The 72,089-nt window shown below is 29.6% G+C and overlaps 2 protein-coding genes and 1 pseudogene across 2 annotated transcripts; 2 read left to right on the plus strand and 1 right to left on the minus strand.

Annotated features, from left to right (window-relative positions):
* The first annotated feature begins 2,082 nt into the window (after window positions 1–2,082).
* Window positions 2,083–5,023, plus strand: LOC119371103 (systemin receptor SR160-like; annotated as a pseudogene).
* A 27,639-nt stretch (window positions 5,024–32,662) lies between these two features.
* Window positions 32,663–36,700, plus strand: BRI1 (Leucine-rich receptor-like protein kinase family protein). Its single transcript, XM_037640649.2, has one exon. The coding sequence runs from the start codon at window positions 32,840–32,842 to the stop codon at window positions 36,428–36,430; it is 3,591 nt and encodes a 1,196-aa protein (XP_037496577.2). The 5' UTR covers window positions 32,663–32,839; the 3' UTR covers window positions 36,431–36,700.
* Window positions 36,701–66,562: 29,862 nt separating this feature from the next.
* WRKY13 (WRKY DNA-binding protein 13) lies at window positions 66,563–70,980 on the minus strand. The gene is made up of 3 exons (XM_012219880.4): window positions 70,389–70,980; window positions 69,725–69,949; window positions 66,563–67,317 (listed from the first exon to the last, which is right to left on the minus strand). Exons 1-3 carry the CDS (start codon window positions 70,739–70,741, stop codon window positions 67,146–67,148), a joined length of 750 nt encoding a protein of 249 aa, XP_012075270.1. The 5' UTR covers window positions 70,742–70,980; the 3' UTR covers window positions 66,563–67,145.
* Between the last annotated feature and the right edge of the window lie 1,109 nt (window positions 70,981–72,089).

The raw sequence follows: 72,089 nt of genomic DNA on the forward strand, positions 1-72,089 counted from the left end.
TGTCATCGATTCATTAATTTCACAGTTTTTTACTTTACACAAGAATTAAGCAAATAATTAAATCACATTAATTCTAGAAAAAAAATAAAAATAATTAATTAAATTACCTTTTAATTAATAAGAGTTTAATGGAGATATTTAAATAAATGTGAAAATCAGAATAGAATAATTAATATTGTCTTGATTTTTAAAAAGTGTTACCTAAATCGAATAGGAAAAAAAAATTATCGAATTTAACGGAACAAAGAAAGTATACTGAAAAATCAGAAAAAAAAAAATTACATAACTTTTTTAGGGGATTTTTTGAGCTAAACATAAATGAAATATATAGATTTACTTTAACTCAACTCAATTCCATGAATTTGAAAATATAAAGGTTGGTTGGATTAGGGCTGAACAAACTTTGGAAAAAATAAAAAATCTAACTGAACTAAATTATTTTCAGTTTTTAGTTCGGTTATTCGGTTTTTGGTTTCGGTTCCGATTTAAATCGATTTAACTTTATTTTTTATTTTTTATTTTTATGGTTCAGTTTTATTTTGTTCAAAATCGAATCGTCGATTTGCACACCGCTGAGTTGGATTAAATATTCACTAGATACATATATAACATGACCTAACTAATGAATAATGTACAACTCACACAACTACATTATCTTATTTTCTCTTATTTAATTTAGTGATACAATATCTTATTTTATCTTTTGGTGGCCACCACTCACATGTTCTTATTTTCATTTTCTTCATTTTTTAATTTCTCTCTTGTTCATGCTAATACAATATTTTATAAGCTTCCATTTATAATTTAAGGGTTCATGTTTAATTTGTAACTAATTTAGTCCATTTTAACTCGTAGTTTCACGTATTTAATAGATAGAGTTGGTCAAAAAAATTAATAATTAGTCAATCCGTTATGAATTCTTTCAATCAATAAATTTAACTCAAGTTGATTTGCATTCAGTCCTATTGGTAATTGTAATAAACTAGTACTAAACCCGCGCGATGCGTGAATACTATAATTTTCTGTTTTTTTAATTAAATTGAATGTAATTTTCAAGAAAATTGTTGTAATTTATTTTTGTGTTGCTTTAATTTAAATAATTTGCTTGCTTTAATTTAAATAATTTGTTTATGTGCTTTTGATTAAATGATGGAAGGTAAAATTATATATTCTTTTTTAAATTCTTAAATATTGAAATAAAATATTAATTAGCACAATTAATTATTGTAAGCAAATTATTGTTATTCAATTGATATATTTAGTTAAGTTTTTATTTTTTTTCTTTGAAATTCTCATATATTCAAATTAAATGAAGTATAAGAATATTTAATATTAATGAAATAAATTTTAGAAAATTGAAATTAATAATCTAATTATATTATTTAATTAATTTTCATTAACTAAGATTCTATTATAACTCCATTAGTTTTTTTTATAGAATAAAAACTATTTAATAAAAAACTTTATACTTATTATATATTAATTTAAATAAAATCTTATTAATTTAATTGTAACTCCATTATTTAATAAAAAAAATTTAATTTTTATTTAAATAAAAGATGTTAATTATAATGAAAAAATAAAATATCACGTTATCACTTTCATATTCGAATATGTTACTACATAAACATTTAAGTCTTAAAAATTATATATTTATATATATAGATAGATATTTGAGGAAATTTTTCTCTTTCTTTTTTTTCGAAGTCTTGAAAGTTTTTATTGATCTATTTTGAAAAGTAATTCAATCATCCTTATGTTAATGATATTTTAGATATTTTAATTTTTTTATAATTTTATTTTTGAGGCAAATAGATAAAGCAAGTCTAAGAAAGTATTTTAGGTACAAAAATACTACGAATGGTAGCTGTGCAAATGGAAATGGTAAAATTAAGTTGATAATTGAGGCTAAAGTTAATTTATGGGTGTGGGATACTTAAATTTTTTTTTTTATTTTTTAAAATTTAAATTTAATTCATTGAAATATTAAATAGTCGCTCTTGATAATTGCGGCTAATATTTTTATTTTGGTAAATAAAAAATAAAATAGGAAAGCTTTGGATGATTAGATTAATACCCTTCTCACATTCCTTACTCCGTCTTTTGACTCTGTCATTCTCTCTTTCTCTAATATAATAAAAGCAAAGAAACTTTCTCTCTCTAAAACCAGAGCTTGTAGCTCATCCTCTAATGGCAGCTCTCAAACCCGAACTAAACCACCACGTTTCTGTGTCTTTTTGAGCACCGATCTGGACAAAAATGAAAACCCATTTCTCTCTTTTGCATATCTCTCTTTCCTTTCTCTCTCTGCAACTACAACTTGAAGCTTCACCAGTATCGCCACCTTTTATCTCTACGAACAGAGATACCCAAAATCTTATCAACTTCAAAAACTCTCTCCCCGACTCATCTCTTCTTTCTAATTGGTTTCCTAACCAAAATCCGTGTACCTTTAATGGAGTTAAATGCCAAGAAACAAACAGAGTCTCTTCTGTGGACCTCTCCTTCATTTCTTTAAATACTGATTTTCAAACAGTGGCTGCATTTCTTTTCACTCTTGACAAGCTTGAGATTCTTTCTTTAAAATCATCAAATATTTCTGGTCTCATTTCTTTCCCTTCCGGATCTAAGTGCAGTTCATTTTTGAGCAACTTAGATCTATCTTGTAATGCTTTATCAGGTCCTATCTCTGATATAGCTAGTTTAGCTTCTTGTGTATCCTTGAAATCTTTGAATCTTTCTTTTAACTCACTTGATTTTTCTTTAAAAGGGAAATCTAGTGGGTTAAAGCTTACCAACTTGGAGTCTTTTGATCTTTCTTTTAATAAGATTATAGGCACTAATGTAGTGCCCTTTATTCTCACTGGTGGCTGCAATGAGTTGCGTTACTTTTCCTTGAGGGGAAATAAAGTTAGGGGAGATTTGGATTTTTCTAATTGCAAGTCTCTAGAGTTTCTTGACGTCTCTTCAAATAATTTCTCCATGGTTGTTCCTTCATTTGGTGATTGTTTGGCTTTGGAGCATCTTGATATTTCTTCAAATGAGTTTTCTGGTGATCTTGCTCGTGCAATTAATGGTTGTACTAAGCTCAACTTTTTGAATGCGTCTACTAATCAGTTTTCAGGTTCAATTCCAACGGTTCCAACTGGGAATTTGCAGTTTCTTTATTTTGGTGGCAACCATTTCTCTGGACAGATTCCTCTGCATCTCATTGAAGCTTGTCCAGGTCTTGTTGAGCTTGATCTTTCTTCAAATAATCTTACTGGTTTTACCCCTAGTAGTTTTGCTGCTTGTACTTCATTGGAATCTTTTGATATATCTTCGAACAACTTCTCTGGTGAATTGCCAATTGATACTCTTTTGAAACTGACTAGTTTGAAGAGTCTTGATTTTTCATTTAATAAGTTGATTGGTGGTTTGCCTAATTCTTTGTCAAAGCTCACCAATCTGGAGTCTTTAGATCTGAGTTCGAATAATCTATCTGGTTCTATCCCTACTGGTTTGTGCCAAGATCCAAGTAACAACTTGAAAGAATTGTTTCTTCAAAACAATTTGTTCACTGGGTCTATTCCTGCTAGTTTGAGCAACTGTTCTCATCTTACATCACTTCATTTGAGCTTCAATTATCTCACAGGCACAATCCCTTCTAGCTTGGGTTCGCTTTCTAAGCTTCGTGATTTGAAGCTTTGGCTTAATCAGCTCCATGGAGATATCCCACCAGAGATAATGAACATACAAACCCTGGAGACTTTGATTCTAGACTTCAATGAGTTGACCGGAGTTATACCTTCTGGCATAAGCAACTGTACTAAGCTGAACTGGATCTCATTGTCTAACAATCGGTTGACTGGTGAAATTCCAGCATCTATTGGAAAGCTTTCGAGTCTTGCTATCCTTAAACTAAGCAACAACTCATTTTATGGCAGAATCCCACCAGAGCTTGGTGATTGTCGTAGCTTGATTTGGTTGGATCTTAATACAAATTTCTTGAATGGTACGATCCCACCTGAGCTATTCAAACGGTCTGGCAACATTGCTGTGAATTTTTTCCCTGGAAAGAGATATGTGTATCTTAAGAATATGAAGAGTGAATGGTGCCATGGCGAAGGTAATTTGCTCGAGTTTGCTGGAATCAGGTCAGAACAGTTGGATAGAATTTCCACTAGGCACCCCTGTAACTTCACTATAGTATATGGAGGTCATACACAGCCTACATTCAATGATAATGGTTCGATGATCTTTCTTGATCTTTCATACAATATGTTGTCTGGCAGCATTCCAAAGGAGATTGGGACTATGTCCTATCTTTATGTCTTGAATTTGGGTCACAATAATTTCTCTGGTAACATTCCAGACGAGCTAGGGAGTTTAGACGGTCTTAACATTCTGAACCTCTCTAACAATAAGCTGGAAGGGCAGATTCCACAGTCTATGACTAAGCTCTCATTGCTAACGGATATTGATATGTCCAACAATGATCTCACCGGAACGATTCCAGAATCTGGTCAGTTTGAAACATTCCAAGCTTCTAGTTTTGCCAACAATTCAGGCCTTTGTGGGATACCACTTCCGCCATGTGGAGCAGGATCAGGTTCAAGTGCAAATTCTCAGCATCAGAAATCTCATAGGAGGCAAGCATCTCTTGTAGGGAGTGTGGCAATGGGATTGTTGCTTTCGCTCTTCTGTATCTTTCTTTGATTATAGTTGCTGTTGAAACAAAAAAACGGAGAAAAAAGAAAGATCCAGTGCTTGATGTCTATATATACAACAATTCACACTCGGGGATAGCAAATATTAGCTGGAAGCTAATTGGTGCACGTGAAGCATTTAAGGGATAGAGTTGGTAAAAAAAATCATTAATTAGTCAAACCGTTATGAATTCTTTAAATCAATAAATTTAACTCAAGTTGATTTGCATTCAGTCCTATCGGTAATTGTAACAAATTAGTCCTGAACCAATGCGATTCCCGAATTCTGTAACTTTCTATTTTTTTAATTAAATTGAATATAATTTTTTAAAAAATTATTGTAATTTATATTTGTATTGTTTTAATTTAAATAATTTACTTATTTACTTTGGATTAAATTATGAAAAATAAAAATATAGATTCTTTTTTAAATTCTCAAATATTGAACTAAAATATTAACTAGCATAATTAATTATTGTAAGTAAATTATTCTTATTCAATTGATATATTTAGTTTTTTTTTTATTTTTTCTTTGAAATTCTAATATATTTAAATTAAATGAAGTATAAGAATATTTAATCTTAATGAAATAAATTTTAGGGAATTGAAGTTAATAATCTCATTGTATTATTTAATTAATTTTTATTAACTATGACTCTATTATAACTCCATTAGTTTTTTTTATACAATAAAACTATTTAATAAAAACTTTATATTTATTATATATTAACTATAATAAAATCTTATTAATTTAATTGTAACTCCATTATTTCATAAAGAACATTTAATTTTTTATTTAAATATAAAAGATATTAATTATAATAAAAAAATAAAATGTCATATTATCATTTTCATATTCTAACATGTTGCCACATAAACATTTAGATTTTAAAAATTATATATTTATATAGATACATAGATATTTGAGGAAATTTTTCTCTTTCTTTTTTTTCTTTTTTTTTTTTTTTTTTTTTTTGAAGTCTTGAAAGTTTTTATTGATCTATTTTGAAAAGTAATTAAATGATCCTTATATTAATGATATTTTAGATTGTTTAATTTTTTTTTTATAATTTTATTTTTGAGCCAAATAGATAAAGCTAAGTCTAAATTGAAAGAAAGTATTTTAGGGACAAAAATATTACTAACACACATCAACCGAAAAAAACAACATAAAATTACTAGAGGGCAAAATCGCGGCCAAAAGTATCAGAATAAACTTCAAATATCATATCAACATTAAATTAATTAATTTTTATTCAATAACATGTTCATAAAAATGATAATCTTAGCCGAATGCTTAAAGTATTTATTCAAACGGCTCCAAACACCAATCTAATATTAAAATGGGCTTAGGTTAGAAAATAGACTTAGGTCTTTATAGACAGCAAGATCCTAAGAAAGAAATAACTGAAGTAGGATAAAGGCGAGATACTAGGAGATATGGCCAGATATCTCTCGCCCACTACTCGCACGGTATAAAGTGGCGAAGTTGACTCTAAGAGAGGGTTAATTACTATTTAAACCTATGGTAACCAGTATCTAGGGACAAGGATTATTGACGAACCAATATATCATCTATCAAACTGGTGCAGTGAGCGTGGACTAAAAAAGAACTGTAACACCTTATGTATACTTGGTCGCCTAGCTTGCTTTACCCAATATTTTAGAAAACTCTCGACGCAATTATAGAATCAACTCCCACACCTAAGACAGGGCATGTTGGTGCAACAAGCAACCCAGCTGAAAAACTAATGCCCATACCCCCGGACATTTCAGCCCTGGACCCACAAGCAGCAGCATTACTCACTCAGGCATATAACGACTTCGCAGTCGTGCTGCAACGGTTAATGACAAAACCAATCACGCAAATCCCTCCCGACAATAGGCGTCGCGTCAATCTGGCAGCAGAAGAAGAAGACACTACCAACCGAGCAACTTGAGCAGACGCGAAAGAGGAGAAATCTTCTTGGCACACAAAGAAGCAAAATAAAACCTAGATGCACGTGTTGTCTACTCCATTGCTCGAGAATGTAGGTCACAATGACAAAAAGAATTCCGAGCAAAGACGTTGCAAATCCTAAGAGACTTCCAAGAGACCGGAGATAACTCTAACTTCAAGCTGCGAAATGACTCGCCTCTAGCACCGGAGATCATGTATGTGCACTTCCCCTATAAATTCAAAGTGCCAAACTTTGAAACTTATGATGGGACCACTGATCCTAGAAGTCATTTGGCAAATTTCCGCGTGGTGATGCACATCCAAACCACAGTAGATGCCTTGTTATGCTGAGCTTTCCCTATAACCTTGAAAGGACCAGCCAAGTAATGGTTTTACATGTTGAAGACTAACTCCATTAAAAATTTTGCTCAATTAGCAGCTGCATTCAAAGCCTGCTTCATCATTTGCATACCAAGCAAAAAGATTTCTTCAGACTTGATTGACCTGAAAAGGACAAACGGCGAGTCACTCCACGAATGTATCACCAAATTCCAGAAGCTCACCATGCAGATCGAAGATCTCAACACCGAAGTTGCCATCAGTGCAATGGCTAAAAATTGTAAGTATAGTTAGCTTTTCGACTTGCTGAACATTGACAAGCCTTATTCTTTTGCAAAACAGATGGCCCAAGCTAACAATTTCGCTCGATTAGACGAGGCACGACTAAGGTACTACTTCCAAGCTCACTCCATAATCGTCAAAACCAATTTCCCCCTAAAAAAAGGTGTTACACCTAGCGGAGACATCAGGAAGAATGGTTGAGTGGCCCATCCGATTGGGGGAATTCGACATCCAGTATGCACTCTCCTGGCCCTGAAAATATAAAACCTAGCAGATTTTATAGCAGAAATGACCATGCTAGAGACACAGAACATATTAAACACTCACTTGCACATGTGGAAAATGCATATAGATGGAGCCTGTGGCTTAGCAGGTGTAGGAGCAGGGATCATCCTAGAAGGACCAAGCAGAATACGACTCAAATTTGCAGTGCGGTTGGCTTTCCCTTGCACAAACAATATGGCGAAATATGAAGCCTTGATAACTGGTTTAAATTAGCCATGGAAGTTCGACTGGCGAAGATCTTAATATTCTTTGACTCTCAGTTAGTGGTAAACCAGATCATAGGAAAGTTTGCAGCCAAAGAGCCCTCTATGAGCAAATACCAAACCTTAGCCAAACAATTGCTAAGCCAACTAGAAAAAGAAGGAACCACTTGGGAAATCAAGCAAATCCTTGAATCAGTAGTAGCCAAAGCCATAGCCAAAAATGAAGAAGTACCTACAAGGGTCCTGATAGAAAAAAAGATAAGCCCAGGCATCAAATGGGGCGAAGCATTTCCCATCAATGTAGAACCTATCTAGATGACACCCATAATAAAACACCTAGAAACAAGTGAACTGCCTCCTGAGCTGAAAGAAGCAATAAAGATTTCCAGGAAAGCATTAAATTACTCCCTTGAAGGAGAGACACTGTACAAGAGATCCCAATCACACCCATAGGCGAGGTGTCTAAATGATGAGGAAGCAAATTATGTCATCACAGAGGTGCACGAAGGGCTTTGCGGAGCGCACGAAGGGACATACGCCAATCTCAGAAAGATATCCTTACTCAGGTGTTACAGGCCTACTATGAAAAAGGATGTGCATACCTATGTCCAGGAATGCATTCGATGTTAAAAGCACAACAAAGTACCGAGAAAGCCGACAGCTGAAATGCAACCTATTAGAAGTTCTTGGTCCTTCACCCAGCGGGGCATAGACATCCTCGAACCCTTCCCAATAGCGACGAGGCATAGGAAGTTTATCATAGTAGCAGTAGACCATTTTTCCAAATAGATAGAGGCAGAGATTTTAGCAACAACAATGCCAACGCGCATCATAAAGTTGTTCAGAAAAGAAGTCCTATGTCGGTATGGAGTCCCAAGCAAATTAATCACTAAAAACAGCAAGCAGTTTGACTACTCAGCCTTTAGAAATTTTTGCTCAGACTGATGTATAAATCTACACTTCACGTCAGTAGTCCACCCTCAAACAAATGGGCTAACATAAGTAACAAACAAAACTATCTTGCATGGTATTAAGAAAAGGTTAGAGGAGGCAGGATCCAGCTGGGCAGAGTACCTAAATAGTGTACTTTGGTCCTATAGGACTACACTTAGAATCTCTAGAGATGAGACACCCTTCTCAATAATGTATGGCGTAGAGGCGGTAATCCCAATTGAAATCAGAATGCCGAGTAGAAGAATACAGTCCTACAGTGATGACCACAATACCGAGTCCTTGAGAATCGATCTGGACTTAGCCGAAGAAAAGAGGAATTAAGCATCCATCAAAGCGGCTGCTCGACAACAACAAATGGTAAAGTATCACAATAGGAGGGTCAGAAAAAGGACTTTTGATATCGGCGACAACGTATTGTAGAATCGGGAGATAAAAGCAAGATCAGTAGGAGTTGGCAAATTGAGCCCTAATTGGGAAGGTTCCTATGAGATCACGCAAAAAAGGGGACCAAGTGATAAGTGTAAATTTTATAGTGTTTTTAATATAGTTTTTATTAGAATTTTAGTAAGTTTTTACTTCTTTAATTTAATTTTAAATCACTTTTAGTATAATTGTGTTTAAAAGCTTCCTTGGTCTTTAATCCGCTTGATCTAAGAGAAAATTGCAGAAATTTGGCGCAGAAAAGAACTTTAGAATGCAAGGCACTCAGCTTCTAGCACGCCCAGCCCGTGCTGGAAGGCACGCCCGTGCTAGAAGCCAAGTAAACCAAAGGAGAGACAGAAGAGAGCACGGCCAGGGTGTGTCAAAAGGCACGGCCGTGCTACAATGGGACCAGGGCGTGTCAAGCATAGCACGCCCATGGCAACTCTAGACAGACTTCCAGAGAAGAGCACGCCCTGCCTGTGCTCTGTAGCACGCCCGTGCCTCAGTACTTCACTAGCCCGTGCTACCTAGCACGCCCCGTGCTTCACTAGCCAGACCTCCAGACTACAGCACGCCCAGCCCGTGCCATGAAGCACGCCCGTGCTGCCCAGGCGGAACCAGCGTGAATTTAACACGCAAATCAAGCCTTTCTCACATGGGCCGACTTCAGGGAGTTTCCTAAACACACTAAACAAGACCTGGACCTATTCTTGAAGAAAAAGGAGTCCTAATCAAGAAGAAATCAAGAGCCTAAACAGTTATGATCTCCTATAAAGGATTTTGTGCTAAATAAGGATTCTATTTTCCTAAAAGGAGTCAGACTTGCTTTCAGGATCTCTATATAAAGGGAGGAACTTCTCATAGTAGGGGATCTCGTTTTTTGTGCAACACTTTACATAATTCTCTTCTTCTCAAAGATTTCAAGCTTCAAATAATTGTGCTAAGATTCAAGGAAGCCATCAACATAGTTGTGATATAGTTTTTATTCTAAACTCTTCATCTTGTTTCTTTCTTTATTATTGTCTTTAAATATAATGAATGATTCAAGTATGATTGAGCTTAATTTAATTACTATGTCTAGCTAAACTTTTATACTAGGGATTTGATGTAATTTAATTCGATTCCAGCTTATAATATTAGATTTATTTTTCTTTGTTCTTGTTATAACTTATTATTGTGCTTAAGGCTTCCAGGCAGAAAAATTCCCCTGGATTGAATTATTTCAATAATCACATTCGGGAGAAGGGTTATTGATATGAACAAGGTAATAATTTACTTGAGAATAATAACTTGATGTGGAAACTATATGGTTTGACTCAAGGGGGGCTTTCATAAGTTAATAAAGTATTAAGTTGTGAATTCATAAAACAACCATAAAACCTAATGATCTAATTCATGTTTAATTTCACTATTAAGATAGGTGATTAAATTGGATTAGAATAGCTAACAATAAATCGGGAGAGCTTGTTAGTAACCTTAGGGTTGTTTTCTCCTACTTGAACAATTAAACTTGATTAATGAACTAATAGAATAAGCTGGATAGAATTAAATGAAATCAAATTCCCTAGTAGCTTAATCCCCTGATTTCTTTTCACCTAAATTTTGTGTTTGATCTCTTTTACTTTGAATTTTATTTACTTTACAGCGAATTCCTTTTATCATCGTCTAAATAATAATAGGTTAACATAATTTTGGTAATTGATAAACAATCCCTGTGGATACGATACTTTCTTACTCTATATTACTTGTTGCGATTTCGTACACTTGCGAAAACAGCTGTCACCAAGCACCTTCAAAATCAGACCCTTTGGTGGCTTCGAGCTTCCCCAGACTTGGAACTCAGACAATCTGAAGCATTGTTTTGTGCAAATATCGAGGTATTAGATAAAGGCTAGGTTTTTTTTTTCACTTATCCTTGTAAAGCCTGTAGGAACAAGATGTATGGAGGAAAGCTTAGGGGCTCAAGGCTTAGAACAACTAAAAGGGGTTTGCAAAGCTAAGTTTTTTCCTTAGCTTTTACAAAAAAAAAAAAACATTTACATACCCAGATGCTCACAAAAATAGGGCCGAGCCCCTACCAAGTACAAAGCTCAAAAAGAGCATCATAAGGAAAAAAATGCGTAAATACAAATAGGGCTAAACCCTATCAACTACAAAGCTCGAGGAGAGCATCATAAGGCAAAAAATACCTAAATGCAAATAGGGTTGAACCGCTATCAACTACAAAGCTCGAGGAGAGCACCATAAGGTAAAAAATCCCAAAATGCAAATAGGGCTAAGCCGCTGTTGCCTATCAAAATAAAAAGCTCGAAGAGAGCATCATAAGACAAAAAAAATGCCTAAATACAAATAGAGTCAAGCCCCTATCAACTACAAAGCTCGAAGAGAGAATCATAAGGCAAAAAATGCTTAAGTACAAAAATAGGGCCGAGTTCCTAACAACTACACATTAAAAGTGGAAGTAAAGATAGCACACCTCAGAAAAGTATATAGATAAAAGGCACTTCAATAAAACATAACCATCTATACATTGTTAGAATTATAGGAACCATTATAAAGTAGGCTGGTCCTCACCCGTAGTAGACACAGTTATATCCCCAACACTGCCAGGGTCGACGGACACAACAAGTTCATTGGTGGGAAGGACACCAACCCCCCCCCCCAAGAAGTATCCTGGATGACCCCATGGGGTCACCTGCCTTGGTCCCTTCCTCCTCCTCCTCGTCCAGATTTTGGATAGGATCAATTTGATTAATAAAAGCCCAATCCTTATCAGGAAATCTAACTCGAATCTCGACGATAATAAGGTCAGATTGATGCAACAACATATCATTTATAGAATGAGTTGCCACTGCGGCAGCATCCTCCACCCGAGCCAAATCTACTCTGAGCTACCGAATGGTGACGGCATCCTCCTCAGCTGCTTAAGTAGCTCCTCCACCCGAGCATTAAGTTTGAGGAAGGAATCAAGGGGAGCATCCCTCTCCTTAGAGAAAGCTTTGACCTTATCCTCAAGCTCCCCAACAAACCGACTGTGCTCCAAAGTCTGGGTCTGGATAGAATTCTCCAGCTTCTAAACCTTGGCTTTCTCAGCTTTCAAATCCTTCGTCAGGGAAGTGACCAGTTCAAGGGATTCCCTTACCCGACGACGAGTATCACTGTGGGCACTCACCAACTAAAAATGGTCAAAAGCATAAGGTAAGGTTAACATTCAGAAAGGGAAGAAAAAGTTAAAAAGAAAGACACCTATAAGAGCCTACTATTAATTGGTCAAGGAAGCACTCTTCCTGCAAACCTTCATGGTGCACCAAGTGCACCGGGAGAAGGCACTAGGCCGCCAGGGTCTGAGCAACCTGGCCGCTGCTCGCCGAAGCCTCCTTCCAAAACTTCCTCCTCATAGCTTTCCAAAGTTCAAGCCCCCTCTCGGTAATAGGCGAGTGCGGCTCATCATCACCCCCTCCTCCTCGCTACCTCTTGTTCCTTCTTCTGGGCTAAGATGATTTCGAACTTGCATCTTGAACAACAGGAGTTCCAGACTCCTTCTAGGGAGGATCGGATGCAAGGGGATCGAATTCGAGAACACCCTTTAACGGCACAGTGACTACCACCTCAGAATGCCTCAGGCTGGTGCAGGGTTCCGAATTGCCTCCTAGATCCTAGCCGGAGCGAGTGGCTAGCAGCTAAGCTCGATCTGCTACTAACCGGGCTATCATCTCCTTGAACAATTTGGGAGCCATTGCTGCAAGAAAGAAAAAAGTTAAAAGAAGCAAATAAGTACTAACGACAAGAAAAACACTCAAACCTGACTCACCCCAAGAGCCCTTCTTCTTCTTTGATGGACGGACGAAGGGCCCAGAGGGATGTTAGCATCCGAAAGAGGAACCAGGGGAGGGGTTGAAGGCAAACCTCATCAAGGTTTTTACTTGGCAGGCCTCAATTGGATCTAAAACTGTGGGTCCCGTATATGTATAGCACAACCCAAAAGGGGGGGTGAATTGGGTTTTCAAAAAATATTTTAGATTTCAAAACAAAACATAGAGTTCTAAGTGCAGCGGAAAAATAAAGAACTTGTGAGAATAGATAATGAATTAGAACTTTCTCACAATATTCTATTGGTAAAACAGAAAGACTATGCAAAGTGCAGCTATAAATTAGAACTGCTTCACAATGTCTTATTCAATATTAAAACTTCTTTATGACGGAAAGCTATTGTAATTAGAACTTCCTCATAAAGTTTAGAAAATCATATAAGACTGTGTGTGAGACAATTATTGAAATTAGAACTACTCCACAGAGCTTTAATCAAGTTTAGAAAAACTAATTAGAAACCCAAGTAGTGAAATATACTGTAAATAGAAGAACAGTTTAGAACTTGATATATTCACTTATCAGAATTCAAGAGTTCTAATATTCAGAAAAGATAAGACTTATTTCAGTTTTAGAATATTAAATCCATTAACACTTTTAGCATTTCTAAAATATAAACAGAAGTGTAAGTAAAGTAGTATCAAGCAAAACTTCAGAAATCAAAAAGATCAACACAGTGATTTATAGTGGTTCGGCACTAACTCGCCTACATCCACTCCCCAAGACTCATCTTGAGATCCTCAACTATGTTATCTCTTTTCAAGGGTAAGAGACAAACCAACAGTACAAGGCAATAGATCAACACCTAGATGTACCCTTTATCCCACTAGATTTTCCAAAGGTTCTAGTTAACCTCAACCCTTTCTGTTTTTGGCAGAGTGCAGAAACTCAATTCAAGACATTAGAATCTCTCTCACGGAGAAGGTTGCTTGATAACCTCTTTCACAATAGCTTCTAACCTAAGCTATTACACAATTGTTTATCAAATAAAAACCTGTCTACTAAAGATTACAGAATCTAAATAGATAAACAGAAATGCAAATATAAGCACAGGAAAAATAGTTTTTCAAATTAGAAAATCGTTTAGAACACAGAACCGTTTTTCAAAAGTAGTTATCAAAATTCTTTTCTCTTTTAAAGATAAAAACGTGAAGTGTAAAGATGAAAAGAAAAATCGGGGTAGAGAGTAAGTTTTGAGAGATAAAGAATGTGATCAATAGGTGAATACTCTTAAAACGAAAACTCTTTCTTCCACTTAGTTCAAAGCGTGAAAACACCTTTTTATAGAGAGATATGTGACTCTCGTTTTTAGAAACTGGATATTTCATTTTGAAATCAGAATATTTGCTTTCCTTATTTAGAAGATACGAGAATCTTAGTTACTAAAAACTTTGTTTTATCCTTTTGGTAAGAAAATAAGAAATGATCTTCCTTTCCTTTAAACATAACGATTTTCGAAAGCATTTTATTTGGAAAATATTTTTCAAAAAGATTTTACTTACTAAAACAGAAAGGAATAAGATCTTTCTTTGTTTTAGGTAAGAGAATAAATTAAATTTCTTTAGATCTTCAAAGAGAATTTCCGAAAAAGAAAGCATACGATTTATTACCGAAATCGTTAGAGATATAATCTCTTTTAATTTTAGATAATTGAATCATTTTGATTTCTTTTAAAGGAATTTCGAAAACAACTATGACGAAAAGATTTATTTTTGAAGAATCTAATTTTCGAAAAATATTTTTGATGAGAGAAAGATTAGTTTTTGTGCTTATAGATGAATATTCTCTCTATCCTACAATGTATCCTAGCTGCCTAATCACTAGGGTCTTCGAATATCTTCACATATTATGGATTTTTGTAGGACTTGCCTTGTTCGTTTTCTTTCCATAAGAATTCTGCATAAAATAATATTAGCACAAATAATATAATTTAAATTTATTTGTTTTGTTTTAATCATCAAAATTCCGAGATTAGAATTTGACCCTTGAGCCAACAAAAACTCCAGGAGCCGTCATCTCAGGAGAACCCTGACTCCAGTTTGAGGGTATCCCAAACCCTCCTGGATGACCAATAAGAAAAAACTTCTCTTTCCACTCCCCTTAGTGGATGAGCTCTTAAGGGGAAAGAAGTTGTAATTAGTTCGAGCAATGAGGTGAGGATGATTCTCGGCTCTCCTCCAGATAAAATTGAACATAGTATTCAGCTAGCGTACGTTCAATTGGAAGCTCGATTGATCAGCTAAAATGCTGGCTCCCAGTATCATCCGGAGACTGTTGGGAGTAATCTGACCAATGGTTACCCACCATTTATTGCAAAAAGCATATATAATTCCTTGGAGGGGAAATTGCTCCCCAACTCGGCAATCCTCTATGTACATAAGTGTTCGGGTCCACCTCAGCATTGGCCCGCATGTCAGAAGGGGGGATCCCAATCCGATACTCGTTCAGGATCAGATAGCGAGCATGAATCCCTTTCAAATCATGCTCGGTCAACATAGTGCTAAGATCTCTAACCCGCACGTTCTCTTTTCGAGGGTGAGCGGCTTCTCCTCCTGAGCGCGATAAGTCAGCAACTTCCCTTCGAGCAAGAGGCCTTACCTTAGTCCTCTGAGGCTTAAGAGACTGCTCTAGGGTGGTTTCATCTTGCAAGGTAGGTATTGGTGGAGCTATACTAGACTGAGGCACAAACGACGTCCCTAGGACCCTATATGAAAGAGAAAACTCCTAAAGTCTCCTCCTAATCAGATTGATCTCGTCTTCAAAGTCAGAGTCAGTGTCTATGGCCTCCAAGATAAGATTATCTACCTCCAAGTTGAGAGGCTCATCCTCGTGGCTGGGAGACTCCGCTGGAGCCTTACCCTTAGTTTGCTGACTAGAACTCATTGTGGAGAAACAGGCAAAAGAAATACAAGAATTTAGTTCTGAGAAAAAGAAGGCAAAATATCTGGGCAACGATGGGAAGCAACCACAAGAAGTGAAACAAAAGTATTAAAGAAAAACCCCTGAGAAATAGGTGACACCTTTATAGTCTCCCAAGCAAAGCGAACCGTTACAGGAAGCTAAATCGTCACAGCAAATGAAAAGTTGCTATTTCAATATTACAAAAGATTAAATAATCGCCATCAACAAAGCAGTTAGATGTGTATTACCCCGTGAATAACTGTTGGGTCTTAAGTCTATGATTAAGAGGCTTAGAAGACATAATGGAATCGAACCTGGGTCTGAACAATACCATCCACATCCACAAGAGCATTGTTGTTTGATGACCCGAGCAAAGAGCTCGGAGGTAATGGACTCGACATAAATGTCATGGTACCTTCTGGGGGGGGACATTTGATCTAATAGACACCTGAACCGGCAAGATCCTAGGAAACAAATAACTGAAGTTGGATAAAGGTGAGATACTAGGAGATATGGCCGAATATCTCTTGCCCATTATCCCCATGAATGGTATAAAGTGGCGAAGCTAACTCTAAAAGAGGGTTAATCACTATTTTAAACCTATGGTAACCAGTATCTAGGGACAAGGATTATTGACAAACCAATATATTATCTATTAGGTCCCGTATATGTATGGCACAACCCAAGAGGGGGGTGAATTGGGTTTTCTAAAAAATATAAATTTTAGAATTTAAAACAAAATATAGAATTCTAGGTGCAGCAGAAAAATAGAGAACTTGTGAGAATAAATTATGGATTAGAACTTCCTCACAATGTTCTATAGAAAGACTATGCAAAGTGCAGCTATTAATTAGAACTGCTTCACAATGTCTTATTCAATATTAGAACTTCTTTATGACGAAAAGCTATTGTATTTAGAACTTTCTCATAAAGTTTAGAAAATCATATAAGACTGTGTGAGAGACAGTTATTGAGATTAGAACTGCTTCACAAAGCTTTAACCAAGTTTAGAAAACTGATTAGAAACCCAAGTAGTGAAATATATTGTAAATAGAAGAACAGTTTAGAACTTGGTATATTCACTTATCAGAATTCCAGAGTTCTAATATTCAGAGAAGATAAGATTTATTTCAGTTTTAGAACATCAAATCCATTAACAATCTTAGCATTTCTAAAATATAAACATAAGTGTAAGTAAAGCAGTATCAATCAAAACTTTTGAAAAAAAAAATCAACACAGTGATTTATAGTGGTTCGGCACTAACTCGCCTACATCCACTCCCCAAGACTCATCTTAAGATCCTCAGCTATGTTATCTCTTTTCAAGGGTAAGAGACAAACCAACAGTACAAGGTAATAGATCAACACCTAGATCTACCCTTTATCCCACTAGATTTTCCAAAGGTTCTAGTTAACTTCAACCCTTTCTGTTTTTGACAGAGTATAGAAACTCAATTCAAGACATTAGAATCTCTCTCACGGAGAAGGTTGCTTGATAAACTCTTTCACAATAGCTTCTTATCTAAGCTATTACACAATTGTTTATCAAATAAAGACCTGTCTAATAAAGATTACAGAATCTAAATAGACAAATAGAAATCCAAATATAAGCACAGGAAAAATAATTTTTCTGATTAGAAAATCGTTTAGAACACAGAACCGTTTTTCAAAAGTAGTTATAAAAATTCTTTTCTCTTTAAAGATAAAAAAACGTGAAGTCAAAAGATGAAAAGAAAAACGAGGGTAGAGAGTAAGTTTTAAGAGATAAAAGATGTGATCAATGAGTGAATACTCTTAAAACGAAAACTCTTTCTTCCACATATTTCAAATAGTGAAAACTCCTTTTTTATAAAGAGATCTGTGATTCTCGTTTTTAGAAAGTGGATATTTCTTTTTGAAATCAGAATATTTGCTTTCCTTATTTAAAAGATACGAAAATCTTAGTTACCAAAAATTTATTTTATCCTTTTGGTAAGAAAATAAGAGACGATCTTTCTTTCCTTAAACATAAAAATTTTCGAAAGCAATTTATTTGAGAAATATTTTTCGAAAAGATACTACTTACTAAAACGAAAAGATAAGATCTTCCTTCGTTTTAAGTAAGAGAATAAATTAAAATTTTTTAGATATTCAAAGAGGATTTCCGAAAAAGAAAGCATATGATTTATTACCAAAATCGTTAGAGACATAATCTCTTTACTTTTAGGTAATTGAATCATTTCGATTTCTTTTAAAGGAATTTCGAAAACAACTTTTTGACGAAAGAATTTATTTTTAAAGAATCTAATTTTCGAAAAATACTTTTGATGAGAGAAAGATTAGTTTTTGTGCTTATAGATGAATTTTCTCTCTATCCTACAATGAATCCTACATACCTAACCACTAGGGTCTTCGGATGTCTTCACACACTATGGATTATGCAGGACTTGCCTTGTTCGTTTGATACTTTCCATAAGTATTCTGCATAAAATATTATTAGCACAAATTATATAATTTAAATTTATTTGTTTTATTTTAATCATCAAAATTCCGAGATTAGAATTTGGCCCATGAGCCAACAATCTCCCCCTTTTTTATGATGACAAAACCAATAAATTCAGCAAACATAAAACATGTGCTCCCCCCAAATTTTATGCATATAAGTTCAAAGCATGCCAAAATAATCTTAATATTAAGCGAATTTAGAACATGTATTATGCTCCTCCTGAATAGATGCAATAAAACTATTTGAAAGATTTAGAACTAGAGAGTCATTTTAGAAACTGATTTTAGAACTAGCAAAGATAGACAAGATATTCTAAGTTCTAATAATCAGAGCATATGGTCAGAGCAAAAGAATAGAATAGAAGCTGATATTAGAAATAGAACAAAAGATCTTAAGTCGAACCTGTAGAGTAGACGTTAGAATAAGAATCTAAGTTCTAAAACACTCAGTTCATCATATAAAAAATATAGCTCGCCAAAATAGAATAGAACATGTAGATAGACAAAACAGATTAGAAAATAATAAATAGACAACACAGATTAGAAAATAATAGACACTAAGATTAGTCACCACATAACAGAGTACGTACCAAAATGTCACCAAAATATCCAAAATATCCTGCGTTCTCCCCCTTTTTGTCATCATACAAAAGGGTTAGAAAATATCAGAGCATGATAAAAAGAAAATTAAACAGACCAATATATCCTAAAGAAAATGTTCATAACACAGAAATCAGAGAGGCTTGGGATTAGTTCTAAGTCTCTTAGAACTTCTTATATTTTGAGCAGGAGCGGTTTCGAAAGAGCTTTCTAGCCGTTTAGAAGAAGGGTGCAATGGGGGCTTTCTTCCATCAGTCTTATGTTTACCCGCAGTGTGCTTGACTTTCTTTGGTTTCTTTGAGGTAAGAGTGTAGGGTGTTCCTTTAACTTTCAGAGTAGCTAATTTTCTTTCATTTACACCTTTCATTCTTTCCAAGGACTCAATGAGAGACTATCTTTCCTTAAACATAAAGATTTTCGAAAGCAATTTATTTGAGAAATATTTTTCGAAAAGATACTACTTACTAAAATGAAAAGATAAGATCTTCCTTCGTTTTAGGTAAGAGAATAAATTAAAATTCTTTAGATCTTCAAAGAGGATTTCCGAAAAAGAAAGCATATGATTTATTACCAAAATCGTTAGACATAATCTCTTTACTTTTAGGTAATTGAATCATTTCGATTTCTTTTAAAGGAATTTCGAAAACAACTTTTTGATGAAGGAATTTATTTTTGAAGAATCTAATTTTCGAAAAATATTTTTGATGAGAGAAAGATTAGTTTTTGTGCTTATAGATAAATTTTCTATCTATCCTACAATGAATCCTAAATACCTAACCACTAGGGTTTTCGGATGTCTTCACACACTATGGATTATACAGGACTTGCCTTGTTCGTTTGATTATTTCCATAAGTATTCTGCATAAAATATTATTAGCACAAATAATATAATTTAAATTTATTTGTTTTGTTTTAATCATCAAATTATTAACACCCAGGTAAGGTACAAATTTATAAGTATATGACCATAGACAGAAGATTGGAATAACAATTCTTAGAGGAATCTTATACTTGAAACGTTATCGAGGTGGGTACGTACAGACATTGCAATGCTGATTAGAGATGAAGGATAAAAGAGACAATTAGGCATGATTGAGTATACTTTTGATGGAAGATGTGAGGTCGTTTACATAGAGATTTAGAGAACTCCTTTCAAGTTGCTGATTAGGAGTTTTAGTAGTTAGTGCTTGATTAGTAGTTGATTTTCTAAGTAGTTCACATTGATTGTGGAATAGGAGTTAATTAAATTGTGAATTGATTTTTTCAATTTAGGAGTCTCGATTTTGTTTTAATTTTCTTTATTTTTATGCAGTTAAATATTTGAATTTTTCTCAAAGTAAATGTTTTCTATTAGATTGATTTTCTAGAATAATAGAATAGAACACTTTTTTTTTTTTAAGAACATTACAACTCTTCCAATATATTCATTTTTTTAAAAGTTTAATTAGTTCTTAAAAATTATAGAGAAAAATAAGAAGAATAAAAATAAAAAAAATTAATAGAAATGAAAATTATTACTATATTGGGAACTTCTACTTTAAATACTTGAATTCATAAAAAACATGAAATGACTAAATAAAAAAAAAATTGAAATTTCTCGAAATATTTTTACATTCAAGAATGAATCTTGATTTTTAAAATTGGGCAAGTGAGTATGGAGTTTCTTTTTAGATGAATGAAAAATATTTTTATCTTTTCATTACTTCCTCAAGATTAACATAAAGATATGTTCAAAAAAAAAATTAACATAAAGATAACTTAATGCAAATTTCAAAATAGAGAAACTAAATTGCTAATTAGCTCAAAACCTCGTATAAGTTTACCCCTTTTTATCTATTTTACGAAATTTTCTTAAAATGGGTCTCCTTTGTTTCTAGATAATAATTTATATAAAAAATATTTTCGAATTTCTGATGTTCACATATCTAGAAAATTCAATAAATGGAAAATATTTTATTGATAATGAAATAATTTAGTCATTTTAAAGGAAATAATTAATTGAGTCATTTTAAAAGAAAATAATTTTACATTTTCAAAAAATATAAATATTTTTAAATATTGATAAATTTATATAAATTTATATGCATATATTTCTATTAATCTATTGATCATTAGTTGTTACTACCACCACTAGTTACCAATCATTTACCATGCTACCACTATTATTCTTTTTTTTTTTCTGGAACACCATACTATCATTACTAACGTATCACAATTTATCATTTTATATAATTTTTTCTTATTTAATAGTTTTTTAAAATTATAAATTTTTCATTGTTTTAAAAATTTATAATCCTAAAAATTATAATCTTGAAGATTTTGATTAATTTTTAATATTACAATTCAACAATAAAAATACTTATATATTTTTTTTTGAAAAGTATTTCCGGCGAGTAAATTGTTAAGTTTTTTTCAAGAACAAACGATCCAAAAATATTGGAATAGTAAAAAAAAATACTCATGATCTAGCTATGGTAACAGTGACAGCCTGGACAACCTGTCGGTAACCAAAGCGGTCAAAGCGATTGATGGTGAACATTACATACTTTCTGTGAGTTATTGAGCCACGTCAGCCGTAGCTTAACAACATTGGCACGTGTTGATTGTAGCTTTGTAGGTCCCCCTCCTTTGATGATGATGATGACGATTTGAGAGTCAATTAATTAAAATAAATATTCTGAAAAGATTTGTATTGAGAAATACTAGTTTGAAACTAATTATTTTATTTTGTAAATTACAATTTTGTAAATATTAATATTATTTATTCTAATAAAAGAAATTGGAGTGAATTGTTAGTTAATCCATTTGTCATATCAAATATTTTTATCAATTAATTATATAGTCTTTCAATTTATTTTCGTTACACTAATTAATTATTTTTTCTTTTCTTGCTAGTGAAATTTTATTATTATCTCTAATAAATACACGTGGTAACTACGTGATTATACAAATTGCAGCAAGGGCAAATTGTACAAAAAATTTAACACTCGTTGATCAGACATGATTAATGGTTTTGAATTGTGAATTAATGGTGAATAATATTATATATTATGGTCCTAATTGATTTTGTGTTTAATATGTTAAGTTTAGCCATTTTTATTATTGTTTAAAGATTATTTAGTATTCAAAAATTTTATATTTTTAATTATATATAAAAAAATCTGATTGAAATGTATTGAATTCGATTAAATCTTTCAGTTCAGTAAATTTTTAATTTTATCAGTTCAATAATCGATCGGATCCTCGGAATATAGGTAATAGTAATTTAAGAATAAATAAATAAATAAATAAAATGATAATAAAAAAGTAAATAATTATATAACATAAAAAAAAAAAAAAAAGAAAAGAAAAAGAAATCTGAGGTTCCAAGTTCAAAGCCCATGTCTCTTTCAAATTTTTCAGTGCCCATTTCTGATTTCTTTCATCAAGTTTTGAATTAAAACCTCAATCAGAGTAAAAGTAGGACCCACCGTTGCCCTTAGGGAAAATGATACTATGTATGGGTCCCCATATCACCTTGAGATAGAGAGTGAATATGACACACACACTCCATAAATCACAATAATTCCTCTTTCTCTAGTCACTGCATTGCATGACATTTTCTTTTAGATTGTTCCCTTTTTTTTATTTCTTACTTTCTCATGACAAATTCCCTTTACTCGCCTTCTCTTTTTAACACGTGTCGAGAAATATTTACTGCGCTGCCATACTTGCCAAGTCATTCTCCATAGAAGGTTGCGCACAAATAGGGATGGAAGTCAATTTGGTTCTTGAACATATTTAGTGGGATAAAAAAAAAACAAATTTGATCTTGTATGCTAATTTAATCATAAATCTATACTATATTTAAAAATGGAAATAAGGAGGGAATAATGAAATTCTCAATAATACTCTTAATGAAATTTAAAATATTTTAAAATAACTTTATTGATGACCAATTAAATTTTATTTTAAATATTATGTTTAATAAATAATTAACTTTAACTATACATTAATAAATATATTTTATTTTTAATTATTTTAACAATATGTACTAAGGCTACATGAAAATTAAAAATTTTTTTATTTACTATATATGTTTTTGATTTTATTCAATTTAGGATTTAAAATAAATGCTAGAGCTAAATACATATTACATACTTCATGTATTTATTATATACATTATTTTGCTCTCTTTAACTTAATAGATAATAAAATAAATTTATAATTTATAATCTACATACATGTGGAAAAAGAGAAGAGAATTACGGGATTTTCTAAAGTGGCCTTAATTTTAATTTGGAATTCCTAATACATCATTTTAATTATTTTTTATGCATTTTAATCGAAAAATAATTCTATTTATCTTTTAAAGATCCTTTTTAGTTGTATTTTTAATGTCTTTTAATTGAAAAATAGATTCTATTTTTATTTTTGAATATTCTTTTAGTTATATTTTTTATGCATTTTAATTCTAGAAAATATGTATATGCATATATATTCTCTATTTGATCTTGTAATATTATTGTCTAATGATTTTTATAATTAATAGTTTTTTATGTTCTTAATCATACGTTCTCATGTTATATTGCTTTCTATGAGGTAAATCGAAAATCTTAATTCAACTATTGAAAATAAAACTTAAACTCTATTAATTTATTATGTTCTGAATTTTTTAAATATAATTAAACGCTTTATTATTAGACTATATTAGTTAATTATAGTGAAATTAAAATAAAAAATTTTAAATATATTATTTCTCTTGATTTTTTTGAGAGGATGATGTACATTTATTTGAATCATTTATATATTATTGTATTTTAAAAATTTTTAAATTTAACAAAAAAGCAATGTAAATATGAAATTACAATGGTTGACTAATATCAAAAAAGAGGGTTTTCATTTTTTAGTCTAATGAAATCTTTTTAAAAAAATAGGCTATAAATGTTTGAGTTTTGCTATCATTTTTATTTTCAACTATTCTATATTAAAAATGAAACAAAGAGAAAATTCAAGAGCTTTATTTTTATTCAATATTTTATTTTTTATTTTTAAAATTTATAAAATTTTATTTAATTTTTCTATGATTTAATTGGATATATTTTTTAAATATTTTTTAAATAGATATAAAGATAATTAGATCTTTAAAATTTTAATATTTTTTTTAAAATTTTTTTATATATGACTTGAAAAAGTACATTCCATTATTATTATTGTTGTTTACAACTTCACATATTGATTTTCACGTGGAATTGAGAACTTTAAGCAATTTATTTTTGGACTACATACAAAGACATGATCCAAAATATTATATGGTATTGATAAAATTTCAGCCTTTTTAATTTCATTTGATGAAAATAATTGATATGAAGATTAAAGCCATGTCTTATATTGTGGCTATGCAAAGTAAGTCTTGATTTATTAAATTAATGTCATAGCATTGCCAAATTATAGAATATTTTGCAATATGGTGAATGCAAATTTGTAGTGATTTTATATAATTAATTAACAATAAAATTACATTTTTTTATTAAAAGGAGAAACAGAAACATTATTTTTTTTTCAATTAGATATTACAGTAAAAGACATGTTACAAAATTTCATTATCAATATAAAATGCAATATTAATTAATCATAGTATTTATTTTAATCTAAATAAAAATTTATACTTTAATATTATATAAATAACAGAATTAAACGAATATATAATGAGTAAATTCATTACACGTCATAAAAAATTAATTTATTTAAAAAGATTAAAAATATCATATTTAATTGGGTCAATTTAACAATTGATTTTCAGGGTACTTACAACATGAAACATTTATTAAAATTACAATTAGGATTGGACCGTGTAATTTATTGAAAAAATTCATTAAACACGAAATAGAGAAAAATGATACATAAAATATATTGTAGTCCTTTTTAGCTTAATTGATTATTTTGAGTTTATACATACATACTAATTTAAACATTTTAAAGCTAACATTTATTACTGGATTATTGCTTATGAAATACATGCACTTTTTAAGTTGAGCAGATTAAAATTTATATTATATATTTTGTAAATTTATTGTGTTAAAAGAAATGATGTTTTTTAGATTTTAAATTTTTATTCAAAATATTAAAAATTTTGATCTTTTAAAAATGACCCAAAATTAAATCTAATATTCCTAAATGTCAAATTTGACATTTTTAATCATTTAAAACAAAATTAGGGATTAAATTGATCTAAAAGATCAAATCTAATTTTTTTTTATCCCGCTAAATAAGTTTAATGGCGAACTTTTTATTTTAGCAAAAATATAATCTTGCTTGCGACATGGCCAGTGTAGGAAGCGAGTATAAAGATTTACGTAATCGAGAGAGTATGTTGAGTGGGAAATCTTTTTTCATTTAAGGTTAATATAAAGTTCTTATATTAAATATCATTATGATAAATAATTTTACTAATATTATAATTATTAACCTTTCGATAACTAGTAAAGATAGCCCACATTTTATTTTCATATAGATTAAGAAAGTAGCAATTATTATGGCTCAAGGACAATTTTATTCATATAATTTTCTCATTATACCCATCCTAGATAATATATAAGCAATTATTATATTAGAATAATTAGTAAGAATTGATGTTATTGAAAATAAGATAAAATTTAATAAGAATATAATAGAAAATTTAAGAATTAACTAGAATGTAACAAAGGAAAATGGACTATAGTTTGAAACAAACCAAAAAGGAAAGATGGACTATCTTTTCAGGACGGAACGAATATATATTATTAATGACAGTATAGTTACTAATAATTATAATTAATAATTAACTTTTAATAATCAAAATTACGTAATTTTTTTATTTAAGTTTAACTAAAATTAAAATTATGTCTTAATGTAAGATTTTAATTTTAATAGATTTTAATATTTTATCATTTAAAATAATATAAATTATTAATAATTTTAATATAATATTTTATCATATTATTATTTTAAAAAAATATTAATATTTAGCAATTATTAATCATGAATTAGTATTGTATTGTAATTTTATACTATTATTATAATTATCTTACATATGATTGTTTACAATTATTGTATATTGTCATTTTAGTTTAATATTAGATTTTTTAATTTAATGAAATGTATCAAAATGGAGAATAGTGTATTCATCTTTAACTAAGAACTGCAATTGGAATCAGAATCAAAGAATCGAGAACCGAACTAAAATTGAACCAAATTGTGGTTTAGTTTCGATTCTAGTGGTTCAGATTTCAAATCTGAGAAGAACCGAATTATGGTTCTGATTCCGATTTTTGTTGAAAATTGAATTAAAATCGAAACTGCATAGCTCTAATAGATATCCACGGGTATCTTATCCATTACTAATAAAAGGAATATTTTAAATAAATTTAAATTCAAGTAGTTAAAATTTGTGAGTATCTCATCCATTTAAATAGTATTATAAAATAACACTATATATCAATTTTTAATCATTCGACAATCAACTTTTGATGTCACTTATTATTATCAATTCAATAAGATAATGAATTTAAATTCAACATTCAAAATTCTTTTCGGACACCTGATGACTAAGTCTCATCAAATGGAATTAGGGATTAAACCGTATTGTATATAATCTCATGTTTTTGCTCACTGTAATCGTTGCTTCCCGTGATAGAGTCAAATATCCAAATACCCCACTTGGCAGATTACTTTTCCAGTCTTCCATTTCTAAAAGGGAAAATTATTATTTCGTCCCTGAAATTTTACATAATTATTTAAATAGTCCTCGACATTTATACATATATTTATAACATTCTTGAGGTTTGCCACCGTCATATTAATTGGTCCTTCCGTCAAAAAATACACTTTTTCCGTTAATTTTGAGAAGAAAAGACGAAATTATCCTTTGAAAAAATAATTATTTCGTCCTTGAGATTTGCCATAATTATTAAGTAGTCCCATACATTTATATAAATATTTATAACGTCCACGAGGTTTACTTCCGTCATATTAATTGGTCCTTCCATAAAAAAAATATACTTTTTCCGTTAATTTTGAGTGGAAAAAACAAATTTATCCTTTATAAGTTTTCATTGACATTATTATTAATCCATTTCTTCTAAAATACCTAAAACTCACATTTTCACCATCTTTCTCAATCCAACGTGGTCTTCATTGCCACCATCATGTCAATGAAAACTATCATCTCCATAACCAGATCACCACTAAAACTAAAACCCAACATCCAAACTCAATCAAGCCATCATCACCCTTCATCCATTTATCTCTCTCTCCTTGATTAGAGGATTTAGATTAGTTTGGTCATTCTATTAAAAATTAACAGCAAAAAGTGTGTTTTTTGACGGAAGAACCAAGTAATATGACAGAAGTAACTTTAAGAACGCTATAAATATTTTCCCTTTTAGTTTTGTTGGTGATCTAGTTATGAAGATGATACTTGACAGAGACACGGTGGTGGCAATGAAGATCGTGTTGGGTTGAGGAAGATGGTGAAAATTTGAGTTTCAGGTATTTTAGAGGAAAGGGATTGACAATAATGTCAATGAAAACTTATAAAGGATAATTTCGTCTTTTCCGCTCAAAATTAACGGAAAAAGTGTATTTTTTTTATGGAAGGACCAATTAATATGACGGAAATAAACCTCAGGGACGTTATAAATATTTATATAAATATAGGGAATTACTTAATAATTATGGCAAACCTCAGAGAAAAAATAATTATTTTTCCAAAGGACAATTTCGTCTTTTCTTCCAAAATTAACGGAAAAAGTGTATTTTTTTGACGGAAGGACCAATTAATATGACGGTGGCAAATCTCAGGGTTGTTATAAATATATGTATAAATGTTGAGGACTACTTAAATAATTATGTAAAACCTCAGGGACGAAATAATAATTTTCCCTTTCTAAAATCATTGTGCATATATATATATATATATATATATATATATATATATATACACACACTTTCAGTTTCAATTTTAATTTTTATTGTATCAAGCACTAATTTTTTTTTAATTGTTGATTTTAAATTAGTTATTACATTTCTCTATCCCTCTTCTGTTGTATTTTATCAAGTAAACGAATCTTGGGGACAAATTTTCAGTTAACTATGCTTAGTTAAGCCTTAAACCATAATTATTTTAACAAGTTAACACAAAGAAACTTGCCACTTTCTGGGCCAAAACCAGAAATGGCCCAATTAGATAATTTCAAACCCCAACCATCAATATTTGAAATAAAATTAAAAAATTGGAAAAAATAAATCATAATGACAACTCATCCTGCAAAATTTTCTAACCACAAGCGACAAAAAATATATATTGACGAAAATGACCCCGAACAAGTTGAAATTTAAAACCGTTTTAACAACAGAAATGACATATATTTTCCACGTCATCCTCAAGGAGCACCTGAGAAGTACTAATACACAAATACCCCCAAATCTACGGGCAAATCCTCTTGGAAAATCAGGATAATAAAGTAAATTCAGAAAGGAGTACTATTACTGTATTAGATTTACTGCTAGATATTATAGAAGACAAGAGCTGAATTATTTGTCCCTCAAGTACAATCAGTGACGCTTTTAAATTAACCAGTGAAATCTTGACCGTCAAAATGGAATCAACGGTCATGATTAGCTGGAGGCCATGGGGCCTGAAGTACAGTACTAAAACTGGCAAGTAAAACTAGGAAAATAATTAATTCCCAGCAAACTATATATAGTGTGTAATACACGCGCTAATTATTTGATTACTGTCGTTTGTCGGTTAGTGGAGGTGGAGAGGGGGGGGGGTTCAAAGGCGTTTCGTTGAATGCTAGCGTTTGTTTTGGCAGTTGTGGGTAAGTGTGGGCCCCAGGTGGAGCGAGAGTTGGGAAGTGTACGCGCCGTTAAGTAGAGTTGCAAGGAGAGAATTAAAAGTGATCAGAATTTGAGGCAGCCTTTTTGTTACACGAGCGCCAATAGGACAATCTTGCCACTGTGACGTCAACTCATATTTACTTTTTTTTAATTAATGAAAAAAATAAAAGTATAAAGCTTTTAAAAGAATTTTTCGTATATTAAATAAGCAAATTTCAATTAAAAGGATATCTATATTTTCTTAAAATTTGATGGAACAAAAAATTTAACGCCCATCGTATGTCGATTTCTACTATAGTATTTCCTCATAAGATAATAAGTGGAATTTAAAAATATTATTTATTATTTTAAAAATTATTAAATTATTCAAACTTAAATAGGGGGATTATAATTATTTTTACTAATCTACTGAATATTATTGAAAATTACTCAACAATTTACAATATTATTTCTACCATTTAGTTTCCAGTAAACAAAAAAAAGAATTACTTGAGCCAATCAGACAATAGTCTGATCGGTCTTCTCATTTATACGAGTGGTGGGAGGTCTTGAGATTGAATCCTTTCGACAATAATTGTTTTAATGGATTGAATAAGTTTAGATGAGCTATCCCTTATTGTATAGCCCAAATATTATGTTTATCTATAAAAGCCACCAATTTATTAAAAAAAATTACTTGAATTTAAATAATAATTTTAATACAATATGTAAACACAAGTTTATAATATAAATTAATAAAAAAATTGTGGAAAAGAAACTCCGGTTCTCTCCCCCAATTCTAGAAACAAAAATGCATGCAACTCTTTCTTTTCATGTTATAACTAAGCCGTTGATTAAGTATGATTCAACACTCTCTTGCGTACTTCACAATACATGTTATTATAAATTATATCTTGGGTAAGACAGTTTCAAATTTTAGCAAAAGAAAGTATTTTTGAGTTATAAATTAATATGTAAACAAAGAAACTGTAACTCCAATAATTTGTGGTATAGTCGTTCACATATATAAAGACTATTGATGAAAAAGACAAGTACCAAATACATCTATATTTATGGAAAATACTTTCTAATACTGTATACATACAGTAATTTTTAATAGTTATTAATCATTATTAACATCATTGTTCTAAAAAAGAAAAAATGAAAATCATAAAATTTAACCAATGAGAATTGGTTGAATGAAAAAGATTCAGATCTTTTAAGTAAAGAGATCGAGAATTCGATAGTTATAGATGGAGAAAAAAATATGATATAAGTAAAATTAGTCTTAATCCAATGGATAAGACACTTGATATAGACAAAAAATGTAAATTATTGTTATTATTATTATTTTCTCTCCATGAAAAGATTCTTATACTATCATTAATGTAAATTATTGCCGGTCATTTACCGTGAATAATTTTTTTCTTTGTTTATAATATTATACATGTCTAAACCGAGATCACAGTCTTGCCTATAAAAAAAAAATCAATGGAAATAAAATTTTTTTTAAATTATTTTTAATTTATTTTTTTCTCTAGTAAAAAATTACTCTCGTTTTAGCAAAAATTCCTATTCGCATTAATTTCCAAACAAGTTAATCTCGTATTTATAATATAAAATAATAATATTAAATATTATAATAAATGAATTTTCAAATTTAAAATTATATATCACAATCACTTATAATCTCTTACAAAGTCAATATTTGATGGCACCGAAATCTCTTTTTATCAATTTTGACAACTTTGTCAAAAATCCCTTTATCTAACTAATTTGACAAAGATGATAAATATGTGACATAGAAATTATAAACTCTTGGAAGAAAAAAAAAAAGAAAAAAAAAAAAGAGAAAAAAATCTCTTAGAGCATTAAAAGTAAAGCTAACAGTTTAATACCTAAATCAAGAAATTGACTTCTTACATAAAATGGTCCAACAAATTAATGGACTTTGTCACTATTTAACAAAATTTAGGAACATGATGATGGTTATGTAATAATAATACTTCATATTGGGTCAATGAAGTGATTTTCACTAACCTTTATATGGGAAAAGCAGCAAATTTTTGGAACCACACGTGTGGGATCAAATTTAGTTGCATTTAAAGTTAACATTATCATTACATTGTGGTAGGACCCATAAGGATATAAATAAATATTACTTATTATTAAACATATAATAATATAAATAAAAAAAATATTTATTTCACTTAAAAAAAAAAACTAAATTTTCTAAAATTTAACATAAGTAATTGAAGTTTATCATTTGTAAATGGGTTTTATTCATAGTTTATTATATCAAACAAGACATAAAATAATATTTATTCATTCTTTATTTTGTTAGCTAGAATTCAATTTTTGCTATAAATTTTTTAACTTTTGTGTGAATAATATATATTTCATCAAGCCATATAAATAAGTAAATAAAATATGAATAGCAAAATTAATATTACTTTATTATTGAATTAAAAGACTTGAAAAGAATATTAAATGAAAAAAAATAAATAAAAGAAAAAAAAAAAAGCCAAAAAGATCAAATGCACAAATTAAGAGGAGTGAGTTTTTAGTAGATTGGTGATGGACACATGGTGGTGTGGGGGCATTTTCCTATACTCCTTTCTTATAATAATGATAATAATAATAATAATAATAAAATAACTTTTACCACCTTCAACTTTCCCAATGCAAGAAAAAGGAGTGCTCTTCTTATAGAAAGATGGGTAATTTTATATAAATGCCAAAAATCCACTTGATTAATTAATTAATTAATTAATTAATTTATTAGGAGATGGAATCTCCCACTTCCCATTAGTTGATACTTGATGGAGATGGTTAAATTGTTCATCACACGTACACTTCAAAATACTATAAATAAAAAAATAAAAAAATAAATAAAAAATAAAAAGCTAGAGAGACAAAGAGACAGTTTTGAAGTTATAAAAAACTAACACTTTTGCTATGGTTTAGCAATAAAAATAGTATGATTATCTCAATAAAATAGTATGCTGAGTTTATTTTTGCACGCAACAATAATTTTACAAGAAAATACTCAAATAATAGAGTAAATTTACCCTAATTTTAATTTTTTTTGTATAAATAAAAATTTATTTATAAATATATTTCATTTCTGCTAACTCTAAGTATTTTTCCATATTTACACTTAATTTTATTAATTAGAATTATATCATTGAAGTTTAATTTTATTAAAAAAATCACATTTATTTTCAAATATACAAAGTAGTTTAATAATATCTTTAACTGAAATAAAAAAAAGACAAATGACCAAAATTATTTTCAATATTTTGAAATTAAAAAAAAAGAAGAATAGTAAGTCACAATTTTATTAAAACTAAATAATTTGTAAAATAAGCATATAAGTAGCTGTGCAAATGGAAATGGTAAAATAAATTTGAGTTTTTTATTTTTTAAAATTTAAATTTAATTCATTGAAATATTAAATAGTCGCTCTTAATAATTGGGGCTAATATTTTTATTTTCGTAAATAAAAAATAAAATAGGAAAGCTTTGGATGATTAGATTATTAGAAACTACTAAAAGTAGGGACTAAGAGAGAGAAAAGATTGCTGATTTTAAAACTTGTGGGTTTATTAGAAAAATAAAAGAACTCAGAACTGTTTACGTACCCTAAACACCATGCTCAGAGAGAGACAAGAGAAAGATTAATTAGGAGATAATAAATGAGAGATTAGAGACAGAAATTAATGTTAAACAATTGGTTTAGAGAGAGAAAGAATGTGTTAAATAATGGAGTTAGAGAGAGAGAGGAAGCGAGGGAGAGGCACATGGCATGTGAGGAACAGCTGTGTCCACTCCTCCACTTGATAAATACCCTTCTCACCTTCCTTACTCCGTCTTTTGACTCTCTTATTCTCTCTTTCTCTAATAAAATAAAAAAAAAAACAAACTTTCTCTCTCTAAAACCAGAGCTTGTAGCTCATCCTCTAATGGCAGCTCTCAAACCCTAACTAAAACACCACGTTTCTCTGTCTTTTTGAGCACCCATCTGGAAAAAAATGAAAACCCATTTCTCTCTTTTGCTTATCTCTCTTTCCTTTCTCTCTCTGCAACTACAACTTGAAGCTTCACCATTATCGCCACCTTTTATCTCTACGAACAGAGATACCCAAAATCTTATCAACTTCAAAAACTCTCTCCCCAACTCATCTCTTCTTTCTAATTGGTTTCCTAACCAAAATCCGTGTACCTTTAATGGAGTTAAATGCCAAGAAACAAACAGAGTCTCTTCTGTGGACCTCTCCTTCATTTCTTTAAATACTGATTTTCAAACAGTGGCTGCATTTCTTTTCACTCTTGACAAGCTTGAGACTCTTTCTTTAAAATCATCAAATATTTCTGGTCTCATTTCTTTCCGTTCTGGATCTAAGTGCAGTTCATTTTTGAGCAACTTAGATCTATCTTGTAATGCTTTATCAGGTCCTATCTCTGATATAGCTAGTTTAGCTTCTTGTGTATCCTTGAAATCTTTGAATCTTTCTTTTAACTCACTTGATTTTTCTTTAAAAGGGAAATCTAGTGGGTTAAAGCTTACCAACTTGGAGTCTTTTGATCTTTCTTTTAATAAGATTATAGGCACTAATGTAGTGCCCTTTATTCTTACTGGTGGCTGCAATGAGTTGCGGTACCTTTCCTTGAGGGGAAATAAAGTTAGGGGAGATTTGGATTTTTCTAATTGCAAGTCTCTAGAGTTTCTTGACGTCTCTTCAAATAATTTCTCCATGGTTGTTCCTTCATTTGGTGATTGTTTGGCTTTGGAGCATCTTGATATTTCTTCAAATGAGTTTTCTGGTGATCTTGCTAGTGCAATTAATGGTTGTACTAAGCTCAACTTCTTGAATGCGTCTACTAATCAGTTTTCAGGTTCAATTCCAACGGTTCCAGCTGGGAATTTGCAGTTTCTTTATTTTGGTGGCAACCATTTCTCTGGACAGATTCCTCTGCATCTCATTGAAGCTTGTCCAGGTCTTGTTGAGCTTGATCTTTCTTCAAATAATCTTACTGGTTTTATCCCTAGTAGTTTTGCTGCTTGTACTTCATTGGAATCTTTTGATATATCTTCGAACAACTTCACTGGTGAATTGCCAATTGAAACTCTTTTGAAACTGACTAGTTTGAAGAGTCTTGATTTTTCATTTAATAAGTTGATTGGTGGTTTGCCTAATTCTTTGTCAAAGCTCACCAATCTGGAGTCTTTAGATCTGAGTTCGAATAATCTATCTGGTTCTATCCCTACTGGTTTGTGTCAAGATCCAAGTAACAACTTGAAAGAATTGTTTCTTCAAAACAATTTGTTCACTGGGTCTATTCCTGCTAGTTTGAGCAACTGTTCTCATCTTACATCACTTCATTTGAGCTTCAATTATCTCACAGGCACAATCCCTTCTAGCTTGGGTTCGCTGTCTAAGCTTCGTGATTTGAAGCTTTGGCTTAATCAGCTCCATGGAGATATCCCACCAGAGATAATGAACATACAAACCCTGGAGACTTTGATTCTAGACTTCAATGAGTTGACTGGAGTTATACCTTCTAGCATAAGCAACTGTACTAAGCTGAACTGGATCTCATTGTCTAACAATCGGTTGACTGGTGAAATTCCAGCATCTATTGGAAAGCTTTCGAGTCTTGCTATCCTTAAACTAAGCAACAACTCATTTTATGGCAGAATCCCACCAGAGCTTGGTGATTGTCGTAGCTTGATTTGGTTGGATCTTAATACAAATTTCTTGAATGGTACGATCCCACCTGAGCTATTCAAACAGTCTGGCAACATTGCTGTGAATTTTATCACTGGAAAGAGATATGTGTATCTTAAGAATATGAAGAGTGAATGGTGCCATGGCGAAGGTAATTTGCTCGAGTTTGCTGGAATCAGGTCAGAACAGTTGGATAGAATTTCCACTAGGCACCCCTGTAACTTCACTAGAGTATATGGAGGTCATACACAGCCTACATTCAATGATAATGGTTCGATGATCTTTCTTGATCTTTCATACAATATGTTGTCTGGCAGCATTCCAAAGGAGATTGGGACTATGTCCTATCTTTATGTCTTGAATTTGGGTCACAATAATTTCTCTGGTAACATTCCAGACGAGCTAGGGAGTTTAGACGGTCTTAACATTCTGAACCTCTCTAACAATAAGCTGGAAGGGCAGATTCCACAGTCTATGACTAAGCTCTCATTGCTAACGGAGATTGATATGTCCAACAATGATCTCACTGGAACGATTCCAGAATCTGGTCAGTTTGAAACATTCCAAGCTTCTAGTTTTGCCAACAATTCAGGCCTCTGTGGGATACCACTTTCGCCATGTGGAGCAGGATCAGGTTCAAGTGCAAATTCTCAGCATCAGAAATCTCATAGGAGGCAAGCATCTCTTGTAGGGAGTGTGGCAATGGGATTGTTGCTTTCACTCTTCTGTATCTTTGCTTTGATTATAGTTGCTGTTGAAACAAAGAAACGGAGAAAAAAGAAAGATTCAGTGCTTGATGTCTATATAGACAACAATTCACACTCGGGGATAGCAAATACTAGCTGGAAGCTAATTGGTGCACGTGAAGCATTGAACATCAACCTTGCCACATTTGAGAAGCCATTGCGGAAGCTCACTTTCGCAGATCTTCTTGAAGCAACAAATGGTTTCCACAATGACAGCCTTATAGGGTCTGGAGGTTTTGGTGATGTATACAAAGCACAACTGAAAGAAGGAAGCATTGTGGCCATAAAGAAACTAAAACATATAAGTGGACAAGGTGATAGGGAATTCACTGCTGAAATGGAGACCATAGGGAAAATCAAGCACAGGAACCTTGTTCCACTTCTTGGGTACTGCAAAGTCGGAGAAGAGCGACTCTTGGTGTATGAATACATGAAGCACGGAAGCTTGGAAGATGTTTTGCATGATCAAAAGAAAGCAGCAGTCAAATTGAACTGGGCTGCAAGGAGAAAGATTGCCATTGGTGCTGCAAGAGGATTAGCCTTTCTTCATCATAATTGCTTACCGCACATCATTCATAGGGATATGAAATCAAGCAATGTGTTGCTTGATGAGAACTTGGAGGCAAGAGTGTCTGATTTTGGAATGGCAAGGCTAATGAATGCAGTTGATACACATTTGAGTGTTAGTACATTGGCAGGCACGCCTGGCTATGTTCCTCCTGAATATTACCAAAGCTTTAGATGTTCAACGAAAGGTGATGTTTATAGTTATGGTGTAGTCTTGTTGGAGTTGTTAACAGGAAAAAGGCCAACAGATTCAGCTGATTTTGGTGATAACAATCTTGTGGGGTGGGTGAAGCAGCACGCAAAATTGAAAATAGCTGATGTTTTCGATCCGGTACTAGTGAAAGAAGATCCGAGTCTAAAGATTGAGCTTTTACGACACTTAGGGGTGGCGTGTGCTTGTTTGGATGATCGGCCATGGAGAAGACCTACTATGATTCAAGTAATGGCAATGTTTAAAGAAATACAAGCAGGGTCAGGCCTTGACTCACAATCCACAATTGCCAACGAAGATGGAGGCTTTAGTGCAGTTCAAATGGTAGAAATGAGCATAAAAGAAGACCCTGAACCAGGCAAGCAGTAGTAGATTCAATGAACCAAAATTTTCCAGTGAATTCTTTGAAAGAAAGAAGATGGTGGTGATGATTGCCACAAAATTTTCCCTCTTCTTTTACCACTTGAAAATGGCATAAAAAGCCAAAAAAAAAAAAAGGGACCATCTTTGTATCTCTACCATTTAATGCATGTATAATGTACCCTTCCCCCTTCCTGCAAAACTCTCTGTTATTTTATACCTAAAATGTTGTTTTAACTTTGTTATAAATGTGTAAATACACAGTTTCAGTTGTTATAATGTTTCTGGTCTTCTATAAGTTTTCTGGTTTTAATGTTTAGCTTTTTGGATTCAGATAAAAATCCTGAAAAAGGAGAAGGAGCTGCTGCTGCTGCTCTATCTGTGACCTCAAATGATAGTGACCAAGTCAAGAATTTCCATTTTTATTTTTATTTTTTTTGAACCTTTATTGAGACTGCTTCATTTGTTCTCATTCTATTCTTTTTTGTGATATATTCTCAACTTTTGTTCCATTTCAGTATTATGGTAATGTCGAAAAAGTGTCCTTCCATTTCTTCTACAACTTTAACCAACACATCAATTTCTTGAATTAGGAATCTCCTTTTCATATCTACTACTACTCATGAGCCTATTCTTACATTCTTTGCTTACCAAAAGTTTTTATCAATTAGCCTTGCCCTTGTGGTGCCAAAAGTTTTTATCCCTAACTATCTATCATCGCACGAACGCTCGTAAAACACTAAAAGTTAAATATTATTAGATTAATTTTTTATAAATTAATATTTAAACATTTAAAGATTAATTAAATACTATATAACTGAATAAATAAATTTGTGAATTCTCAATAATTAAATAGCAAGTATGGCGCATATTGAAAGACAAATAAACCCACCAAAGGGGATTTTAGATGCTAAAATCAATAGTTAGATGGAAATAGGACCATTTCATTTCAACACTCTCTAACCTTTTTCAATTATTCACGTCTAAAGATAGCAATGAAGGACGGCCGGTTGGTCCATCCATAATCAAGTCCCAATCTCATAATTATAAACCGTACACATTAAAAAAATAATAAAAAATAAAAAAATGGCATGCAAATAAGTGTGAAGATAGCTTGTAAAAAATTCATGATTTTCCCTTCTTTTTGAAAAATTAATCAATTACATTTGTCTCTTTTCCATGTACATTGTGCATTGCACGTGCTCTTGACCATGCACGTGATAGTTTCCTTTCTAGCTAGGAAACTGTGTACCACTTTGGCTCTTTCTTAATCTTGTTAAAAAAACATTATCATGTATTTAAATATATTTGATTATTAAATTTTGTTGGAAAAGTGAATCAATCCCACTTTTAAGGATTTATTTGTTTTTGTCTTAGAAATTCAAATTTTATATGTTAATCTTTCAATGAAAAAAATTTAAAAATAGAATGTTATCAATTCAAGAAGAACATTTTCATACCTAATTTTAGATTTCATATAAGGATAAAAATAATAAAATAATAAAATATTCTGATTTTAGCTTCAAGGATTATAATTGATTTACATTGTTTCTCTTACAATTACATATCAATTACTAACATTTTTATATTTAATGGTTAAACTTTCTTTCTTTCTTTTTAAACTATCGATATTTAGATCCAGTTACCAGAGACTGACTAATTCGGTTTGAGGTTTAGTCCTAGTTATAGCTTTTCCCTCTTTTCTGCAGGTGTATTTAGTGGAGATTGAATCTAAAAACTCTTCCCATATGTCTAGTCTGTATTGCCAACTAAATTATAATTCGTAGGTTAAATTTTCTTTCTTGAATAAGAAAAAGAAAGAAAAGAATTCCTATTTTAATATTTTTTCAAAAATATTAAGATTTTCATTTTTTAATCATTCGAAGACCAAATTAATGATGCAAAATAATATTGTACATTATATAACATGGTTAATCATATTTTAAGCTCATTAAATTAATAAACACTTTTGTGCTCAATAAGATTCAAATCTGAAACCTTATACTCAGATTTTATAGAAAATATAAAAAAAATAATAAGATCAGACATGATTAATATATTAAATATTAAGATTTGCTTTAATTGTTCGCCAAATAGAGTAAATATTTTCTTTCTTTTAAAGACAAATTTCAAATACACTAATGTGAGAAAATATTATATAATTACTTAAAATGTCACTTTTAAATTTTCAGCGATTAGTTTTTAGTTTTATCATCTAATTTAAATTTATTTTTCGTGCAAACAAGAATCATTTTCATTTTTTTTTATCTTGTGCAAAAATAATTCCTTTGCAAACGTTAAAATGAAATTTAGAGATTGTTTGATGGAAGTAGTAAGGCCTTGTTTGGTAACAATAGTCGTTGTAGTAACTATTCGCTACTGTAATATTGGAACTCTTAGTGGTTAATTATTTATATAATAATTTAAAATGTCATAAAAATAATTATTTGATTAATTATTAAATATAAATTAATTTGCATAATAAATTATAGCCTAGTAGTAAATGCATATACGACGCGACAATATATTCGGGTTTGAATCCCCTCCCCAATACTCAAAAAATATATATATAAAATAATTTTAAAAATTTTAATTAATTATTATTAAAGGCTAAACATTAAAAGGAATAGCCTTTTATGAAACACTCTTTCACCGCTAAATGCTAGTACGAATATTACCACTAAAAGCTACTTATAAAACTTTTTTTGAACACAAGCAGTAAATAGTTTAATGTCGCTAAATATTATGATCGAATTAATGATTTTGCCAAGAATGTAATAATAATTTTTATTTAAACTCAAAGACTAAATAATTAATATACTAATAATTAGTATTTTTCAAATACTGAACCAAAGAATTAAATTTTAATTAGAAATTGAAGATTTATTCAAATGCAAGATTCTACTAAAAGTAACAATTAGATTAACACCCTTTTCAATTGGTTAAATAGCAAAAACACAATGCGGGACCATATGCATTCTTTCACAATTAATAAACTTATATTAACTTGATCAATCATTCAATTGGTTGAGATTTGAGACAGAACAAGAGATGTTTAAGAATCAAATCTATCTTAACTTTTTTGTAAATTTGTAATTTTACCTTAAATTTTTTACTCATTCAATTGAATACTTACCTATCAAAGTGAGTTGTAATACTACCATAAATTGAAATAAAAAAACATAACATATATTGTTATTAATTAGAAAGTTAAAAGAGTTCAACCCTGAGGGTGAGATAGAATATCAGAGCTCCCCTCTTTCTTAATTACAGATCTCGAGTTCGAACCTTAGATATAAAATCTATTTAAACATTTGGAATAAAGTACCTTTGTGGGTCTGCTGATGCGAATTTAGATTAGTCGGAAAAAAAGAATTAAAAGAGTCCAATTGATATTTGAAATATATTAAATTTATTAAATTTAATTTTTAAGTATCGAATAGAATTTTGAAGTTTTAACCATACAAATTTAATTGATCGAATTACTAGCCAACTGATGGTCTTCTTCCATGATTATTGTATGACCTATCTGGGGTAAGTTATCTCCAGAAGTATTATTGTTTATTAGTTATATTTTCCCAATTAAAGAACCTAATTGATTTCAATCAAATCTTAAAGACTAAATTTGAAAATCTAGTATATTTTTAAGGGCTAATATGACATTTTATTCTCCCTTTCTCTCTATATTAGAGGACCAATTTGACAATTTTTTTCTTCAATTTCAGACATTTGGCATGGGATAACTATACAGAGAGAGAGAGATTGTAATGCATTAATTGATTGTTAGTCAATTCATATAGTAATAACTTAATCATGTATAAAACTCAGATCCAAATAGAAAGGAATAAGGTTTCATTTTCATTTTTTTTTTTCTTTGCCAACTAATATATTTTGTATTAAATGTACACTCGTTAATTAATTAAGGTTTAACACTGCTGTCCTCTAATTTGATTAATTATGTTCCTAAATTACAATTGGATTGTTTAAGATTTTTTTATTCTTTGTCAAATGGCATTTAATACAACTTAATCACTTTAAGGTTCAATTATTAACTATAATTATCATTATATAAATGGAAATAATATATATAATTGATTTGAATACATTAACTTGGTAATTTTGTACGGTTGTCCTTTCCTTTTATTCAATATTTTTTGGTATTATATTTACAATAAAAAATGAAAAACAACGTGAGAGCTTTATTCACCAGCTTTTCAACGTCTCCAATTAGGTTATCAAACCATGAAATTGTTAGTTCAATAACACTATGGATTTTCCTAATGAATGCCATAATTAGTTTTATTTAAAACATATTCGTCATATATATATATTTTTGTTTATTATATTCGTCATAATCAGTTTTTTTTTTTTTGTTAGGATTTTGTTTATTATATAATTTTTTTAGCACAAATCTGATTAATTCATGTTTTTATTTGTTTGTTGTCATTTTTTTGTTCATCTTCATATTATGTGAAGTTTATGGTTTCTTCATTTTAGGTGGATTTTTTTTTTTTTTTTTTTGCATTTTCTATTTGAACATGTGTGTAATATATAGAGAATTTATCGAGTAAATGATGATGTTTGTATTTTAAAGCCTAATAATATAGCTTGTTCTTTCATTGAATTTAGTTGTTCAAATTCTTTATATTCGTCCTAAGCAACTATTCTCTCCGATCCAAAATATAAATTGTTTAAAGTTTTTGCACGGGAATTAAGAAAATAATTAAGTCTCTTAAATTGTAACAAAATCAATTTTTTATCTCAAAATCAAGGGTAATTTGTAAAGGTAATTATTGTATCTATTATAAATAAAAGGTTAAATTAAAAATGATAATTTATTACTCATCAAAATACTCAAAATAATATATATTTTAAAACAAAATAATCATTAAAAAACGACTTATATTTTAGAAAAAAAAGGAGTAATTTAAAGATAGTAAAGCTATGTATGAAGATTCAGATATTTATTTAGCTAGACATTTTGAAAGTCTATCAATTCTTTCAAGTTGACCTTCCAATTTAGGATTTATTATTAGGTCATTGAAATTTGCTGTATTATTTTAATTATGACAACTTTGTTCGGTCTGATTTTTAGAAGAGAAGTCTTATATATATTATTTTTATTCATTTAAAGTTATTAATGAAATTTTAATATATTCTATTCAAAAAAATTGGTCTTCAAATTTATCCAATTTTGCCCATTAAATTTTTCAAATTTATTTATTGATATTGAGTTATTTAAATTGTGAGTTTTATTTGCTTAGAATTTCACAAAAATGTGGGCTCCACTATTGCAACTGACCAATAAAATTTCAATCTCAAATTTGAATTGAAATAGTGGCGTGAAATTTGAAGAAAGTTTGAAGTCAAAATTTTGAGTCTCCAATTCTTTATTCTACTTTTTTAAATTTGCATGCAAAAAAGAAAGTTTGGAGTCAAATTTGATCCACAAACGCTTTGACACAATGTTGCCTTTTGATTTGAAAACAGTACCTCAAGACTTGCCTGTAACTTTAAAATATGTGCCCATACTCAACAATCAGACTTTAGACTTAACCTTCTTGTTATCCAATGAACAGTTGCATTTTGTACAATCTGAAACCACACTATCCCCAATTAATGTTCCAAAAGTAACAAGAAAATGCAACAAAAGGAAAAACATCATCGAAGATATGAAAAATTCAGTTTGTAGGTTGTTGTTTTTTTAAATTGAAAACGGTGAGTCAAATGCTTTCAGCATTCGTAACGTTATAAATAGTTTATTCATATCCGCTAAGACAATTTATAAAATTTGGCACAATGCAAAAATTGGTGAGGGTGTGTAATGAAATTAGAGTTTAAGTGTTGTCTCTCTCTCCTTAACCATTTAAGAAGTTAGTCGGACGGAATATAAATGGGCACAATTTTGAGTTAAACACCACTGCTTGGAGGGAAATTTTCCTTCATTCTTGATTTATTAGAGTTGTTTGTAAATCTTACTATACGTGCAAACTTAATTATTAAGCATAGAACTATGTACATAATTCAAACTATAATTGCAACTCCAAAAATTTAATTTGTGCCCATAATATGAAGTCCTTATTTTCTTATAGCATGATATAGTTTGATTTGGAATATTAATTGCCCAAACATAGTAACATTTGTCACTTTCTTAAAACTCTTCCAAATTCAATATTTAAACTAAAAAGCGAAATAAGGGCATATTAGATATTTTTCATTAGCATTAGTTCCAAAGTTACCATTTCAAGAATTTGTTTGAATAAAAAGAATTCAATAAATGAAAATTCTCTATATATATAACAGAGGGAATATATGTTTTGCTATAATAAACTAAAGTAGTACAACAAAATCTTTTTACTGTATCAACTAATAAGCATTAGTTAGATATATGCTCATAATACTAAACCATCAATAGATAAAAATAGGAGAATATCAACTAAAAAACCTGAAAAACCTAAGAGTTTTTCTTTTCTTTTTTCTACGAGTGGTCACCGGTGCTACGAGTGGTCACCGGTGAAAACTCAACGATGCTCACCCATTTTCCTCTTTTGTGTTGCTTTTTCAAATAATCTTCAGATTTGTATTTTTTTTTTTTTTATAAATATTTGAGTGATTATTGTCCAAATATTGAGATTTATCTATATTTTGAGATTTTTGTTCTTAGATGTAGTTTTTAGTTATCGTTATCATCATTATGGTGATTTTGTTATTAGGACAGTTATGCAGAAAGAAGTGCAAATCTTCTCTCTAATAGAAAAAAATTTGAAGGTGATCATATTGGACTTGTGCAAAAGCTATAAAATCAAACAATGGCCATAAATAGCTACCAAGTGGAGCAAACGATTGCTTATGATATAAGTATTATGCTCTGTCAATTCGGTCGGATGCTTCAAATTGAAATTGTATTTTTTATTCTTTATATAAGTGATTTATTATTAGGCTTCATATATAAAAATATAAAAATATATTAATCTGTATAACATATATAGATACAATTTTCTCTTAATAAAATTTCTAGTTTGATTTCTTCTCAAAACAAAAGAATATATACTCAACAATAGGACATTAATCAAAAGAATATATATTATCCTTCAATCCTATTATATATATAATTCATCTAAAAAGTTGTGCGATGATTACATATTCGAAATTTAAAATGTTAAATTTTAGGCGTTTAAAAATTGCACATATATATTCAATCATTTTGAAAACTAGTTATTCAAACATTTATTCTTAATTATTATTTATTATTCCTCCGTCCTAAAATTTTTGCTCTGATTTAATTTACATATAGATAAGAAAAATTAGTTAATATAATTAAACTACTCTCATGATTCTAAAAAGATAGTCAATTTTTTCCTTTTGGTTCGTTCCAAAATATAGTCAACTTTTCTTTTTTGTATCATAGTTAATCCTTAAATTGTCTATTATACCCTTATTAAATTTTATCTTATTTTCAATAACTCTCAATAATTCTTACTTATTACTCCCTTTATTCCAAAAAGATAATTCATTTTCTATTTTCACACAGATTAAGAAAGCAACAATTATTATAGTTAAAGAACAATTTTATTCATATAACTTTTCTATTATGTCCATCTTAAATAACACATGAGTAATTATTATATTAGAATAATAAGTAAGAAGTAATGAGAGTTATTGAAAATAAGATAAAATTTAACAAGGGTATAATATACAATTAAGGGTTAATTATAATACAAAAAAGAAAGAGGTCTATATTTTGGTATAAACTAAAAAGGAAAGATGGACTATTTTTTTTGAGATGGAGAGAGTATTAATTGCTTATGTTTTATTTACGATGGGTATAATAGAAAAATTATATGAATAAAATTGTCCTTTAACCATTATAATTGCTACTTTCTTAATCTGTGTGAAAATAAAAAATGGACTATAATTTCGGGACAGAGAAAGAGTATAATGTTTATATTTTTTCCTATCACACCCTTATGTTAATATCCATTAAAATTAAATTATTCTTGAATCAAACTATAGGCAGACATATGATTAAATAGAGTATTCTTATAAGATTAAATGTTGATTGTTTAACTTTGTTTATATTAAGATTTTAGATAATGATAATGTAATAGTTTGACTATTATATCTATTGGGAAAGAAACATATTAAATAAATATAAAATAATAAACTTTTCATTTTAAAAAAGGAAATGCGACAATAATTTAGGGTGGATGAAAAAGGAAAATAACATAAAAATTATGGGATAATGAGAAAATTACATTATTACATAAAGAGGTATTTTTCAATACTTTGGAATGGTAAGCCTTTTGGATGTGCAAACCGAGGTTCGATTCCGAACCTAAATAGTAAAAATTGAAAATCGAAAATAGTTTTTTTCTTAAAATTGAAAGGATTAGATTTATTAAAAAAAAAGTGTTTTTATAATAATCGATCCAAAGACCGAAAATCGAAATTATAGAAGATTAGAAATCGAAAACGAAATAACCAAAAATAATTCGATTTTTGATTTTTTCTGACCTAATAATCAATCAAGAATACAAGTCCTCCAAATTTTAATATTTGCATTGAGGAGCATGATTCAATTATTTTCAAAGCAATTTGTGATAATTCCCCTAAATTTTCAATAAAAATAAATAAAAGAAAAGGAAAAATAGTGGCAACTCCTAGTTATGATTGTGAATGTGAAAACATTCATTTTGGCAGGAGTGTGCACAAAAGAACATTTTCAAGGGACAAATATTAGGGTAAGAGACATAGTTTGTTGGTAGCATTGAAAGGACCATTTTTGCTAACTCTTTTGTGGTTCTCATACTCTCAAACTCACCTTTCAACTATGAAACGTGCGCACAGTCTATGACACGTGGGCCAATGGACAACCTGGTTTTGTCTGAGGGGTTACCTTACAACGTCCTTCTCCAATACGCTGCTCTCGCTTTCTGGGCCTCTTCTTATGTGACCTCAAAAGTGATTTACCCACCGTTGGATTCCATAAAAAGTTCATCAAGCTAACTTTTTATTTAATCTTAGCGCCTGTGGTTCTAGATGATAGTGATTTGCGGTGTGTGTGATAGTGGGTAAATCCTCCAATATGACTGGACTTTCAAACCAGAAATTTTTTTATTAAAATTTTTTTTCTAAAGCATAATAAAAGATGAAATTTATTTAAAATTAGGTTGAAGATTCCGTTTATCAAATTAAATCAAATTTAAATTACTGGGATTTGGTTTAGCTGATTAAATTTTATGGTAATTAAATTTGAAACTGCATGGTATTTAAATCAATTTAAATCAAATTGAATTAGTTTGATTTGATTTAGATTTAATTATTTCAAATTAAATTAATAGTTTTGAATTTAAAAATAAACTCGAATAGTTTTATATAGTAATCGAAGTAAACCTCAAAATTAAATAGTAGCTAAATTTCTAAAATAATTATTTGAAACGGATCTAAATGAATGGATTAGATTTAGTTTTGGGTTAGAAATTGGATATTGCTGAGTCCTATTGGACATAGTAAAATTATTAAACGGAACGGATTTGGGTCATAATTGGCAATCCTCAGTAGTAACAGCCGTTATGGTCACATTTAATGTCATCGCCATCATATACATACATAAGGTTAGCCTACGTGCGTGTGCGGAGATAAGGCTTTAAGCTTTTTGTCCTCCCTGTTTAATCACTCGCCATGTCAGCACCCATAATTTAGAGTTAGATTTTCCTCGGAAGGACACGGCTATTTGTGGGGTCTACTTTCTTAAGAATGCCAAATCATAAATCAGCTAATTTGATTCCATCCGTAACTGAATTTAAAACCTCATCACCCTACCCATTCTTCACTTTGTGGGCCTCATGCTGTTGCCATACTACCCATATTTATTTACAAATAGGTTTAATGAAAAAAGAAAAAAAAAAGAAAAACTCAACTTTTATCTTTTCTTTTAAATTTGGCAATTCTTTTTTTAATTTTATGAATTGATATATTAAATTAATTATTTTATATCAATTATGTTCTCATTTAGTTGTCATCTAAAACTAATGATTTGGGTGTTAGTGAGTTGACCGATAGGCCATGTCTTTTAAAATTGAAAGAATTCCACTGCAAAATGCCTAAATATACCCCTAGGCTTTACCCGCATTTAAAATTTTACAAGTGATCTATTATCTTTCTGAAATTATAAATTTTATTAATATTGTATCTTTTCTATAATAATAATATTTTTTTTTTTTTGGTGTTTTTGGTATTTATATGTATAATATTTACTTAATATGTGGTTAGTATAATGTTTAGAACAATAATTTTTATATTTTTCAACTATCTAATAAGTATTTAATTGATCCAAATTTAGAAGTTTGAGTATTAATAGAATAATTTTTGCAAGTTGAAGTATTTAATTAATATAATTTTATAAATTGAAGTGTTTAATAGGTCAAAGTAAAAATTGAAGGTATCACAAGATTTTTTACATAAAATACAAGGATGAATTTATGCATTGAACCAAAAAAACTCCGAAGTTTAGTATTGTTTTTAATTTAGCTAATTCATTTAATTTTATCAATTAATATTTTTTTTCTGAACATTAGAAGAGGGGCTCGAAACTGGATCTAAACCCACATCACCCCTTAATGAATTACCGCTAACTGATATTAAAAATTGAGAAGCATTATTATTATCCAAAACGGAAACAATGCAATTTAGTTTCATTGGATATGAAATTTTGACCGTTTAATTGTCTAATTTTTTATCACTTTATTAAAATTAAATTATGTAATACTGTATGTTTTAAATAATTTATCTTTAGGAAATAAATATTCATAAGTTCTTAATTAAAATTTCATATGTTATGTTATTACTTGTGTTCTTGTTTTTTTTTTTCCTTTTTTGAAAAAAAAAATGTTAGGTGGTACAACACCATAAGTTTATTAAGCTTTTAGATATACCATTCTGGACTACTACGAACGTTGATGTTGTAGTATAGATAATAACTCCATCCTCCATGACCGTTCGATTCAGAAGTCCAATCCCTAATTGAATATTATCAGATATTAGAGAAACTCAGCAACTTCGACAGAAAAAAAGTTTCCGGAGTATATTGTCCATGTTAGAGGATATTGAACTTAAAGGAACAGGTGAAAGTGTTTGACAGACTACTGAATATTCTAAACCAAGAAAATGCTAAAAACGACACAAAATAATTAGTTCAGAGGTTCAAAATATCAATTTGTGAAATTAAAAAAATTGATCGAAATTGAAAATAATGTTAAAATTGGGGCTTTTCGGTATTAATCATGCATTACAAATATATAAATTTATTATTATTTACATCATTATTTTTAAAAATATAATGGTTCGATACATAAATTTAACACTTGAGCTTTACAATAAAATTTTAATTTAATGAAAAAATTATTTCTATTAAATATTGTAATCTATCATATCACACTTATTAAATATAAATTTATACGACTTACGAGTCATGAATTAATTAGCAACGCAGATTGAGAATGTGAGAAGAGCTCTTAGGTTCGGTTTCCATAGGAAGGGGCAAGGAGCCTTAACTGCGACTAAACTTTGAACCGAATTAAGAGGTTTTAACTGTGACTAAGCTTCGAGCCGAATTAGAAGTTCTCTAATAATAGAGTTTGGATATCGGTGGTTTACAAAAAAAAAATATAAATTTACACGTTCTTAAATTCTGAAATTACTGGATATTACGTACAATGAGTAGTAGGATATAAAAAATAATTTTTATAATTTTTTTAGTTTTCAATATTTATAATTTTACAAATTAAATTATTTAATAATTGCAATTTTTTAAATTAAAATTTTTAATAAAATTAACAATATAAAAGCTACTGAATTTTTATCATTTTATAAAGTTAGTTTATACATTTATGACAGGTGTATGAAAAATATATCAAGTCATGTCAATAAATACGCCGAAAATAATTTTATATATTAAAATTAAAGTGTTATGCTCTGTTTAGTATAAATAAACTCAAAATGGAATATATTTGTAGAAAAAATTTTTGTGTTTGGAATAAATTCAAAAATTAAAACTTATTTATTTTTATTCCTAAAATATCATTGATATAATAATTTTAGAAGGTTAGAAGGATAGATAGTTTTTTAATAAAGTTTTAAATTGTTTAAGTTTATAGAATTTATTCCAAAATATAACATTTTCTTGTAGAATTTGATTTAGTTATATTGATATCCATGGAATTGAATTCTTAATTTTTTTTTCATACCAAACATTAAAATTTAAATTTATAAATGAATTGCATAAAATTTTGTGGAATTCATTTATTCGAAAATTCTTACAAATTATTAATGGATTATTTACATTTCAACTGTATAATCTAATTATTAGGGAGATTTTTAATCTTACTTTATGTTTATTAATTAACTTGTTCTTTTACTGTATGTTATACTTTTAATTTATAAATAATTTATAATTTATAAATTGTATGTAGCATAAAATGTTGCATAGTGTACATGAATTCTTCAAAATTTAAAAATTAATATTTTAAAATAGTGACTTGAAGAAAAAAAAGTAAGTGGTCCAATTTATAGAAAAAAAAAAGAAAATAAATAAATAAATAAATAAATATATATATATATACACACGCGCACACACTTATGAAGAGATAAAATACCTTAATTAATTCAATCAAAACAAAAAGCTAAATTAAAATTCAAAAATTAGAATTTAGATATAGATAATTATCTTAAATCAATACTAATTTTTAAACTAAAATTATTAATGGCTTGTGATTGATTTCTAACATTTAGATAATAAAATTAAAATTTTAAATAATTATATATTTAATTTCAACCTTAATAAACTAAATACAAGTTAAACCTTATAATTGATAGATTTTATAAAGATATATATTTGATTTAAACTGAAACACCTAATGATGCTTATCAAATATGATGAAATTCTTTAAAATTATAAAAATTAAAAAATATTATTTAATAAAATTTTAAAATTATAAAATTATTTAAATTTATTAAATTATTATATTCAATGCGATATACACTTGTACCACCATTTTCTTCTCCAAATCCCTTTAGTTTTTCTCCTCCTTCTCCATTGCCTTAATAGCTTGCATTGCTTTAGCTTCTAAAATGACAAGCTTTGGCATTGCAACATAGAACTCATTCAATCAATTATCTTTTTAGATATCATCTTCAATTTTACACCCTGATCTAGAAACCTTTTACAGGCTGCATTCTTGATAGCAATCACTTCATCCTCAGTCAAAGTACTTATTTTCAAAATCAAGCCTTCATCATTTGTAGGTTCACCTCCTTGACCAATTAGAGTCTTCATAGAAACATAAGAATAATTAATGTTAAATTCTTCACAATTCTTCTCCTTGGGTTTAATGTGATCATGTACCTAATAAATTAAGGTATAAAAAATACATAAAATGTATTGAAAAATGAATGGATAAGTATATATTGGACGTAGTATACCTTCAAATCATGGGTCAATTTTAAATTTTCTTCAAGCTTACATTTTCTATGATCAATTCATTTATGATAGACGTAATAACTTCACTTTACTTCTCATCAATTGCTGTCACCAAGATAATATCATTTCATAATTTAGACCACAAATGAATAAACCAGATGCAACATTCCAATTTAAAATGTAATAATGCAATTTTAATTAAGTCAAAAACGCAATAATGCAACGGCCATAATATGGAAAGGCAAAGGACTTGAGAAACAAATTGTACCATCACATAGATAGCTACAATTTGTTCATGAAGAATCTAGATCTCCTATTTTTGTGCTCTCACTCGTGAATAAAGCTCCTACACAAATTGTATAAAGGAATCGTTAACCTCAAAAATAAAATTCCTAAACAGAAGCGAAGCCATGAAAATAAAAATACCATTGCATTAACCAAATAATAATGATGAATTTTACTTTTCTTCTCCTTCATGTTTTATGGTCATGGTGAGATGATTTTGCACCGAGCTCAATTATAGGAAAAAAAGAGATAAGAAAGTCTCTCTCTTAAATTTAAAAATTTAAATTTAATATCATGTGTGTTGTTGTATATAACTAAGATAACCAATGTATAAAGAAAAAAAATGTTAAGAAAGGGATAAAAAATTAGAAAATTTATAAAACAAGAAAAATATAAATGCTAAAAGCACAAAGTATCAACTAAACTTTTTGAAAATATTTTTCGCTTCAAGATTATATATATATAGATTACTATCTGCACCAAATTAAATCATATTCTGAGATTAAAAAAATATTTTTAAATACAAGATGAACTAAAATTTAAGAAATGTGAGGATTAGCTGCTAGTTTAAATAATATTATTTTTGCTAATTCTTTGTATTTTTAATAAATATCAATAATCATACGCAAAAACATACCAATTTCTTTATATCAACTAATACGATAATAAGTAAAATATGAAATGAAAATTTTTTTTATGCAAAGGAGGTCTAATAGACCGTGAGTAGAGCTATAAACGAAACAAGCCGCTCGTGAGCTACTCGAGGCTCGGTTCAATAAAAGCTCGCTCGAACTTGTTCAATAAGTTTATCGAGCTCGTTTAATGAATGAGCCGAGCTCGAGCTCATGAGTTGGCTTGCGAGCCAGCTTTATCAAGCCGAACTCACGAGCTAGCCTTATTGAACCGAGTCGATCTCACGAGCTAGCTTAATAAGACAAAATCAATTAAAACCTATATTGAAATGATGTCGTTTTGCTTAATAGATTTCGAGCTCGACTCGGCTCGTTTATGGTTATTGAGTCGAGCTCGATCTCAGATTCTGAGCTCAAGCTCAAGTATATACTCATCGAGCAGAGCTTGAGCTCACAGCTTGGCTCAGCTCGTTTACAGCCCTAATCGTGAGAATATGTGTGTTATATAGTAGGAGTAGTCTTCCCTCATATCTTTTATAATACATGAGAATATTAACTAGACCATATATAGTTGGTAATTAAAAAATGATATTACATGCAAAAATAGGACTAGAATAATGAATAGTAAGGACAAATATGACAAACAAAAAAAAAAGTGAGATTTTATAGGGATAAATTATATATTTTTTTTTAATTTTTGGGAGGTGCAATGAGCTCAAATAATACTGCGGACTATACAACATGGATAATTCTTTGCTAGACTTGTCAAATTGGTAAAACTTTATATCGATAAATTAGATATTTTGTGACAAAAATAATAAAATTTCATTTGCTAATTAGCATTGGTTCTGAAATGATCTTGAGGACTGAGTTTCTGAAAATTCAACCCCAACGGAACTTTAGGAACAACTTAACTCCAGGTTTTATCTCACTCTTTTTAATTTCATTTCATGTTCTCTTACTTTTAATGTTAACCAATTTCTGGATAGGGGTGGCCATGGTTTCGACACCGTGGGTCTCAATTATGGAACCGACGGTTTCGATTCTAAAAAATTTAGAACCTGAACCGAATAAAAAATTGATGGTTTCAATTATGGTTTAGAACAAAATGGACGGCTTTGATTTCGGTTTCTTAACGATTTCGGCCGGTTCTCCAATTATTTTTCGGTATTATAAAATCAAAAGTTAAGGAACATTTTTTTTTTGTTGAAAATTCAAAATTTAAATATTTATAAAATAATTTTTAGAAAAAACTTAAAGAAAAAATTTTAAAAAGGCTTAAATTAATTTATTCATTTAAAAAAAAAGACTTGAACTTTTTTTAAAAAAGGGTTTGAACTTAATTTATTTTTTTTTAAATGAAAAGGGGTATTTATAGTAAATCTAAAAATCAAATTTTCACAAATACCCTTAAACTAGCCGTTATATAGTTGTTAGGAGGTTAATTTTGGGATTTCACAAAATATTTAAAAAAATAAAAAAAAATTATTAAAACCGGGTGGAACTGCTGGTTTGAATCGTCAGAACTGCTGGTTGGAAAAACCATCGGTTCCAGCCGGTTCCGACCAGTTCTTAGAACCACTGATTCACGGTTCCTCAAAAGTTGAAACCGAAACCAAATTGTGGACCCGCAGTTCTAGTCCAGTTCAGATCAATTTCGATTTTTCACGGATTTGGTTTCGATTCCCACCGGTTCTTAACCTGCGGTTAAAACCGGAAAATGGCCAGCCCTAATTCTGGATAAGCTCTTTATGCTTAATTCATTTTGGGGATGTTTGGTTCACTTTAGAAATGGTTGTTAAATTATAAAATCCCTGTTAAAATCCTGTTCATTTTTTTAAAATAAATAAATAGAATTTGTTAGTTATACTTAAAAAAACAAAAAAAAGGAAATCATGTGATGCACTGAAATTTGAATAGCGAATATCTATAATTTCCTGAGGCAAGACATCTATTGAGGTCCATATCTGTTCAAAACAAGCCATGAGTGAGCAGTTGAAGATTCCTTCCATTTTCACTTTGAAGGGACAACTCCTTCCGTCTTGAATGGTCAAATAACTTGTGGGCCTTGTGTAAGAGCAAGAGTGTAGGACTAAGATTTTTTAGCATAAGAAGGTATATCATTTCATTAAATGTGTTGTTCTATTTTCACTATTCATACTCTATTTTGGTGAGAAAAATACATCTATTAGGTTTCCCTGTGATATTTTCTTTATTGAAAGAAATCTCCATGTTTAATAGTCAATGATCAAATATAAATTTTACAAAATTATGGATGATACCATGTCAAAATATCTGGTATTATTTCTATATCACTAGACCAATGAGAAATTATCAATTTTCTTTTCGCAGTTATTTTTCAAAGTTGTGTTCGGTTATAATGAAAAAAGTTATACTTTCTCTTCTCAAAAAAAAAAAAAAAGTGATGTTTTCCTTTATTAGACAAAGGAAAAAAAAAATTTATTATTAGAAACTAACAATTATACTCTCGTTGAAAATTAAAAATTGAAAAGATTCTGAATACACGAGTCGGGATAAAAAGTAAGTTAAATTTTAAATCCTTCATTATTTTTCTCCCTTTTTCAAATAAGAGAAAGCTCATTTCCTTAAGTAATTTTGATAACTTTTTTCAAAAAAAAAAAAATTTTTTTTTTTTTTTTTTTTTTTGGTAATAACCCATCTAGGGTTTATTGTTTATTATAGCAATAGTAATAAAGTTTGTTTTTGGAGCAAATAGATAATTCTCATAAGGCATCTATAAAAAAAAATCATATGATTTATATATACAGTTTAAATTACCATCGGATAATAAATTATGGAAATACTTTTTTATTTGCAATTTCATTCTTAATTGCTATTAAGGATGCTATTGCTGCAAAAGGTTAAAATTAGATAAAATTAATAAAAAAAAAAGTTAAAATAGGGTGGAATTGCAAAAATCTGTATTTTTCAAGTTTTTATAATATATTAAGACAATTAAATTAGTTCTTAAAATTAATTTTGGTGATCAAACTAAAGTTGGAGATATTTAGGGATCATGTTACAATAAATTTAGGTTTTTTATCAACTAAATTGGGAAAGGGTAATTTAAGGCTTTTGGCTAAAAATATTTGTTTTTTAATTGATGGTTATTGATTTTAGACCCATCCCATCATTATTTCAATAGTCTTCTTCTTCTCATTGTCCTCAAAAATATCCTAAAACAAGTCAAAATCAAATCCCTAATTTTTATCTATCTCACTCTCTTTTTCCTCTTTTTCTAATACAATACAATCCCTTCCTTCCACATCTTCTGTGAGGAGCTTGATCAAGATAACTAATTGAAAATTGATTCCTAAATTGTGTTCCTCTCCACATCAGATTTTGGTGCACTAATTATAGATAATCGTCGGGTTGCTCATGCATTTGCTAGGTAGACTATGTTCATGCTAGGTATAATTAAAGTTTAGAATTATGTTTCTCGTATTTCTTTTTAAAACGTTGGTTGTTGCATCTTCTTAATAATTTGCATATTTTCTCACTTATTATAGTGCTAAACAAGATTTGAAGGCACCTACAGGTTGTGACTCAATTGACAATGCATGTTGGGTATGTGGAAAGAGTTTTTGGGTTCGATATTCACTAACGCACCTGCAGGGAGGGGCAAAGAGCCTTAACTATAACTAAATTCCAAGCTGGATTAGGCGGTCTTTAGTAATGTGGTCCGAATACTGGTGGTTTACAAAAAAAAAAAAAAAAAAAAAAAGACAGTTTGAAGGTCATTTCTAGATTTTTTTTTTTGTTTAATTATATAGCCTTGCATGTTACGGAAGTCGAAAAATTAGCCTTTATTTTTAAATTTATTGGCGGCTTTTATGGGTTGAAATAATAGGGCTCATCAAATTAATAAAAACAACTCAAAACCTCTCACTTCTCCCATGAGTGAGAAAACTAATCATACCTCTTATTTCGTGATTGCAAATATTATATTAGGTTCCAAATTCATAAGCCTTGTTTAAGGCCTTATAATTTTAATTTTAATTTTGAATTTTGTAGTTAAAAGTATTTGAATATCTTTTTCTTTTTTTTTTTTTTATTTGGTTTTGAGGATTGAAGATTTCTATGTTTATTTGTGTTAATGTAAAATTTATATAATTAATGTGTATTTATTTATATAGTTGCGATTGACTTGTTATTTGTCATTCACTTTTTAACCTAATCCTAAACTTAGTCACAATTGAAATAAACAATTCTTTCTTTTCTTCAATTCTTTCTTTGTGGTATCAGACTCCTTCTTTTAAGGATTGCTTTCTTTTATTTCCAAACTTTTTTTATCAAAGTCTTCCATTTTTTTTTTCTACTGCCCTAAATTTAGTCTTCATATGCTATTTTTTGGGGTTTGGTTATTATTGAATTTTTTTTCTCACACAATTTTCCCATTATTCCATGGCTACCTCTGATAATTTTCAATCTCATCAACCTCTTACACATTCCATTACTATTAACTTTCATGGTTCCAATTATGATTTATGGGCTGAAGAAGATGTTTAGCTTCTAAAAAGGCCGTCTTCTTTAGCATTTTGTTACCAGCAATGTTTTTAAAATCAAATTTGCTTGATGAATGAATTACGGGTGTATGGTGAGATACTCTAGCGAATCTCATATCAGCTAAATACAAAGTGAAAGTGATATATATAAGAATGAGCAAACTTTATATTAGTAAGACGAATTTTGAGTTTAGAGATAAGGCTCTAGAAAACAAATAAAATTATGTAGGCTGCACTCAAAATGCACAATATTTTACTGGACCTGTGACGTTATAGATGGATCGACTTAGTGCAATTGAATTTTTACTTTCAAACTATTTTTTTATAATAATTTGTAAAAAAATTAATAAAATTATAAATGTATATTATTTTTCAAACCATTCATCATATAATATTAATTTATAACTACTAATTTTTTGTGTTATTCATTGTCGAAACTAAATAGTATACATTCAACACAGTTTATTTTCTCAATATATATATATATATATATATATATATATATATATATATATATATATATATATATATATATATATATAAGTTATAGTAATTTAAACATTATAATAATGTTTAAATCATTCATAAATTACACAAAATATAAAGTTATTTGTGTGTTAATTAAATTATATTTTTATGAGCTATAATATCAGAATGTTTAGAAATTGGGTACACCATATTGAAGTTGATTTTTCAAGAAAATGTAGATTATTTATTTGTGATCTTTGACCTTTTATTTATTATGAAATTTTTTAAGAAAAAGAAGTTAGTGGATAATATGAGTTTTCTAAAGAAAAAAAAGTTGTGGATTTCAACACTATCATTTAAAAAATCATTTGTCTTAAATCATTTGATCCACTTAGCTCCACTAGCTTAAAAACAAAGAGTTCAAACTTTTTAAATTAAAGCTGTCCGGTTTGTAGAAAAAAAACTGGACCATATCGGATTAGACCGAAAATCGATTCGCGAGTCAATCAGTCCAGCCAGTTGATCCAGTCCGGTTTTCAAAACACTAGTTACCAGTGAAAACTCTAAGCCCATAAAAGAGCCATAAGAAATTGATGCCAAATTAATTAAAAGACTAGCTCAATAAGTTCTCAAAAATCATCAAACTAGTACTTGTCTTTCAAGAATTAAATTGGGATTTCCACTAAAAAAATGCATTTTAGTGACGGAATTTGTCGACGAATGGATTTGCATTGGTGAATACTGATGCGTTAACGACGACAGCCGAGGAAATTTTATTACGAAAGTCAAAATATTTTTAGAAAAATACAACAATTAAACATTGATAGCATACCGCCAGATATTATCAATGAAAATATTTTTGCCATTAAAAGTTGGCGCCAACTTTAGGATTACCAATGGATTTTTAAATCACAAATGCTAGAAACAAAATTTTCTTATAATTTGTGATTTAAAAAAAATTATACTAGTTATTTACTTATCTTGCATTTTTTTTTTTCTTTTCTAGATATGTGCACTTTCTACGCAATCATTATCAGCTTGGAGTCCTATCGGATGAACTATGCACTATCCAAATACCCAAACGACCACTTTCAACCCTTCCGTTCTGTATATACTGATGCAATATCAAACGGATGAATTTGTGGGGTGTTTCTTAAAGAAGGAGGGCATTACAACAGAACACGAGTACCCCTTCTATGGGCCAAAGAATGAATGCTTCTAAAAGCGGAACTAAATTTTGTGAATCGATGCAGAGCAAGCAGAATTACCATGTATAACACTCCCAAAATAGTGATGAAAAACATTAAAATTTTGTATAAACGTCTACAGACAGGTGCTCGGTTTATTGGTGGATATGTTGTTACCTTGCATCTAGGGAGGAAATGGACATATACATGGGAGAAGGCGAGGTGTTGACATGGCTAGATGCGAACACGGGGAAATTAGAACCTACATGTCACATGGTCTCAATAACTAGGAGGAAATTTGGAGAAGATAGATTTTGGATCGTTTTGGATAGCGATGGCCCAAACGTTGGAGATAGGGAAACTTTAAAAATCCTATTAGGACTTCTACTATGCGCTTACGTGCTTTGCCCTATGGACTACAAAGAGGGGAGTATATTTCCATTTGAATGGTGGTACGTGTATCGTTTTGGTTGTTTGATTGTTACAATGTATATTCAAATTAATTACCGATGTAACGAAATCCATGGGTACATGTTTTATTGTCTAGCAATTTACTGACATCTTTTGGTAATTGATATTCCGTTAGTAATTTATTTTCAACCGGTTTTCCTCATTCACCGATAGAAACTTCTGTTGGTAAAGGCGATTTTTTTATAGTGTTCATCATTTTGAGACTGCTAAGGAGGTTTGGAATTTTTACATACTTGTTATGTTTTGTCTGATAATATTCATCAATTTCGGCTTTATCTCCATCTTCATCAAATGCAATAATAACATAATCAAACTATTCATAGTAATATATCTGAGTTGCAAACAATTAGTGATCAGTTGGGTAGTTGTGATCCTATTTTGCCTGATACATTCTTTGTTAATCTCAATCTCTATGTTGATATCCATGATCACCAGTGGGTTTGGCATTTGCTAATGACTCTCCAAACTGAGTTTGAATCTCTTTGTGCTACTCTTCTCCATCGTAGTCCACAATCCAAACTTAATAAATTTATTGGAGAGTTAATTAATTGAGGAAACTCGCCTACTCACTCTTCATGCTGAGCAATCTGTGCCATCCACGGATGTTGTGTTTGCTACTCCCTCTGCTCAAAAGATCTTTTGCAGATATTGTAAAAAATTTGGGCATGTTATTTCATAACGTTGTTGCTTGCAGGCTCAAAATGCTAGACAAGTTACATCGGCCAAATCTCGTACTATGGTTTTATCTCAACCCATGAGCTCATCTACTGATGCTGCTACCATGGAGGGTTCTATTTTTTATAATAATTCTCCTAAATTTTTCTTGCAAAATATTCAAGCTCTTCTTCAGCAATTACAACCTGATTCTAGTATATCTACTTCTGTTATGTCTGTCACTCTTGGTCAATTGTTTGAACTTACTTCTCTCTATCTCCCCGATGTGAGTTAAAATTAAAATGCTCTGTCTACAAATGTTTGGTTCAAGAAATTTATCAAATGAGTTATGTGCATCTTCTCCGATAAGAATCCTCCATTCATAATTATAATTGCTCTTTTAATCTTGAGTTTTCAATTTCAATTTCATATCCAATCAAGGCCATTTGATCTTAAATCAAAGCTTAGTTTGTTTTCTTTCACTACCATCTAACAGTTTCTCTATTCCTTATCCAAGCCACGTTCTTTCCTTGCCTGATAGGCCTAGGCTTCTTGTTGATAAAAAAAGTCCTAAAACAATTAATATTTTAATTTTTGAATGACTTTCTTCAAATTAATATATGATATTTGTACCTCTTAATATTATTTCTGTGATATGTCTACGTGGGACCCTCAACTTATTATTCGATAAAAAATGAGTCCAATTGTATCTTAGTCAATATTTTGGCAGGCCAAATCAGCCTCCACACATGGTTACAGTATTCTAAATAATTTAGAGGTTTAATTGCAAATTTTTGTTTATTCATACATTAAAATAAAAATTTTTAAAAAGTTCAGCACCATAAATATAAATGACCCCAAGGAAAGAAAAAAAAAAAAAGAAAAGCAACTTCCAAGGTCACACGAGCTAGTCAGTAATACCCATTCCACACGTGGGAATCTGACTGGATAAGTCTCGGTCAGCAGACAAAATAGGGGCAGTGCATGGGGCAAGTGGGGCACAAGAAATAATTGAAAATTTTATAGGGGCACTCCTCTCTTTCTAAAAATATAAAAATAAAATAAAACAATTAAAATAGCTAAGCATTACCTGTGGCTGTATCGATCCACGTGCGCCTAGACAGCTAGTGGGGCCCAGAAATGGCAGTGGATAAAGACGACGAAGCGACAAAGAAACAAAAGCGACGGCTCTGATGTATCTTAAACTACTATTTTATACAACTCCCAATTGCACACTTCAATACACGCGCTCGATTTACGATTAATTAAATAAAATAATCGCGTCGTTTTATAAATTTCCAAACACTGTCATGTACTCGTGTTAATGTACTCTTACCCCGTTGTCAAGTAAATTACTGATGCGTTTTAAATAACCGATGAAAATATAAATTTTTTTACTTTATTTTAATGAAAGTAGACAAATTAATTTTTCTTTTAACTATTCAGTATCTAAAATTTATTAATCCGAATAATTCAAAATTTGTAAAAGTGAATTTATAAAATTTTGAACTATTATAACTTTTTTGTTACTAGAAAGTGAATTTAAAATTCATGAAAATGATTTTATCAATGATCCTTCAAATGAGGGTCTCAACGTGGAAGTCACGAGGAACCACGTGGTAGTCTCCGGTGGCCCCGGTATGGGTTGTAGGAGCTCTAACCTATACCGTCTTCGTTGTTTTTGGTCTGGTCTTAGCGTCTTCACGAGGTACGCCTGCCTTTTTATGCTTCCTTAATTAAGCTTAACTATTTTGTTTTACTAATTAATTAATCTAGATATGCTCTTCTTTGCAACTAACATCAACAAAATTATAAAAATGCTCCAACGTTTAAAGATATTATTCGGATATTTTAATATATATTCATGAATTATAATGGTTGGTTTTATTATTATTATTATTATTATTAAGAAGCATCACATGAATTAATCAATCAAACCTCCTGAGAAATGTATAAAATGTTATCTTTCGTTTGTTTTGTATTATAAATTCTAGTTTCTGAAAATAAATTATCTAACTTTTAATTTATAAGAGAGTAACTTCCTTAAAGATTGCTAGTCTCTAATTAAATACAGAGAATTTATCAATTTATCATATTATCTAAAAACATTTAGATCCATATTATAGTTATTATTATCTTTTTATAATCTTGAAAGCAATTTATTTTTCAATAAGTTCATTTATATACAAAATACATCCAATGCCAATTATATTTGCTCAGAAATAATATTTTGGAGATGTATTTTCTAGGAGGTCACTTTGAACTGACGGAAGTCTAAGTATAATGAAGTCTTGGGATAAGATCATCATTCAAAATATAAGACTTGGGCGATCCTCCTTCTCTTGAGTTAATTTTTAGAAAGTAAGTTAAGCTCGGTCCATTTTATAACATAAAATTGACTTATATGAATATAATTCAGGAGTTTGACTTTAAAAAATCACAAAGATACTAAGAAGAAAGTAAAGTCCATGAATGAAAAATTCCTTGCAAGGACAACTTCAATTGTAGTAGATGACCAAGTCTGAGATATACTCTTTGGTTGCAATTTATTTAATGGCTTGAAAGATGCAAATCAATCCAGAAAAAATAAATGTTGGATGCAATCAATCTTGCAACCGCAACTTGGACAATAAATGTTTTGGCAAGGAAAATTTTCTGAAAAAACTTAAATAAATCCTTAAATGAAGAAAATTAAATTGGATAGAAGTTCTGGGAGCACATAGTAGCTAGTGAAAATTTTTTAAATCAAACCAAATTATTTAATCAATAAACCAAATGAAATAAAACCGCAATGAAGTGATTTGGTGCAGTTTGGTATCATAAAAATACTTGTACATCAATTGAAAAATGTATATAGATATTATAGTTTTATAATGACAAATTTAATAATGGAACTTTTGATATCATAAAAAATATATACAATTAAATTATCAAAAATTTAATTGAAATATTAAATTTAATCATGCAACTTTAATCAATAATGGAATGAATTCAAAACTTTGCCACAAACATCTTCACCTAAAATATAGGGTCTTTTGTAACAAATCTTGGATTTAGACTCTTAGGCCAAGAATAATTAATAAATTTTGAATATTTTTGATACCAATTTATTAGGATTGTATGTTTTTTTATTTATTAATTCTCTCTTTTCATAGAGTGTTCCTCATTGTCGAAATGTTTCCAAACTTCTGCATTGATACGATTTGTTGTTTTTTCCATTCATTTCTTTACCTGGGTTTCTTTTTATTTCTCCTTTGTTGATAGTTCGAAATATAAAATAGATCGTTATTGCTTGTGGTTTGAAATTTTAGATTTTTCAATAAGTTTCTTTTATTAATGATGTGTGGCATACAATGCTTATTCCTCCATTAAGTTTAATTAGTGTTTTAAACACTTTGCCTGATGTCAATTGTATCAAGCTTCCGAAAGAATAAAGTTCGAGTCAATATTGCAGAAAGATTTTTTTATTGTCCTATTTGAAAATGAATCGGTTTTTATATGGAAGATTTTTTTATCGTCCTATTTGAAAATGAATCGGTTTTTGGATTTCTCCAGACAAAGCTTGGCGATGAGTTAGAGTTTTATGAGATAATGTTTCTAAATTTGGGTACAGAATTAGATTAAATTAGCTAATTATCATCTAAATGTGTGCATATATTAATTAAAAGATATATGTAATATTTTTAAATTTATGCATACAAACAAGGACATATAATTTGTACTATAGCTTTCATTCGAGATATTCGAATCTCTATAATTTAAGCATGCATGTGTAAAAATAATCATGTTATTTGTACACATTTTATTTAATATTCTTGTGCTTATTTTTTATTAAATGACTCGAACTTAGGTAAAGAAAGTGTAATTCAAACATTTTCTTACTGTGGATTATTTCATTTTATGACCAAAACCGACCAAAAAAAAAAAAAAGAGATGAAATTAAATCAATTAATTCAGTCTTATTTGGTTTTTAAGTTTCACAATTTAAATTTAGTTTATAAAAATTGATTATTTTTTATTTTGATTTTCATTGTATAAAACTTGAAAACCTAAAATTAATCTAATAAAACCGAATTCTTTCAATTTAATTTCAATCTATTTGATTGCAATTTATATTTAAGGGGTGAGCCGAATGCTCTATCATTTCTGTTTTATTTTTTCTCTTTATCGTAGCATTCTCCGTTTTAATTCTTACACGCATTAATATATTTTTTGGCATTGTATAAATCATATAAATTATGCATATTATGCTAATTTTTAAAAAATATTTCGTTCTTAATTAATAATTTTTAAAAAGATTGAGAGCGTTATTGCAGTTTGAACTCCGTCTAGTAAGTCTAATTTATTTATTTACATTTTTTAACATTGAAAAGGAAAATTTTGAACTTGAATCTTATTAAGCCTGTGGGTGCAATTAGTTCAATTAATAAGATTTAATATTTATTAATAAGAAAATTTTCATAAAAAAAATTAATGAATTACAAGTTTAGCTAAGATATTTATAAATATTATCAAACTAATATATATATATAATCACTTCACTTAATTCATGATTATTCTATTATAATAAACTTAATTAATTAGTTAATGCATTTCTTTTTCTTTTTTCTAACTCTGTACGAAATGCTTTATTTTAAATTGTATTTGGGCTTGAAAGCTACTCAAGGCTTCAGAAAACAAAGAAAGAAAGGTCATTTGGGTCCAGAGCTGCATGCGCTTCGGTACCTTTTTAGGCCTCTAATATTCTGGACCACGTCGGGCCCAAATCTACATACCCACACGTAGTAGCTGAAAAAAAAAACAAAAAAAAAAAAAAAGAAATAAAGAGTGTCAAAGGAGTTCAAGAACAGGCTTTGTCGTTTTAAAAAAAGACATTTTTTCTTTTCTTTTTTTTTTGGAAATAAGATGGTTATGGACCCTATGTTGTCAAAGCAGATTACAGTCCCTCCCTTTTTATTTTGGTCCTCCTTTTTAGTGAAGAAAGAGGATTTTCTTTAGTCTTGGAAGATTTTTTTTTTTTTTTTTTTTTTCATTCTATCTTTTGAAAAAAAGTAAATACTTGATTTTAGGCTGTTATATATATATAATCGAAAAAGAAATTATTTATAGTGGAACGTTTGAATTATTTTTACACAACCCTAAAAACAAGTAGAACTTGTTACATACCAAATATAGTCGGACCATCCCTTTTAAATATTTGAATTTTAATTTTTACTTTGCGATGATTTCACATTTTATCATTAAATTATAATATTAGGATTTGCATGTCACCGATATAAAAAATTATATAGTTAGACAAAAGAAATATTACGTCATGAATTAATAAAATTTAACTTACTTGGTATATAAATATTAAATCTATGAACTTTAATGGCTTTTTTATAAATAAAGAGAATTTTTAAAAATATCCTTTATGTAAATAAATATATTTGAAGAAAAACTTATTATTCAAATAATATTGAGTTTTTTTTTTTTTTTTTCATTTCCCAATGTGTTTTTGTTCTCTTTTCTTACATCACTATTCATATGGACACTGTCAATAGTAAATGCTTTGTTTGAAATTGTATTTAGGCATGGACCTTGAAAGTTGAAACTCAAAGGCTTAAGAAAGGTTGTTTGGGTCCAGAGCTTTGCTAACTTTTTAGGCCTCTAATTTTGTGGACCACATCAGGCCCAAATCCACATTCTCACGCCTAATATAGTTATACGTTTAGCCCTCAACGATTAAAAGAAAAAGACTCTCTTTCACTTTTTAATTTTATCAATCTTTTCAAACATTACTTTTTGTGAAAAATAAAAAATAAAAAATAAATTGTTACCTAATGTATGAAAAATTAATCATGAGATTGAAAATTTCATGAAGGATCGCTTTTTATTTTTGTAGGCATGCATGATTTAAAGAAGAGACATTCTTACGTTTAGTCATTGAATTAAAATAAATAAATAAATGATAGCATTAACACCACTTAAGAAAATTAATTTTCAATTTATGTGTGCTTTTGAAATTTAAAATTTTGATCTAATGGTCAAATAAATTTTGAACTTTGCATGTTTTAACCTATCAGTATTTACAACTTATTTTTTTGTTAACAATTGCAATCTCCATCAAGAAACCGTTAGCATCATGCTAACGTGTCCGTGAATGGGACCTATCAAGTGACAACGTAGCAGCTGACTAGGAATCTCATTGAAGCACCCCTCATGTCAAATGCAACAAAAACGTTAAGTTTTGTGTTTAATAAAATTCGTCAATAAAATGACAGTCTTTTCTCCCCGACGCAGTTTTTGGTCACCGGAGCCACCACCAAAGCCGTTGTCCACGGTGGTCGGAGGGCAGATAGTTCCAGAATTTATCAACATTTACACATTAAATGTAGTTTTTTAAATAGACAGTTTCGCGTGGAACATGCTTCTTTTGGCGAATGAGAGGTTGAGGTTGCAGTTGTCGTTGATGGAGAAGTGAATTGCCGCCCGTGTCAGCCATTTGGTGGCCGAAAAGCTGATCGAGGAAATGGGAGAGGGAAATCGCCATTTTATTGAAGAATTTCATTAAACACAAAACGCTAATGTTTTGTGTTGTACTCTCTCTATTCTCTTACCTTAGAGAAAACAAAAAAAGCTACAGGATTAAAAAAAGTAGTTAAATAAAAATTTTTGACTATTTTTATTTATAATACTCCTAATCAGCTTTAAATACATAGTTTACGATAAGGAAGCCAACTCATTACTAGAGTATTTCAAGGGTGCATTTATTAGTCGAAATCTTTAAAGATTGCAAGTGTCTCTGTAACTTTCAAATTCAGTCAATTTATATCGTTTTCAAAGTTGTCCTCAAAGACGACGAACTCATCTTCTTCATACGCTAAGTCAAGAAAGAAGGACATTGAGTTTGTTCGCTATAACGAAAATTTGTGTCCATATTAATATGATGCAGTGTCGATTTAAATGCAATTTTTAAAGATAGGATACAACAATACAAATTTGTGACCGTATTATAAAAATTTTTCAATAAAAATAGTCATGTTCATGTCCACATGCATAAAGTTAAGCACATTTCTATATAATGCGTATATACATAGTCCACAAAAGAATTTTGCGTTTGATTTTGTCAAAATATGGCACTATTGTCAAGCAAATGTCATCGTTTTGCTAAACATTATTCTACTATGAAGACTTTTTTTATTATTAGCGCACAACAATTAAAATGTGTGGCCTTATTAGGGTACCTGACCGATTGTAAAGTTGAACACATTTTTATTGAACTACTCATAAACGTAGCGATTACTCATGCTTTTGATACATAAGCTCATTAATTGCTCAATCCACATTTTGTTTACCATTGTTCTTGTTAATTGAAACGAAATAAAGGCAATAAGAGAGGTTATTGAAAGACATTTTACACTTTCTCTTTTAGCATCATTCTCAAAGTTTCCATTTAAAGTAAAATTCTTTATATTAAAATAAACACCCAAAATGAAAATTTTCTCTAAAGTAAGAGAACTAAGGGAATGTTTGATATGATAGGTGCTTAGTGAGATTCCTGGCAGCTGCTATATTGTCACTTGGTGGGATCCATTAACGAACGCATCAGGTGTGATATTAACGGATCCTTGACAAAGGTCACAATTGTTAATAAAAACTAAGTTGCATGAATTGATCGAAAAAAATTAAAAAAAATGATTAAAATGATTAAAACATCCAAAGTGTAGAATTTATTCGACCATTAGACCTAATTTTTTCTAGTAATATTTGAAAAGGGAAAAAATGGAAAATAGGAAAAACAGAAATTCTTTGATATTCACTGTCTAAAACATTCATCTATAGTATTCAATTGGGCCCAATAATTTAGCTATAAGTCATATTTTCCCTAACAAGATTGGTCTTAATGTGGTCGAAGCCCATTTAAAAACCACTATAAGTGAGCCACCGTAAGGTTTGTTTTCAAGGCTTTTGAGAAACAAACCGTGAAAACATGGAAATAATTTAAGAGTAAATAATTATTTAGTCCTTTAAATTTAATAATAATTTAAATTTAATCCTTTTTGTTCGGTAAATACATAGATTAATCCTTTAGATATAACCTTTTTTAAATATTTAGTCATTCCATTTAAATAATGCTATATTAGAAGTTAAATACCTATAATATTTTATTCTTCAATCATTCACATTTAGTATGACATTATTATTTAATTCCTCACATTTAATATTAAAATATTATTTAATAGTAAAAATAACACTTTTTGGATAGAAAGTTAAATTATATAATTTAACGGAATTAAATTTTTTATTATCTCTGTATCATAATACTTATTACATTTTTTTATTATTTGTTTTCTTTATTATGTTAATCATAAATCAATATCTATTTTATTAATACAATAAACAGAAATGGACTCATCACATCACCCATATGCAATAAAAATAATAGTAGTAACCTAAAATAGACAATAAATGCATATCATTTATGTATTCAAAGAAGATTACAATAATATTCATACACTGAAAATCATACAATATTTCCAATGCACTAAGAAATAATATATTTGTCTTTCACAAATATGTGAAATTCACTAATTATTTCATGTTTCGAAAATTCACATATTTCTGAAAGAAAAAAACAGGCATATTATTTTCTAGTGCACTAGATGCAATTCTATCCATTTAAAAATCAAAACCTTCAAAAAAGTTCTGATTCATTAAATCGATCCGAAGCTAGCATGAAAGGACTCAAAAACTCCGCGATATACATACTTTGACGGCTGAGATTTTTTTCTTTTTCCAATGTCTTAGAATTAAACACTACCGTTTTGTTTGTTGAACTATAACGAAATGTAATACTATGTAATCAAATGCATTTTTAATTATGCGTTTGATTACATTGCATTATATTTTATTACAGCTCATCAAAGTATCTAAAAACATATATATATATATATATATATAAAAGACACCTAAACAAGAAGAAGCAAGCCGAAAATGAGGTGTGAGAAATATGAAAAAGCATATATAATAAGAAAAGTATTACTAAAAGAAGAAATTGTTGAGTTGAGATTGAGCTTGTGAGTCTTCAAGATCGTGGGATGGAGAGTGTACATGTCTTCCTTCATAGGTTGTTATCACCATTCGTGGATCTTCTGCTAATCTTTCCACTCTTTTCTTTACTCTGCAATTATCTTGTGTGCAACGATAATAGCTCCTGCGTAATTAAATATAAGACAGAAAATTTAATTAATTTCATTAAATTGCTTGCAATTTCTTATAGAAATGAGGAAGCTAAGGATGCATAAATAACAATTAATCAATTAGTTAATTAATTTAAACATTTGTAATAATTCAATTCCCTAGTTCAAGATTTAGCCTATCTGTAAACATTTTCAATTTATAAAATAATACTCCATTTGTCATAAAATATAAATCGTTTAAGGTTTTGCACGGTATTAAGAAATCAATTAATTTTCCTAAATTATAACAAAATCAAAAGTAGTTTGATTAAATTCTCGTTTATTTCAAAATCAATAGTAACTCGTGAATGTAGTTATTATATCTAATATAAATAAGAATAATATTGAAAAAATATTATTTATAACTTTCTATAATACTCAAAACAACTTATATTTTGAACGAGATAATAACATTTTTAAAAAGCAGAAATCAAAATTGAAAAAAGAAATTATATATATCCAGATTTGAAAAGACTATAAGAAAAAAAGATTTTCATATACCAAAACAAGAAAAAGAAAAATCTGAATTTATTTTGCCAATAAAAAAAAGAAAAATAAATAAAAAGCACACACAAAGGTCGAGCAGTGGTAATCATAATGACCAAGGAAACTTTACGTACACCACCTCAGGAATGTGAAAAGTTGGGTGAATTTTCACCAATGCCATGCTGTTGCTAAAGAACAAAGAATAGGAAAAGGAAAAAAAGTTCAAGCACCCTATAGTAAATTCCCTTTTTTTTTTTTAAAAAAAAAAAAAATCAGTTAAAAAAATCTATATATAAGAACCAAGTGCCTGACTAGCTCTAAAAAAAAATAAAAAAACATTTTTTTATACATTAAAATTCCTAAAATGGAAAAAAAATATTAGAATTAAAATCTTTGAACTCTAATTAATAGGCAACAACTTCATTCCTGCAAATTAAATTGTGAGAACATTGCATCAATGATTTATATATTTCTATTATATAAATAATAATTTCTAACTACACTTTTATTTTTTTATATATATTGTAGAAATATTTTAAGAAAAATAAGATATTGTGATTTTAAGTTTTGATCTCCTACAGTCAAAAGTTAAGAAATATTTAACATTTCTAAATATGAGTGAAACTCTTATTTATTTTAGAAATATAAAGCATAAAATATAATTAAATTTTTTCCTTGTTTTTTCAGATACCACATTACAGTAATAATGAGATTTACACTATTAATTATTCTCATAAATAATAGTAATTAAGACCCTAAACTAAACCCAAATTGGTAATCAAAGTTTATTTTTTCTTGACTTTGGCTATATGGATATAGTCCTCATCTCTTACAAGAAAGGAGAGAAATTAATGTTCTCATCATATATTATTATGATTATTAATAATTTACAATAATTCAAAAAGCAGAAATCATAGCCTTAGAAATTTTTATCCACTGCATAAGCAACTCTCATTTACTTTCCATACTTTGTTGTCAAAAATAAAGAACAACATTTCCCAGTCAAGATAATAGACAAACAAGTTACTAAAGACGATACACCTTTAAAACTCCATGCATATATGGTTTTTTAAACGCAGGTGTGTGTATATATGTCTGTATGTATACGCGTATACGACACGTTTTAAATACGCGAATGTGCACAAACACACACGTGTGTTTCCTTAAAATCGATCATCTAAAAAGATTCTAGCAAATATGTATGGAAAATAGATTCAAGAATTACTATTACGAAGAAAAAAAAAATGCACTACTTCCTGTAATTTGGCAAGCAAGAATTTGTGTATTCTTCACCAAAGATTTCCATTCTACATATACTTAAATATCTGTAGATTGATTTATATCAACAAGAACACGCAAACATTTAAGGGGAAACATTTTCAAGAATTAAAATTTAATCATTTTCAAGAATTTGAAGTTCCTAAAAGAAAAAGATGAAAAGAAAATAATTAATTTTTTACTTTGCTTTTCACAAAACGGTATATATATGATTGATCAATTGTTGCCCTTTTTTCTTTTTCTTTTTTCTTTACATTGTGATTTTGTCTTTAAAAGCTAATAATTATAGTTCTTTTTGGCCACTTCCTGAAATGAAATAATTTTTTATTATCAAAATGATGATTAATATTTCACACACACACACACACACACACACACATGTTTATCCCCCAATCTCCTGCATCAAGTCTGTAAAAAGCTTAACTACAATGATAACAGCTATGTGTAATAATGACAATGAGAGAAAGAAAGAGGAACATAGCATGTGTATGGGGTACAAATAAAGCCTATCAAAACCTTATTTACTATTTGAACTTTAATTTTATGTATATATATATATTTTATATGTATATGTAATTTAAATAAAATAAAAATAAGAATTTAAAAAATTTGTCTAACCTGGGGTGAAGTGTGTTCTTGACCACTTTCTGGCCGTATTTTCTCCATTTGTAACCATCATCAAGAACATCAATGTCGCTCATAGTTTTGAAACAAAATCTAGGCTCTCTTACCTTCCTTCTTGCTTTAATCTTCTTCATTTTCATTGCAGAAATCCCTAAATGATGTTCATTATCTCCACCATTTCTTTTGTTGCTCAGACACTCATTTACCTCCCCCCATGCCCTGTAAATATAAATTCCAGAGATTAACCCATTTCATTATGCACCCATATATATATGCATGCATGAAAATATATAAATAAATAAACAAATAAATACTCATAAGATATGCTCTCACCTAAAAAAAATAAAAATAAAATTCGAGTTATTAGGGTTTGAATATAATCTATTGTGATATTAATTATCCCTACACCAGATCCAGTAATTTTTTTTATTTTTTAAATTACCAAATTCCCACTTAAACTCTGATCTTTAATATATGAGAAATTATCATACATAATTTCCTCTACAAAAATCTAGTATTTTTTTTAAAATTTTTTGTTTCATTTATAGTTTCACTAATATTTTTTTCTTAACCCAAGTTATAAAAAAAAAAAAAAAACCATGGAAACTTGAAAAGGAGAATGGCTTTATTTTTTTCTAAGAGTATAAAGTTTCTTTACCAAAGATTTGCACTAGATCTTTGCAAAGAAAGAAGATGGGGTCCTCCAAAATTGGAAGTAAGGTCATCTCTTTGCTTATTTGCAGCAGTAGCAGCAGCAGAGAAAAGGAGGGCTTCTGTAAGATTAGTAGTAGTCGTAGAAGATGGTGCATCGGTTGAACCAGAGACTGAATTATGACTATGATGAGGTGTAACACTAATTAAGCCACCAGCAGCTTTCAGAGATTGATGGCAATTACCCATTTGAGCGAAGGTTAGGTTTTGAGGAAATGAAAAGAAACCCATTTGTGTAGGCATCTCTTGCTCCTCAAATAACCCACTCTGGTTTAACATGGATTGCGATGTGGCTGCCATATCTACAAGAAAGAAAGAAACTATATATTTGGTTTAACTCGAGATTCAAGATTTTTCAAGAATTGAAGAACATTAGCAAGAAGAGGAGAGAGAGTCTCTCAAACTTCACGAAAAGATATAGGCAAAGAGAATTTACCACCAAAAGATGATATGAATGAAAGTAACCCAATACCTATAAATATGACCAACCACACTTTCCCTTTTAGCTCCTCTCTCTATTTTCCCCCTCTATCTTTGTGTTAAAAAATAAATTCTAAATTAAAAAAAAAAACTTTTCTTTTGCTTTTACCTTACATTGAGGGATATATAGGAAAAGAACAAACAAATGAAAAAGAGGACATTCTTTATATGCTATAGACTTTTCAGATTCATCTGAATTGTTGGCTGGCTTCTAACTTTTTCTTTCTTCCTTTTTTTTTTTTTTTTTTTTTTTTTTTAAGTGAGATATTGGGCAACAGTGCAACACATAATGTTACTGTTTGACATAAAAAGCCTGAATATTTTTTTTTTTTGTCTCAAACGTTGGGTTAATGGAATTTTGCTGTTATGTATGTATTTCGAGAGTCAACAATAGACGACAAATGGTTGAGCAGTATATGTAGCTGTGTTAGTCTATTGGTTTTATATTACCTTTGTATGGCTTCCAATAAGGATACAAAAGAAAAATGGAGAAGAGATGAGCTTACAATAACAGAGACAACTGAAGCATTACATATTAATTAAAGCGCCCATAGGTTAAAAATTATCACCCACCTCAAATCTTTAAAGAAAGTTTTTTATTTTTTATCTTCATTTGTAAATCATGTACTTGCACGTCGATATACATCTGAAAAAGATATAAAGTGTATAATCAATATGCAGTTGGGTTGAAATTCAATCCATTTACTAACTTGGTCTAGTTTAATTGGTTTTCTCATTAATATAAAAGATGAGAGATGTTCACCAATTTGACGAGTCAATTAAAGAGATGCCCAATCAGTTGGACCTCCTAATATAAAAGATGAGAGATGTTCACCAATTTGACGAGTCAATTAAAAAGATGCCCAATCGGTTAGACCTCCTAATTTTACTTACTGGATGAAAGATTCAAAATTGGTGTGCTCCCTATTTGGAGGACTTTACTCAACGAAAATAGCTTGTCTACTCCTCGTATATGGGCTAAACCAATCAAAAAATAACTTTGAGAGTATTTCTCATATTATCATTTACTCATATAAAAAGAATAAAAAGTAATAATTTGAATAGATTAACTTGATGTACGGATAGACTCATATATCAAGTGGAGCTTTATTTAAATACCATTCCATTCCGAATATATACACATGCATGCTTATAGAAAAATATTGAT

Source organism: Jatropha curcas, chromosome 3 (assembly GCF_041381405.1).
Source record: "Jatropha curcas cultivar XTBG-Jc1 chromosome 3, XTBG_Jcur_1.0, whole genome shotgun sequence".
NCBI lineage: Eukaryota > Viridiplantae > Streptophyta > Magnoliopsida > Malpighiales > Euphorbiaceae > Jatropha > Jatropha curcas.

What these genes read in the sequence shown, in the direction of transcription:
- BRI1 (XM_037640649.2), top strand. Translation starts at nt 32,840, where the DNA reads ATGAAAACCCATTTCTCTCTTTTGCTTATCTCTCTTTCCTTTCTCTCT.
- WRKY13 (XM_012219880.4), bottom strand. Translation starts at nt 70,741, where the DNA reads ATGGCAGCCACATCGCAATCCATGTTAAACCAGAGTGGGTTATTTGAG. An exon ending in AGATCTAGTGCAAATCTTTG is followed by an intron (nt 69,950 to 70,388) that starts GTAAAGAAACTT and finishes TTATATTTACAG; the next exon opens with GGCATGGGGGGAGGTAAATG. An exon ending in AAGAACACACTTCACCCCAG is followed by an intron (nt 67,318 to 69,724) that starts GTTAGACAAATT and finishes TTAATTACGCAG; the next exon opens with GAGCTATTATCGTTGCACAC.